Consider the following 60948-nt stretch of genomic DNA (forward strand, 5'->3'; position numbering starts at 1 on the left):
TAAACAGCAACATCTCAATGTCATAAATCCCTTATGATCAATATGTCACACACACAGGATTAAAGCTGACGTCCGTGAATGCGCCACGCGTTCTTCAGCACCTGTGAGACCCCCCTCAGGCCGGCAGATGTTGCTCACATCAGCTGTTTAGTTTGTGTTTAAATGTTTCAGCATTTCCCCGTAATGAGGGGAATTTACTGGCGAGCTAACGCCTCAGCGCCGGCATAAATCAGACGTGGACGTGATGCAGAGCAGAGCGTTGTGACCTTGCCGGGCCGTGGTGAGAGCTACTAGACGCACAGAAAGTGTTTCTGCTAATGCGTTACCCAGCTGCTCCCACCCCCGCGCTCTTATTATGGAGGTCTCGTAGAAGTGGTCCTGGAAGGTTGGCCTTATCAAAATTGCTACTGCGACGTAAGTATCCAAATTCAAGAATAAGTTTACATGTCAGATTATGTGTTTTTGGAATATATTAAAGTTAATATATTATTGAATGAACTAATGTATGAGTTATCTTTACACTTAAAAACACACGTCCCCCCCTCCACCCTTAAAATAACCTCATTTATTTTCATTGAATAAGAGTGCATTCATGTTTCTAGTAAAACAATACACCATCATTGTGATATGTCTTGTACACCTTACAGTGAAGGTGTCAGTAAATAAATATCTAAACATAATAAATAAGGTTTAATGATCTTTAATTACAACAGTTCTGATCGGTCAGGAATAGGCGTGGTCTTGAATATTAATAGCTATTTACAGACTGTATGAGCTAAAACACACAAGAAGCCTGATTCTCCTTTACAATAATTCTCTACATGTTTACAGTCAGGCAGGTAAACTCATTCAAATTTGCAATAATTAAGATCAGTGTACATGATGGAAGAGAGTGTGCAAAACAAACTTTTCTTTGTACTTTATTTTTTTACTTTATACAGATTCACTGAATCAGCAGAACTTCAGTCTGAGTTGAATATTTAAAGCAAATGATGAGAGAAATGAGCAGAAATGAATTCATATTATTTATTTATATTATTATTTATTTAATTTAATTAGATGTTCATTATTATGCACTGATTGTGGGAGAACTGGATCACCCAGATCGAACCCGTGCGTAACACAACAGTAGACAACACTGACTACTGAGGTGGCGCTGAGAGCTCAAGCCCTCGCATTCATTCAGAAGGAAAAAGTCAATTTTTCCTTCAAGATGAATGACACATTGAAGACGTTTTTTATCTATAGGATAAGTCCAATTATTCACTATATGTGGGATAAACCGGAGCTCCCGGAGAAAACCCATAAACCACTTTACCACCTCGTCATGGCGGCGAGCATAGAAGAGAAGCACCTGCATACCATGCAGCACCTCTGTCTCGGTGGTACCATCAGGTGACCTTTGACGGCGGAGGCTATATGCTCTCCAACTGCCGTTTGACCCCCTTTCAAGGACACCAGCAGCCACGTCGCAGTGCCCCACGTCTTAATCAGGTCCCTGTAAATGGCCTTTTCGAGGTTTTCCAATGATTCTGGGCTGGAATCGAAATCGAGACCCTCGACTTCGACCCACGTTTGATCAAAAAGGCGCTGGATGATGTCCTCGACGTTTGAAAGGGTCCAGGTCACTTTTGCCTTCTTGAAGATCCGCGCGACCAGCCTCTCCAAGATCACCTCGACGCAGTTTTTTTTTTGTTCGTTGCGTGCTCGCCGTGCAGAGTCATCACGACTCTTCGTCAAGGATACTGGGGCAGGTGGTGCAGCGATTGCCAAAGGTTTCCTGGCCCTGGGCTTGGTCCCCAGTATGGCGTGTCTCATATTGTCGACGAGGTTGTCGGACTGAAAGATCTGCCACCATCTGGCCAGACACAGGAAACCGAGCACCTTGCGCTGCAAGTCGGCGCGCATGTTGGCACGTATCACCGGCTCGGGGATGATCTCTGGCCCATGTGTGATGTGTGTGAAAAGGAGATCACTTAAGACCTTTGTGAACTCCAAGACTCGACCGGGGGGAATGTTTACGAGTGGAGCGCCGAGTCCCAGAAGATCGCGGTTTTCTGGTTGTTTCATCAGATCGTTAATCTTCTTTGTGAGAGACTTTGCCGACTCCCGACTGGGAACTTTGGAGCCCCGCTGGAATCTTTTCCTCATCTGTGCCACGATGCGATGGATGCACGTTTTGGCAAAGCACTTTGCCAAAAGCTTCTTAATTTTGCTTCTGATGCTTTTCTTGGAGCGTTTGCTCTTCTGCGCCGACGGAGTCTGTCTTACAGCATCTTCGGCGATACTCCGAGCAATTTCTTCCGCGACGTCTTCAATCTCCCGAGAGTTTTGAGACTGCAGCAGCGTGTACTCGGAGTCCGGCACGTCAACCAAGAGAGGTTCGGTGATGTCGTTCAACTGCTTCTTGATGATGATTGTGACATGCGTGATGTCTTTCATCGCAATCACGACGTCCGACGAAGGCGTCGCCGCATGGCGGTCTTCGGCGTCTGAGGGTTCCGGTTCCACATCTGATTCCTCGCAGATGGTCCTCTGCTTGCGCGATCGGGGCGAGAACACCGACTTCATCTTGCCGATGAACGCCTGGCACATTTTGCAGGCGTGCAGAATCATGTTGTTGAGTCTGCTGGGAGGAGTGAGGCGCTGAACTATGCCCTCGGGGCTGGAGAGGGCACTTCGGACGCTCTCCGAAACCTCTTCAGAGATCAATGTCGTCAAGCTTTTGGAGCTCGGACACTGAACCGAGACGTCGACGCCCAGAGCTTCGGCAAAACCCTGAGAGATTGTGTCGCCCAGATTGATTTGGACGTCGTCCTCAGACGCCAGGGTCGTGCTCCCGAGAGATTTCAGGAAAGCTTTTGTCAAGGCCGCTGTCATGTCCAACAGCAACTCTCCCATCATGGTCATAGTGGCGTCGTCGGGGCTGCCGGATTTCAAAAATCCCCACTGATCCGCCGTCATCCCCTTAAAGAAGGAGTTGAGCAGCTTGGAAACAACGCGACGGACGTTGAACTCGGGCATGATGGCTTCTGGCTGGGAAGTTCTTGATGATACCATGATGCTGATTTACGGTCAATTCTTGTCGATGCTTCGTGGTTTTTGGAGAGAAATTCACTGCTTCTCTCAGTAGATAGTCTGATGAGTGAAAATAATCGTTAGTTGCAGCCCCAATTATTATTAACTAACATGTAAGCTGCATTTAAATGTTGAGGCTAATTTTAACTGCTTCATATACTGTTGGGAGGTTTAATCTAAAGCAATGCATTCATCAAATTCATACCTCTTCCTCTTGAGACAACTGCTTCTCTCAGTCGATGTGTTTCGTCTGATCGAGTCTTCAGATTCAACTACAGTTGTGTGATTCTGGGACTCTCTCCTGAATGTCACTCCTTTATGATGTCACCGCTCCTTTAAGATGTCACAACTGATGTCACCACTCCTTTAATTCATCACAGTGTTCCATCTGGTGATGTCACGATGCAGTGATGATGTCACCACTGCTGTGATGTCACCACTGCTGTGATGTCACCCAAACACACAAACACACCCACACACACCTGCACACACACGTGCACACTGCGCACACACACACACACACGCACACACACACACACACACACACACACACACACACACACACACACACACACAGTGTAGATTTCATACCTTTCAATTTCTATCTTTCAGTTTATTCTGAAGGCTTAGGTTTTGTCTGCCGCCGCGTTATTACTCATACTACCACCGAAGGGAGCCAAAGTAAGAAATTTTCAAATCCCACACGTAGTGGTTTTAAGTTGCTCTATATGATATCCAGAGCATTAATATAGCAGCAAACAACTATTTGTTATGTAAAGATATAGAGGAGCAATGTTTACCTGAGCAGAGAATGAAGTCACTCTACCGCTGTGTGTGTTGCAATTAGAGCTTCTCCGTGCTTTATTGACATCGCCGGGCCGGCCGCACATGCCTTTTAGTGCATGTGAGCGTGCTCTGCAGGCTAGCTCACGGCCGCCGCTCTGCGCTGCTCTCATACGGCGGTTACAGCTGATAACGCTGTCCTGACTCGACGACGTCATCGCTGAAGTTTAGCAGCCACCCTCCGGTTGCGCCTCAGATAAACTCTGTTAGCTCTGTCAGCACTTCTTTCACTGTTTGCTGCTAGTACCATTAGCTGCTAGCCGGCTCTCAGCTGTCTCCATGTCGAGAGCCATGTGGAGGCAATACATATGCCCTGAACTGAGCACCTTTAAGCAATTTAAGTGCTTAACTGCTCCAGATAGCATCCTTTTCCTGTTGGGGGTATTCTTTTTCAGCCATGCTGAAACTGTAGCCCCTGACCGAGGCATGCTAACTTTAGCCTCCCATCACCGTTAGCAAGTTTGCCGGCTCAGCAGTCACCATGCTGAGAGCCGTGCGGAGGCAATAGAAATGCTCCAAATCTCACATTTAGAACCTTTAATAACAAATGAGGTAAATTAATATCCACTTGTTATTGTATATTATGAACCCTTTGAATACTCTTTGACATGTTTGTGTGTTTGTATTCAGCGTATTATATTAGTAAAGAGATAAAACACACAAATATGTATGAAAGGTGAAGGTGAAGAAGTCTATTTTGCTCAGTCTGCTCCTCAGTTTGTCTCCAGCCACTTCCTCCCAGCATTGTCATTCTCCCTCCATCCACCAGATGTCTCTCCCATCTGTTCCAGTCACCTGACTCTCACTTCCATCTGCTCACCTGTTTCCACTTCCCCTCATCAGCCCTGCAATATATAACACACCCATTTCCTCTCATTTCCTGCCAGATTGTCAACATTGCTTCTTGCCTTGCTTTCCAGCCACCTGTACCTTAACTCCGGTCTGTACCTCTTACCTGCACCTGTGTTCTCTTCGGACCAGCAACTCATGCCAGTAAGCTTTTGTATTTTCATTTAGTCACTGAACTCTCCCTGTCTGCGTGGACTGTCAGTTCTTGTTGCCTTCTACTCACCTGCTTGACACGTAATGATGAACCCGTGCTATAATCCAGGGCAAGAAACCAAAGTTAGGTGTACAAATAAACATACTAACCCACCAATGGTTGCCGTTGAATCATGAATTAAATTGAGTTATGTCATTAGAGTTATCGGTGGTGGAAAGTAACTAAGTACTTTTACTTAAGTACTGTAATTAAGTACAATTCTGAGGTACTTTACTTGACTATTTCCATTTTATGCTACTTTATACTTCCACTTCACTACATTTCAGAGGGAAATAATGTACTTTTTACTCCACTACATCTATTTGACACATATAGTTACCAGTTACAAAAAAACAAATGTATGATCAGTTTATAAAATATAATTTGTTAAAAATTAAACCACTGACAGCTCTAGTTTGGCCCCCTAATTTTTTTCAGATCATTTCATTTAAATACTTGTTTGAACCTCAAAGAGATAAATTCTCCAACATTTCACAAAAAATCAAAGATTAGAGAAAAGCTCAAAATATTAATAGAAATTTGTTTTTTCTTTTACACCTGATTTATCATCTCACGACCCCTCAGATTTATTTTGTGACCTTGTGGAGTCTGACCCCAGGGTTGGAAACCACTGAACTAAACTACTGATACAATATATAATATAAATATAGTAAATTATAATTTGCAAAACAAGTACTTTTACTTTTGATACTTTAAGTACATTTTGATTATAATACTTCTGTACTTTTACCTAAGTAAGATTTTAAATGAATTACTTTTACTTGTTCTGGAGTACTTGTACATCGTGGTATTGGTACTTTTACTTAAGTAAAAGATCCAAGTAATTCTTCCATACTGAGAGTAGACCTCATACTTAATAAGAGACTTAATAAGACTCAACAGTGACACAATCCCCTTGACCCCAAACACAACTAGAGTTGGTCAGCTAAAGCAGTTAAAAAACTGAGGTTTACTTATGTAACTTATGTAATAACTATTGAGAGAGCTCAGAGGGCTTTATGTTTGACCACCCAAGATTTATTATCTAACCACTGTTCCGGTCATAAGAAAGATTTCCATATTTTAGGTCCAAATTAACACAATTTTCTTCAGCCAGAGCCACTCACTGGCTCTCAAACATCGACTTTACTGCTTGTTAAACTGTTCCATCTCCACTGCCAGCTCAGTATAGGCTACGTTAGCATTAGCCTTTTATAGGCCTATATGTAACGGTGACTGAATCCTCTGATTCTGTATGATTTCTCTCTTATGCAACATGACTGGTTGCATTTATAATGAATCCTACTCAGTTTGCCTCCCACCAGCCAGGTTCCTCTAATGTCACATTTCCATCCAGTGGCCCTGTATTGTCAGAGGGACAGCCTTGACACACCTTGGCCCTTCCTCTCACTGATGTATTTACTCTACATCCTTGACAGAGCAGCCTTACTGTTTGAAGGCTGCCATATTTCTGGCTGTGAGACTCCCTTCATTTGTTGTATCCTTACTGTCCCTACTGTCTGCGCGCTGACTGACTGACTGCGTCTCTTGAGTTCTATTTCTGCCTTGCTGCTATCTATCTATTGTAGGCACTGCATTCATCAAGGTTAGCTCTCTCCAGTCTGTCAGCATCTTCTCCAGCTGTTCCTCTGTATAGTTACCAGGAGCAATGACATGAAGGATTCTAACTTCCTGTTGACCTCTGAGCATGTATGTTTGTTTTCCTTTATTTTCAATGCTCAGGAATGGAAGAGTTTTTTAATTCTGCTGTCACCTAGACTCTTAATTTAGACGTGTAATGTGCCCTCGCCGTAAAGAGCTGTGCAGGGCCAATAGAAATGCTCCCAATCCCGTATTTAGCACCTTTTAAAAGAAAAAAACCTGTTGCAGACGTGAAAAAGTGGTGCAAAGAACTTAGCCTCCTGTCCCCAAGCTCTTCAAATAAAATCTGCCACTAAAACGATTCCCTTCCTTGAACACAACTCAAGTTTTTACAATCTTCCAACTACAAGAACTCATCAGAAACAGACATTTTACTGAGAAACATATCCCTTAAATCATGATAATTAGCAATTAAACATCAGTTTAACTTAAATTAAACATCCGATAAAGCCTTTTCTCTTCAGGAAAACCATTAAACCCACCTGTTTCTATAACTAATGTTGGTGTACCTAAATGCAACACAAGGATCTTTGATTTATGGTTAAATTCTTCACATAAGCTTCTACACTATAGTTAGTTTTATGAGAATATGTTTAGAATTTAAGTTTGTTCCAAAAATCAAAAGTCAATCTTTCCTTATACTATTATTAAAATTTGTTAAGTAATTCTTTTTTTTTAGCACCTGAGGAATTTTATTATCAGATGATTTAATTTAAGGCAAATCATATTTGAATCCATCTGACAGTTGCAGGTAGTTGCTAGTTGTCTTCTTAATTTAAACGAGTCCAAGTGTGAGTAACATTTTACATGCACAAATGATTTTTGAGCCTCTTTGTCATTGAATTAGATAATTACTGTGTCCCTCTGCAGGAAATAGAAAAGGCGGTGACTTCATTGCCAAGATGCATGAGTTTCTGGGAATTCTGTCACCTCATTAGTGATTTTTCATTAAAGGCAGCTAGTTCAGCTGGCTGGTCTCATATGGATTCCTCATCGCTGCAATGGTTTATCTGTGTATATGATATGTTTTGGTTTAAATGGTTTATTATTTTAGTTTATTTGCTGTACTGATTAAGTTTTAAGTGGCAAAATTATGTTTTAATTCCTAAATTTTTTGCAGTAATTGTGTTTGAGGTTAACTTGCCTTTGTTGGATTATTATTGAAATCAGGAATTATGAGGTCTCATCCTTTTGTCAGAAGTTGAACTATGCAATATTATAAGATGGGACTGGAATTCCTGCCTTTGCTCATCTGTCCTAACAGACAAGCCACTGAGTTGGTACTAATCCTGTAACCAGACTATCCTGAGGCAAAATCAGTATTCCTTCAAACTGAATATTCTTCAGGAATCATCAACTTGGTATTTGTTAATTGAATGCATAATACTATATTTAGATTTTTTTTTTTTTTTTTTAAATAATGAATTAAGTGATAAAGATTTTTCCTTTTTTTTTATCTTCTTTGATTTCTTTAAAATACAAGTCACTAATGTCTGATAATCAAACAACCACCAACAGAATGAATTAAATAAAAAGCTAAAAAAGTTCAGCATTTACCAGCATATGAACTAAAACGTCAGCGAGGCGCACATTGTGACCTTTCCTGATTGATGTGTGTATGACGTGTACTTGAGAAATCAAAGCAGCCCTTTGGGGCAACACGCAGAGCTGCAAATGAGGAGCTGTAGCGCGGTGGTCTCTGTTGTCCATGTCATCTGGGACCTGGACAGTCCACTGTAGTCCTTCAAGAGCTCCATCAGTGCCCTGCAGGAGCTTCATCTCTCGCTCCGCTGTTGATCCAGAGACTTCAGTGGTCAGTTACTCACAGATGCAAAGTCTCTTTCATGGAAGGCATCAAACATTCAGCAGCTATCCCCCATATTCCCTTTAATCCATATGAACTATGGACTTTTTTTGACACTTTGTTGTTAGTCCTTAAAAGTAAGTGTCCCCTTTAATAAATGTCTTTACACAATCCCTGTACAGAAATAAAGGTCTTGATGTGCATACTGTCGTTCGTAGCTATACCTAATAAAAGTAATGCACTGTAATTTGTATATATCCCACAAAATCAATTTGTATGTAATCCACATAATCGTGAACAAGGAAGTATAAAGAGTGACGAACGCAGCTTAGGGATAACGTCAGGGTGGATGGATGGGTCAAAACTCCGGACTTTCACCCAGGAGACCAATGTTTGTACCTCGTGTGAAACCAGAAGTCAACATTGATTTATTTGTCCCGTAACGTCAGTTCCAGCATATCCATAGTAATTTTAACCCAAACCACAATCTTTTCCTAAACGTAATCAAGTACTTCTGGTGCCTAAACCTAACCAAGTTGTTTCCTGTGAAGACAGAAGTTTATATTGAAAAGACTGTATACATGTAACAGGCGAAAATTGCCAAGTGTTGCTGGACATTCGTAGGAAAACGCACAAAAAAACGAGGAATCATTTTTCGTAAGATATCATTGGAACCGTTGTATGAGGATACACACGGAGGCTCCCTTTAGCACCTGTAAATGACGAATCGGGCTTTCAACTAACGCCAATGTAAACCCACCCGCGGCATTATCCAATGGTCAGAGCATGTGTTAAGTATTAAGAGCGTGAGGGCGGGCTGGTGGGGTGGTGAATGACTCAACAACCACAAGACTTTCACCCAGGACCATTGAAAGTAACTGGTGACCTATTATGTCACGTAGTCCCGTGAGTCAAATGATCCCTAGTCGTGAGCCATAACCATTTCCTAACCCTGACTAAGAGGTTGTGTTGCCTAAACAGTTAAGTCAACACAATAGTTAATTAATAATAAACAATTTGATAATCACCGTTTTCTATGCAAGTTGTAAGAAATGTAATGTAAACCCACAATTTGCAGTTTACCATGGACATGAAATGTTCAGTGGATTCCCCTGGCAGATATTAACTCTACATTAAAATTAAAGTATGTCTAAGATAAAACCAACACAAAAACACTGGATAAGGATTGGATCCATCATGAAGTAAATTAATATTCTAGACATTTTACATTCATTCCAGCTTAACATATATGTGAAATAAGTCAAAATGATTTGCTTGTATCATTTGTATTCGCAAAATAATATCCTAATTAAATGTGCTGATGTCATATAGCCAGCTTTGTGTGCTGGTGGCATGGCCTTTGTGTGTTGTGAAGCCATTTAGGGAAAAGAAAAACCTTTTAATATGCAGAACTTCCATGTGACATGGGGCTCCTGCTATTATTTGTATTGCTTTATTTCATTGTTCATTGCCATGTGTTGTCCCATTGTCCTATTGAAGGCCCAGGGCCACGGTTTGCCACTGCCTTAACCTAACTTCCTGTGAAAACGGAAGTTTATTTTTGAAAGGACTCTCTGCATGTAACAAGCATATATTGGCACGCTGTCCCTGACGCGTCCAAAAGTAACGCAAGAGGGGTACCCCGTGCTTCGGTCTCCGTTGCCGAGGGGCACTGACCAAACGGCGATATTTGACGAGTTGGGAGTGAGAATGTGTTGATACTGGACATAATTACAATAATCTCTGCAGAAACTGCACGGCCCACCACTACAGTAATAATTCAACCCCAAGGATTTAAAAACAATCTGCTGAGATGAATAAGTCTTGTGTTATTTGCACGGCTGCAGGGTACCGAGCTAAGAAAAGAAACATGATGCTATCTGTGGTGGTCAGATTCTGAAATAAATAGGCTTTGAGTTGACTAATATTTAAGTGGGACTTTGAAACTGATAAGAGTAATTCATGAAGGATTTGGCGTAAAACCTTCACATTATGCCAGTTTAGTCCAGATATGCATCGCACACTGATTACTGTGGTGCCAAGGAAATGTAATGTGTTGTGTAAAAATGCAGACCGCGTGCTTGTGGCGGGCTCAGAGCGGATGGGGACCTTCTTTGCTATAAACTGCGCGGTTAATGACGCCGGCGTAGCTCGTGTGGTATAGCACCAAATCTCCGTTCCCAGGGGTAAAAGTAATCACGTGGGCAATCATTAAAATTCAGGCTCTGTTGTGATCAAAACTGCGGCGTCCACACAAAAAAGCTCCCTCTGCTCTTATAAAGCATATTTGGACCATTAGATAAGCCACAACTGACAATTAGGCCGTTGGTTGGCTCCCCCACACACAGTTTCCTGAGCCTGGTTCACATTTTAAACTCAATCTTTGCACGGCGCGAGCCAGTATCTGCCTTATCAAAGTCATTCAGTTTGTATAGCTGCTAAAAAAGTTGATTCTGCGGAGCTCTAGAGGGAGTTAATCCCGTCACAGTGAGTTGTGCAGTTGTTATTGTGTTTCTTCGTGCGCTGTGATTTGAACGTGCTCGCGTATAGTCCATCTTATCTGAGCCAGATGTTTCCAGGTTGAGGCCATTTTCCTTCATGTGACTTGAAGGGTGTTAAGTTAAGGAAATTACATCAGCTGTCTTCGGTTTCACAGACAGACTACTGTCACATGTACGCTCACATTCAGCACAGTAAACAGGAAATTGCCTAAGAGAATAACAAATCCTTTGAATGAGCTCCACGAGCAGCAGAAAACTAAACACGGGTGTATTATTTTATTATACCGGGAATAAGTTTAGGTTTTTGTAAATGTGGTGTCTGTTGTTGAGCTCTTTAAAACAGTGCGTGCCATTTTCTAAGACTGCCCCTCTTCAGGAAGCTGTGGTCGTATCCTGTACCTGCAGCCACCTGCTCTTCCCCACGGAGCGGCAAAAACATCTGCGACCGGCAGAGACTTGGCTGCCTGGTGTAAGCCCAGTGAGCAGACACCAAATCATAGAGGGCAGAGGGAGGAGGAAATATGTTGAAATAAAGAGGGACTCACAGACGTTGCATTGCAGATTAATGCTAATGACCATAGCGCAAGGACAGGAGGGGAAAAAAAAAGATGCTCAGTGATCCAGATGTGTGGAGGGAGCAACTCCCGGAGGAGTGGTGTCGGGACAGAGAGGAATAATTCATCCTCACAAGAACGCTGCAGAGCTCTGCTCGCATTTTGGGCCAAAAGGTCGCTGTGGATGTCTGGTGATCGGCCTCAGACAAACCTAAGCTCCATCCATCCACCGTCTTATCAAGAGAGATGGGGACACGTTAAAGGAAATCATTTTCCAACTTTTGCCTTTCTAAATCCCAAAGTGTTAGGAATGGATTAAACAGTTACCTGCTCTAATGTTAACTGCAATTGTTAGCATGTCTCTCAAACCAGTTTACTTACAGTAACTAACAAACTTCCATGGTCAAAGAGCACCTCATTAAAGCTGCAGTTGGTAACTTTTATAAAAAATAACTTTTTATCATAATTGCTCAAACTGTCGCTATATCCTAACAGTAGAAAATGAGACATATATTTTATGAAGAAATCATGTTCATCTGCTTCCTCCTAGTGCTCCTAATGACATTTGCACGATTCCACCGCACCAAGGAAAACGACCAATCAGAGCCAAGGAATCTCTTATGCTATGGTCACACTAGGAGCGACAAAAGCAACAAAGCGGCCAAGCGTGACCAAGCTACATTGTTAGCAAGTCTCCGCTGAAGTGTTGCTCAAGCGCTCGTTGATGTAGTCATGTCGTTATATAATCACTGGGAACTTGCTAACTGCATTTTTTTAAAGATGGAACGGAACAGGGTGAAACAAAAACATATGATTGGTTGATGCTTCACCGCGTCATTCGAGCACTTAAAAAAAACTTGAGACCAGCTAAAATTCGATTTATAGGGTGTCAGTTTGTAGCTTCATGTCACCGACTTCTATTGAAAATGACTTATAGCCTGTTAACTGTGTCGCTCGTAGTGTTAACACAGCATAACGCAGCTGACAGTCACTGCTTGCGAAGCTCGTGAACTCCGATCAGACGGTCAAACTAGGCAGCGCTGATCAAATATGAATCAATATTCTGTTACTGTAATGCCTATTTCTCACCTCAAATGTTTTCAGAAAGAGAAAACTCATTTTACAGCTAAACCGTACACTAAAATAATGTTTCTGAAAACATTTGAGGTGATAAATAGGCATTACAGTAACATTACAGTAGTCATGCCTAGTTTGATCGATGATTCAGAGTTCATGAGCTTCGCGAGCAGTGATTGACAGCTGCCGTAGAGACTCCTTGGCTCTGATTGGTTGCTTTGCTTCGGGCATGGTGGAATCTTGTAAATGCCATTAGGACCGTCAGAGGGAAGCAGAGGAACCTGATTATCTTTCTCTCTCTCTTTCTCTTTTATCTGTCTCATGTACTACTGTCAGGATATAGTGACAAATATAAATAAGTTACCGACTGCAGCTTTAACTACTTTAGTTCACAGGTTATGTTAAAAAAAATAATCCTAAAAGCATATCCAGGTTTCTGAAACCACTTTAAGATGTTTACATGCGCAACACATAACTGGGATACTCCAAAAGGCTGATCATAACAAGCGACAGAGGCCAAAAAAAGCCCACATCTACAGTATTTCTCCTGCAGCTTCCTCCAGCTGCTCCCGAAGGCCAGCTGGGAGATGTAGTCCTTCCACCGAGTCCTGGCTCAGAACCAGCACTTCCATCCAGTCAGTTGTGCTTGGTATACCTCCAAAAAGATGTGTGGCATCTTTCAACACCTCAAATGATCCAATAATCCATAATAATACCACAGCCGGTGATCACCCTTCAACAGCACAATGAAAGGTCACGGAGGAGCGTGGCTCGTGTTCCAACACAAACAAATATGCGTGGTGTTTATTGATCATCTAAATCAGGTCATTATGAGGGGGCAGTGAAGCCATCGCTTGTTCTTGCTCGCTCAGAGAAACCACCCCGGGATTACAGATGGCACAGCGTGTAGTTTTTGCTGCTGCCTGAGATGTGTTCATTGGCACCGCAGAGGGCCGTGGCAACACACTGTAGAGGAAGAAAAGGTTTGTGTTGGACGAGAACCAGCAGAGAGGGTTGCGCAACGTCAGGCTGAGCTCACCCTGCGTAATATCTGGGATGGGGAGGGACGTTTGCAGCAGACAAACCATCAGAGTGAAGCTCGGAGAGGGATGGAAGGGGAAAGGGAGCCAAGCTGTCCCAGAAGACGACCAGGTCCAAATCTTCTCCTAATAAAAGGTGATGAGTGGACTGGAGCTCGGACTTTGTCATACAGACTTTCTCAGAATAAGCTGGAACCAGTGCTCCAAGTGTGTATACACATGTCAACACGTACAAGACAAAAAGAGAGATTGTCAGGAGGTGAAGCTGTCATGATGAGATCATTCAGGACAAAGTGTGAGATGAGATAACACACACACAACATCATCTTTCTCTCTGTGCTGAGGTCAGTGAAGTTCCACTATAAAACTTTGTCTTATCACCACAAACTTCAGGTGTGCGCACACACACTGGCACCGACCCAGCTCTTTGTAGTTGCACACACATGCTTGCCAGATGCACAAATGTGTGCTTTATATGTGCATGCATGCATACGTTGAAGCAACAGACATATATGCACTGGTGTGCTCAGAGATTATTCAGAGATGCATAAGTTATTGTATATTATACACAGTCTAGATATAATACATGTTACAAGCATTAGCCTATACATAGTTAATGCAGCATCACTAAAGGCTTCTCGGCTCTATATTGCTCAGCTAACCAGTAAATGGAAGGGTAGCAGAGGGAAGGCACTGGGAGGAATTGGCTCATCTGCAGCACCCTCTAGTGGAAATAAAATGCCATTAGAGTTTACAGCAGGATGATAGAAAATGTTTCAGCTGCCTAATTCTGTGGTAAATCATACACAATATGAGGTAGCATTTGAATTATTAGTGTGATTTACACAATTGTTTCTATCAAAAAAGACAAGAGGACAGTTATCCATATCAACATAACACTGAGGATTACATCCACTGATAACAAAGGAGAGGTAGAAAGTGTTAGAGTGTGTATATATTATAGGGAAAAGAGAGGTCTGTTGGAACAGTTACTATGTCTATGCCATTCACCATGCTCATAGTCAGCCACACCCTCTTCACTTTCAACCTCAAAGTGGAGACCTTCTGACTATTCCTCACAGTTTTGAAATTAACATTTTGGCTCTTTAGTTCTTTTTCAACATATTGTTGGAAAGCTTATTTTCTGGCCTATCAGTTGATACCAGTGTTAAAAAACAGACAAAAACAAGACAAAGGCCACTCAAAAACACTTTATTGACAATTTCTATATCTCGTTTTTTATGAAAATAGAATAATTTTACAAATGTTTCCTTTTTCTCAAAGACATGTGTGAACAAGTGACATTGACACAACAAGGTGTTCAATTTATTTCAATTTAAATTATTATTTTTTTGCCCAGAACAAGGTGTCCCAACTGACCCGGGGAGGCAGAATTTTGGGAAAACGCACTCCTTGTACATTTAACAAAATTGTGCTTTCACGTTTGGGTTGGGCTTTAAAAAAACTTGATAGATTAAGAGATGACGGCTGTATCTGTTCAGGGATCAAAATTATTTCCATTAGTGTTCAAATAGTCTGTGAGCAGATTATTTGGTGTCGATACAAAAGTGTTCCAATGACCCCACTCTCCCCTACATCTATTACATGGATGGTCCAGATAATAATGTTGATAAAAGGGGCACAAGGGAATCATATGTTTATAGTTATAGTGAGTAATAAATTTGTGTTTTAGCAACTTGAAAAATCGTTTATCCAAGGGAAGTGGTGGCCTCATCTCAGATTTCATTGAATCATTACATCATTTCATTGCATTAGGCTTGACATTTTTTCGAGATTAGACTATTGTACTCATTCATCCACCCTGGCTGTTTCTCTTTTACCAGTGTTTCCCAAACTTTTTTTCTGGGGAGCCACTTTTCAAAAATGACAAACGATCATGACCCAATTCACAATAGGCCTTATCTATAAATCGCAAATTAGTAGAGCAAATTTGTGCGTATATGAACATTCCAGACCATTTTTACTGTCATTTCAACATCACGTGTATTATCTTGAATAGGTAAACCAGCCATTTTAAAGATATATATATATGTTTGGTATTGAAAAAATGTAGAAGTACTTTATAAATGAGACCAAATACAGTGGAAAACTCTAGTGATCACGTTTGTTTGGGTCATATTGATTGTAAGCGGATGATTATTCTAAAAAAAATATATATTTTTCTCTATTTCTCTTGCAGATTACCACCTATTTGGCATTTGTATATTTATTTTATGAATATAAAATAATGAAACAAACAGCTTCACTATTTACCAACCTTTATTGACTGTTTCAAACCTTTTTCAAATTACCGTATACTGTACTGTGTATAATTCAAATATCCCATAATACAGTTCAGTACTATATTTAAAATATAATTTACAGTAGTTCAAATTTTAATCAGGCTATAGCCTAAAACAGTATTGTGCTGTTTACAAATACAGTAATGTCAGTAGTAGAAATAGGCTACTAAGCCACAGCTTGAAATTTGTAACAGCCTAAAGTTTATTTTCATGCCTATCATTGCCTAATATGAAAAATAAAATATAATATACTGTATATACATTTTTTCCATATGTGTTGTCATGTATGAAAAGACCTAAAATGAACACTGTAAGCGGACTATTTGATTACTACAAAGCGTATTATTTAAACAGCATTTGTATAGAAATGATTCTGTCCGAAGCTTTTTGATCCATATAAGCTGTTCATCACTGTAACTGTGATCACTTAAAGCGGTTTCCACTGTAAATGCGTTTAGGCAGAGTTCACAGGCTCTCGGTTTTAACTCTCATCAGTAAAACAAACTCTAAATGTACTCTAGCCTTTCATATTAGATTCAATGCTATAAGTAGGCTACAATTATCAGAACAATACGAACATTCAGGCTCCTCATGTGGCACAAAGGTGTGCTGCAGCTATAAATGTTAAAAAACGATGGAAGAAATGTATTTGACCCACCTGGGGGTCGCGACCTAGTCTTTGGGAATGACCATCTTTTACCACAGCTGCTGTATGTATCACAAATTTGGTGAGAAAAAAAACACTACCAGTCAAAATATTTTAGACCTAAAACTTTAAATGAGTGTTTGTATTCTTTGAATTCGTGCACACAGTGTGCTAAAAACATGGTGCAGTGTACTTTAAGATGCACTTGAACCTAATGGAAGCCCTCCAGCTCAGACAGACACTTCAGCAGTAAGAGGGGTGGTGTGTGTAGGAGTGCAGACTGCGACCAACAGCCAAAGTCTGAATTCCACAGCAGCAGTACTAGTACAGTCCCGAGTACTGTAGCACATTTATTACAGCAGCTGGATGTACAGGAAGCTGCTTGGCTCGTCTGCGCGCGCTTTATCATGCCAAAGAATTAGAGAAGAACTGGCCGAGGCCGCTGAGCGAGAAAAAAGTACATCACATGCTGCCACACTCCAAGTGAAACTCCTGCACCACTGCTGTCTGAAAAACAAAAGAATTAATCTTTGATATTGAAATTGACACGGAGCAGCCAGCTGGATGCCAACATATATATATATCCAACTGGGATGAGATTTCACAGATAGAAGATGATGGCTATGAACAACTCGCAACGTGCTGTCACTGCGAGATCAGAGTGCAAAGAGACTGGGTTCACTGTGGATCTAACTTCTCTGGCGGGGGAATCATTAAACCAGTCCCATCACTTGATTTCCCCCTATGGCGGCGTTGCCCTTATACCCAATTGCTTCTCAATTAAATTGAAAGTGTTGCAGCATGCAAGTGCAACAGTAAATAAATCAGCTGCATGAAAGCTCAAAGACTGTCAATCAATTATCCCATTAGTGAGAAACTTTACAGAAAGGGCCCAAACAAGCCTTGTTTTTCTTGTGTAATTACCAACTCAAGCAGATCCAAAGGGGCCACATTTCTCATCGAGTCCAGGATAACAAGGCGGACGGGGGGGGTCCCGCCGTAACCTCACTGTTACCCAAACCAGCATTGTGTGTGCAAAAGCATTAACTTAACAACAGAGCCAGGGGTCATCCACTATTCTCTTTATAGAGCAATCACGGGAGGCAAAAATGGGCTTATTGGAATAATGAGCATACAACATCTGACACACACAAGATTTCTCTGCGCTTTGAAGAGAACAAACACAATCGGTGAAACTTTTAAGCATTCTCTTTATTTCTCTTCCTCAGATATGTTGCGAGGAGAAAACAAATAGCATCGCAGACTCCAAAGCGCTCCTCGTCTCCAGTGTACAAAACTAATCAGCCCGTGTTACTCGCCCAAGGTCTTCCCACTTTTTTTCATATTAGCAGTGTTCAGCCCCCACAGCGAGGCAACATGAAAGAGAAAGCATGAGTGCTCGAAAAGAGGGCTTCGTCTTCGCAATTTGTGTCAATCTCGCTTGCTTTAGCGTGTTTACAGAGAGATCAATTCCCAAACTCCGAGGGCCGACATTGTCAAAAATGAATAATTTAATAATGGTAACCTTAAACTTTCTGTTTTTGCCATAATTGCCTCTGTAATATTCTTCCTGATTTTTTTTTTCTCGCTGCCAAAGAAACATGACTAGAATCAAAGTAGTGCTGCTTGTTTATTTCATAGTGGTGACAAAAAATGAGTTTTTTTTAATGACTTTGACCTTCAGCTGTTAACGGATTTAGAAATGAGGCCTGCGAAGCTTTTGTGTGTGAAGCCCTGATGTCTTCTAATCTATCCTAGCGTCTACACGGTCTGTAAATTACTTCTCTGGCTGATTTTAAGCTTTAAAATGAAAGGGTAACGCCACCTACATTAAAGCAGCATTAGGCAGTTTGGAGCAAATATAATTAAATGTTTTCAGAAACATCTTGTAGTGTACTGTTTAGATGTAAAATTGGAAAGTTTGTGACCCGGCAGCCACATTGAGGTTAATTGAGGAAATACCAAGCACCGCCCACCAGCCGGAGCAAACTTTCTCAGGACTTTCGCCCAGGAGACCGGTGTTTGTGTCGCGTGTGAAACCAGAAGCCGTACTTAAATTACAGCACTTCCGGTGTTATTTAAACCCAAACCGCAATCTTTTCCTAAACCTAACTAAGTAGTTTTGTTGCCGAAGCCTAACCAAGTCGATATTTTCCTAAACCTAATTAGTTTTATTTTGAAAAAACTGGAACGGAAATTGAAACCTGTGTCACGTGTTGCTGGAATCATTTGTAGGAAAACGCACGAAAAATACATTTTTAAAAGTCGTGTTGAGCGTCCTGAAAAAAAAGGAAAATTTGTGTTTATGCACATGAATCAAATAGATTAAATTTTGTGACTATTTCACTAACTGAAGTGAGACTGTGCTGTATACTCAGAACATCCCCCTGGGTGCTCTCAGTGTCTAGAACATCTATAACATCTTTCCCTATTTATTGTCTATGGAGCAGTTCCACAATTTATACCCAATGACATCATAAGTTTGAGTTTTTGGATTTGGGAGAGAGTTGTTCATGTTTACTAATATTTTTTGCACTGTCTTAGACCATAGGAATAACATGTATGAATTTTGAAAATGGGCGTAGTTCCCCTTTAAAACAAAGTGCACACAGATTAGTTTCCCTCGCCCTCTACTTAGCCCTTTAAAACCAGTCTGCTGCAGCAGCCCAGCACCACACCACTCGGTTATCTCCATCCCACAGCTAAGAACTGCTTGAGATCTTGCATAAGCATTAAGGATGTGAGTATCTGCGCTCCACATGCCTCATCAATGAATTATGGCCCACTGCTCTCCAAAAGATACCACTGTGTGAGATCTGCTTAGCTGATGAAAAATTACATCAACATCAAAGAAGTCCTCTTAAAAGAGCAAGTTTAGAAGAATTAATATTTGATAATGCTGAAACCCGGCATAAGCACACAGGCAGGCAATGAGTAATGCCTGGTAATCTCTTAAGAATATTAAAAGCCCTAATATGCCATATTTACTGATATTAAGGATTAAAACAGCATATAATATGCGTTTAAAAAGCGTTTTGCATATCAAAATACAATTTGTGAGCAGTGATTTAAATGGTAGTTAATAAGACTCATTTCAAAAGGCACACTAGGAATGGACACAGCAGGCTTCCCTCTGCCACCTTGTGGTCAATTTATACTACTGCAGGGATGAAGGGGTGTTCAAAACATCTAGTATATTATCATTACATGCTATATACTTGACGTGGTTCATGTTATAGCTGCATTGTTGAATTTATAATGCACTCATGTACTTGTGCAAAGTCCATAGCTATTTTTAAAGATGTAAGTTAAAGGGGGAAGCCACTGATTTTACAAATGATGAGGAGAGTATTACTCCTCATTATAATGTCCTCTGTGGTTCTGGAGGAGCGTTGTCATGTCTAAGAAAAGAACTTTATGATTTCATCATGGTTATTTCAGTTTTGGCTCAGAGATGACAGATCTATAACAGAAGGAAGTTGTTACAAACTGGCAGTGTGGAGTTTGAAGAGCATTTGAGAGACGCATATCAAAAGTCAGGGTATTTAGGCCTTTGCTGCTTTGATTTTGACCATTCTTTTTCCTTAAAATCTGTCTCTTCTGAGACCCCTGACTTAATGGACGTACAATACTGAGCGCAGAACAGGCTGGAGAAGCACTTCAAGACTCAATATCACTTGAATATATATTCTGCTGCATAAAGAATACTTTTACTTTTGATACATTAATTACATTTTGAAAATATTTCTGTACATTTACTAAAGTTTCATTTTTGATACACAATGTCTACTAATAATAGAAGAGTTTTATATTGTGGCAAACCGGTATCACGCCAAAGCATGTAATAGACCCACCTGTACACCAGAGGATAGTGTATCATTGTAAGGATTTGCCTTGTTTAGGCATGAATATTTCACACGTATGAAGGTGCAGTACCAGCAGGGGGCAACAAAGCCATTCAGTTAGGTTTAGGCAATAAAATCACTTAGTTAGGTATTTTAGGTAGTAAAATATGTAGGGAAATAACATAACATCAGTACGGAAAACACGCCACAAAACGTCACTAACTTAACTTACAAAACAAAACATCACACTGTTCTCCTGGCTGAAAGTCCTCTGTTTGTTGGACCCATCCACCTCACCTCCCGTCCACCATGTTTCTACAGCAGCCCAGAACGGACAAACCAAACACTGTTAACTTTTCCTGTTTGGCTCGATTTTAGTCGATAACGTGGATTTTGAACGTAGCCTACCTTTGCAAAGATGCACTATATTTTTCCTCACAGGCCAATCAGAGCAGACTAGGCTTTTTCAGGAGGGGGGTCTTAAAGAGACAGGCACTAAAATACAGCGTTTCAGACAGGTATATTCAAACAGACAGACATTATGAGAAAAATAATAAAAAATAATTAGTTTTTAAACATTACAGCATGTAAACATGTTCTAGTAGAAACACAAAATACAAGTATGAACCTGAAAATGAGCATGATATGTTCCCTTTAAGTAAAGGATCTGAATACTTTTCGCCACCACTGCAACTTATTAAATACATTAAATGATGGATACTCTTTATATGTTCTACAGTACACTAGTTCTTTGCTGCTTGCTTTTCAGTTTTAGAATTAAGATTTCACTGATTAAACTAGGTTCTTTCATCTGCAATAGCTACATCTTGTGTGTAATAGTGCATCACTGAGCATAGCTCCTCTGCTGACTCTCAAGTCTATGACCACAGGTGACTTCATCTTTTAAGTCTCAGATAAATCATGTTTTAACATAAGTATCAGGCCTTTTTCATGGACAGACATTATGACATGTCACGGTCGGGAAAGCACAGGTGTAAATAATGTATTAATACATGTCAATGAATGGAAATGAAAAAAGGTCATCACTGGTGCTCAGCTGATGCAGACATGGGACTCACGTTTGAACTGAAGCATAATTCATTACAGAAGAAAAATGAATTTCAAATAGCAAAGAGTGGTCAGGTGCCGACCTTGAATTGAAACCGAGGTCTGAAACAGCCTTCATTAGTGAGCCATTTCACCTGAGAGAGACGGGCTATGAATAGCTGCATCGGAGTTAGTGAACTCAGTAATCCCTCGTACTGTCTTGTGCCCCGTGATTTAAACTGGTTCTCTGCCTCTCTTTGTTAACTAGCTTCAGTATAATGATGTAGTTTTCTGTGATGTTCCAACACCATGGCTGGAGGCAGGAGTTTAGTCAGCAGCATGCAGGATCAAGAAAAAAAAAAAGTGAGCCACTGAAAATGGAGAAAAATGGCTTGCAGTACCCCAAGGTAGGAAATAAATTGCAGACGATAACTAGTGAAGCGAGGCACAAACAGCATAATAAATTGTTCAAGATTTTTGCTCTCATTTTGCAGAGCAAAATCAAACTTTGGAGTGCACAGTTGGCAGGCCATTAAAAGAATTACTTCATGCTCTGAAAACAGAGGGCTTGTGTCAATCCCTATATCTCGCACAGAAAGACAACGCACTCCTCGGAAATGCTTTGTGTTTGCTACCATCTGGGTGGGTACGATGATAAGCTCAGATCACAGTGAGGCAAGCACAAATACAGTAAGTGACTTGGAAATAGCTTTGAAAGAAACAGATCTCTGTTGAATAAGGAGCTAAACCGAGAGCTAATACGCACTGGCGTGGAGTAGATAAATATTTATGCACAAATATTTATGTCTTACAGTTTCTCAATATATCAATATTAATGATTAATGATCTGCATTCCACACATTTAATAATTTAGTTAAAATAAATAAGTCATATTTTGCCCACTCTATAAATATTCAACAGATTCGGAGGAAATTTGAGTTGTCTGCAGATTATTTCTTGTTGATAATAGCAGCCACTGGAGCAATGTACATTCAAAGATTTGTTAGTTGTTTGCTTTATCCAATCAATATTTCATGTGTATATGAATATGAGAATTACCACTCCAATCAACCACTGCAGATACCACACACAGACTGTGTTTCTCTCGATGCACTGAACAAATGTTATTACACAGTAAAAGTATATCATGGGTTTGGAATATCTGCTTTTATATATAACTCCACTTATTAATTAACGCATTAACGCAACTTGTGATTATTTGCAGCGGGCTCAGTGTTAAAGCTAGTGTGAAGATACTGGCATCATATGAAACTAGAAAACCCAAAGAATCCAGTGGTACTAACAACCTAAATTTTGGCGAGGAAAAACTGGCATGGTCATTTTCGAAGGGGTCCCTTGACCTCTGACCTCAAGATATGTGAATGAAAATGGGTTCTATGGGTACCAACCAGTCTCCCCTTTACAGAAATGCCCCATTTATGATAATCACATGCAGTTTGGGGCAAGTCATAGTCAAGTCAGCACACTGACACACTGACAGCTGTTATTATTTGTCACTGTTTTGTGTTGTTAATTGATTTACAGATGTGCCCACTCCAGTGTTGATAGATATCAGTTTAACCTTGTATCTAAACATGATCCAGACATTTTTGGATGTCTTCTAATAAGATGGCAGGGACAGAAAATTAAACATATTAGTTTAGCTTATGTTCCTGGATAGATTGATGGGAATCAGGTTAAGTTATATTAAAAGAAATGATCATTGAAATAAATAACACCTGTTCTAAAACACATTGATGCTGACATGATATTTTCTCCCCCTTGACTGCATGATGAGGTTTGAAATGGCTGATGGTTTTTCTGTAGAATCATGAAAATAACACTCGGGCAAGAAAAAAACAAACATGCGACAGTATTAATAATGTATCTCTAGCATGCATTCTGCATCATTATCCTACAATTTAAATCAGGATTAAAGCTGGACATTAAATATACAACAGTAGGACATTTTTATCATGCAGTGAAACTTTCATTACAACCGTTTTGAAATTCAGTTCATGATCACACAAGACACATTTAACCCTTTCTGTCCACGTTACACTGTGGATAACACTGTTGTGGTTTGTTGAACCCAGAAGAGAGCAACAGAGCAACTATACATACAGGCCAAGCAGTATAGGGGAGAGTGGGGACAGTTGGGACAGTGCCTTTTAAGCAAGTTAGAAAGCAATTACGTCTATGCCATTCACCATGCTCGTACTCAGCCACACCCTCCTCACTTTCACCCTTAAAGTGGAGACCTTTTGACTATTCCTCACATTTTTTAAATATACAGTGTATAAGTACATTTTTGGCTCTTTTTATATTTGGCTCTTTTGTAACCATACGGTTTTTAGTTATGCGACATACAAAAAAATATTTTTTGGAAAGCTTATTTTCAGTTGATGCTAACATTAGAAGTCTGAATATGTGTTGATAGCTAGCACAGGAGTCCAAAGTGTGTCTGCTCTCCATGAAGCAGCTGGGACAGTATTTTTTATAGTTCCTACCTAAAAATCAACAAAAAACAGACAAACAAAAACAAAGGCTTTTCCTAATTGAATAAGACCCCAATGTGAAGTCACTGAGTAAATGTTTTAATGCAAGTGGCAGCCAGTCAGAATCCCTTATTTGCCAAATTCAATATCTCCGCAATTTATGAAAATATAATAATTTTATAAATGTTTTCTTTTTATCAAAGAAATGTAATTATAAATATAAGGTGTTCAAATTTAGACTGCATTTTTTTCAATTTAATTATATTGTTTTTATCCCAAAATAAGGTGTCCCAACTGACCCGGGGAGGCAGAAATTTTGGGAAATGCACTTCTTGTACATTTAACAAAATTGTGTCTTTCACGTTTGGGTTTGTGCTCTAAAAAAACTTGATAAACTGTTAGCAGACACCTGCATCTGTTCAGGGATCAAATCATTTTCATTACAGTTCAAGCAGTCTGTGAGTAATGGAGGGTTATTTGGTGTTGATACAAAAGTGTCCACACTGACCCCGCTCTCCCCTACTACTTTTGCCTGTTGACAGTAATATGGCTTAATTTAAATAAATAATAAATTGGAATAATATTTTTTTAAATATTGGATTACCCATATGATTATTAGACCCAGTCTGCTTGTCACTGCGCGATAAAAAATAGGCTAAATATTGATTTAAAGGTCCCATATTATAAAAAAGGGAGATTTTCATGTTTTTTTATTATAAAGCAGGCTTAAGTGCTATATAAATACTGTGAAACTATCTAAACACTCAATCCACAGGGAAATACACACATCCCGTATTCAGAAACTCTGCATTTGAAACAAGCTGTCAGGATTTCTGTCCATTTGTGATGTCACTAATATACAATATTTAGACCCTTTACACAGATTTAAACGTAAACATTCTAAATGTGTCCCAGTTTATTCCTGGTTGCAGTGTATGTGAATGACATCAGCTGACAGGAAGTACACATGGACCCAAGCTGCTGCCTAGCAACGCAATTTTGTTGCAATTCCGTCAAAATGCGCTAAAACGGAGCGTTTCAGACAGAGGGTAAACACAGGTATATTCAGACAGACAGTGTGAGGAAAATAAAGTTTTTTTTTAACATTAAAGCATGTAAACATGTTGTAATAGAAACACAAAATACAAGTATGAACCTGAAAATGAGCATAATATGGGACCTTTAATATTAAATAATGTACATGCAGTTCAAGGTCATGCCCCTCATTCATAAACTTAAAAAAAAAAAGTCGTGTTAACACATCCTGTTATCCTCCAATTTCAATTATGGGAACATGTTCCTCTTTATTTTGTATTAAAGTTATTAATGCCAGCTAGTATTAATGTATTGAATGTCGTGGAGGAACTAAAGTGGACATAAAGGACTAGGTGTGTGGTGTATAGTTCTGGTGACGCTCATTCCTCTACCTCCGCCGTGAACATCCTCTCCTCTCCTCCTCTGGACCAGAGTGCAACCTGCGTGAATTTAAAGCAAAATGGCGACAGTCTAACAGAGGAGAAGACGGTGTCAAGTGCAATGACAAACTTGAGGACATGACTCGTCGTCCTGAGGTAGGTGTTGTCTTACAGCCCGCTGTGTCCAGTTTGATGAGCGCAGGGATACACTGTAGCCAGGTGCGGTCATCAGTCTGCGGTGTGTCGCTGTCGTGGAGATAAAACCACCGCAGTGACCGATATATGTCTGGGGAAAGCTGCAGCCGCCTCAACTTCAAATGGTTTGCTTCTTGCTATATAAAGTGTTTCTTCAAGACATTGCTGACATAGTTTGAGTCTCTGTGGCTCAGTCTGTGTGGCAGAGCAGCTAGCTGACTGTCGCATAGCCTGGCAACATATAAAGTCACACAGCTATAGTAGTAGAGGAGGAGGCAGCTCTCTGCTAGCTACACTGTCTCAGTTTAAAGGCTGAAGGACAGCCAGTTTGTGGCAACTCTGAAAAGAGCTGTTTACTTATTTAGATGAGATGAAGTTGGTGGTTACATTGATGTTTTTGTAGGATATACATATGGAGAGCATTTGATGCAGAGCTGCATAGTAAACTTCAGAGTTTGACATCTCTGCCTTAGTGATGGGAATTCCGGCTCTTTTTAGTGAGCCAGATCATTTGGCTCAGCTCACCAAGAAGAGCCGGCTCTTTCGGCTCCCAAACGGCTCTTCGTTTTACCACTTCTGCCTTTTATAATTCAGTCAAATTTATAGCGCTGTTTTGACCTATGATTAGTATGTGTGCACATATATCACTTAAATTATTCAATTTAATTATACTAAACCTTATAATTTCCAGAATACCATCATTATACATGCTGCTTCGTTTCCGACTGTCACTTATCTTGTCTGCTATTTGCGCATCACACTCCTCTCTCTTTCTCTCCTCCTCTCCCTCCTGCTCTGTACCTGTAGACCGTCAGCGCGCCGTGCACCTCTGCCCCTCCCTGCTTAATGGTATGATCCTTGTCTGTCATCACCTGATTGGTCGCACGGACGTCATTAACACAACATTCAGTCACAGTCAATGCATGGAGTGTGCACGTGGCGCAGAGAAGATCGTCCTATCATTCTTCCCTTCACTTACAAGAGCCGGCTCTTAGAACCGGCTCGTTCGTGACGACACATCACTACTCTGCCTCCCCTCTCTGACTCTAAATGGCTCATTAGGAACACACAGTGATTGTGAGAGTGAGGCAATGCTGTGTGTAAATTATACCACCCAAATTGTATAGAATGCCAGTAAAGCAAAGTTGAACTGTAATGAACCTGCTAGTCAAGATGAGATACAGTAGCGCTGCAGGAACAGAATACTAAGTGCAGAGCAAGGACAGCAAAACATGATCATCATCGAAGCACATTTTAAACCTAAGCAAAGCTTGGATTTAAAAAAAACTATATCTAATCTTATGGAAGTTCTTCAATGACAAAACTACTGAGCCAGCATGAAAATAAAAACAAAATACTCACACCATCCAGAAATGTTATATACCGGTGAGTGTTTGTGTATATATAATGTAGAATGATTAGACCTCCTCTCAAGGCTGCTTGGTTGCATTCAAACTGCTCTCCCTTTCTGTTCTTTTGCACCAGTTAAAGCAGCAGTAGGTAGAATCGGAGCAAATATGATTAAAAAAGTTATTTTTATAAAATGGTCACTATATCCTGACAATAGTGCATGAGACGGGTAATCTGAAAAAAAATCAAGTGTCTCTGTGTCCTCCGGTGCTTCTAACGGCGTCTGCAAGATATCACAGACCGGAGGAAAACAACCAATCAGAGCCGAGCTGGAGCGTTGCCTGTCTGTGAGCAGCTGTCAATCACTCCAATCAAATATTAATCAATATTCTGTTACTGTAATGCCTATTCCTTGCCTCAAATGTTCTCAAAATCATCTTGTAGTGTACTGTTTAGATGTAAAATCAGAAAGTTTGTGATCCGGCCGCCATGTTGAGATCAGTCGAGGAAATACCAAGCACCGCCCACCGGCCGGAGCAATCTTTCTCATTTTACAGCTAAACAATACACTACAAGAAAAGAAATTGGCATTACAGTATCAGCATATTGATTCATATTTGATCAGCGCTGCCTAGTTTGACCATTTGATCGGCGATCCTGAGTGATTGACAGCTGCCTCCGTTCAATGAACAGCCAATAGGAACGCTTTCTCTCTGAAATGACCTGTGATTGGCCAAAGTCTCCTGTCACAGGCTAGATGTTTTTAAAGCAGAAGGAGCAGAAGTCTAGTTTTCTCCCAGAACACTTGACAGTCTGCCTACTGACGATTTAATGCAAACAACTTGCTGATAACAGCTCGACTGAGAATATTCGGTGAAAAGACGTAACTCCACCTAACTTCTACCTGACTAATGCTGCGTTCCAGTTAAAGTCAGAGGTGGGTGTATTCCCAGTTGAAATTTCCAACTTCCGACCTCCAAGCGTTCCATGTGCACGACCACACAGACACTATGGCTGACTGTGACAAACTGATGTTTATTTGACAAGAGTACACACAATTGAACTCTTAGCGGTGCAGCCTCCACCTTTTCTTTGGCTTTCCCGAATAATTTTTGTGCAGAGAAGATAACTTTAAGAGATTGTTTACCATAACCAGCTACCTAATAACATGGCAACATACTATATTTCTATATTTACCTTCCCCTATTTAATTTGAGTGTCTGAATTCTGAGTGTGAAATGTATCCACTATATATAGCGCCCTCAAAGATTCCCACACCAGAATAAAAAAAAGTGGTGTCCTTGGGCGGCTGTAGCTCAGTGGGTAGAGCGGGTTGATTTAACCACAAGGTTGTCGGTTCGATCCCCGGCTCCTACAGACTGCATGTTGAAGTGTCCTTGAGCGAGACACTAAACCCCAAGATGCACCCCGGGCGCTTGCAGCAGCCCACTGCTACTAAAAATACTTGGATGGGTTAAATGCAGAGGCCATATATCATGTATGTACTATGACAAATAAAGGTTTCTTCTACTTTCTGCTAACAATCCCACAATGCAATGCGTTGCATTTTATAGATGCTAAAATTTACAGTAGTGCGATACTATACCCGTCAATAATGACGCAAATAACATTGAGTAGCACGTATCCGAAATCTGGACCGAAGTTTACTGCTCACTGTAGAGTAAACTATTGTCTATTATACAGGGAGTAGTGAATGAGTCAACAAGTGAGGGATTTCGGACACAATCTAGGGTTCTAATCAGCCAGAGTAATCCAAACGTCTGTGTCAGTGTGCAGGATTTTTTTCTAATTATTGCAGTCTAACATAACTGAATTTGTAGAGGCCCCAGTTCGTACCTCTCATACATAGCTGCACATAGCTAGTTGCTTGAGCCTGATAAAAGCCAGTGGGAAAATGACATTGTACATGAACAACACTTATTTCTCTGCAGTGGCAGTAAACACAACACATAGGCCCATGGAAAACTATATTCAGAGCTAAATAAGAATTTTAGGGCTGAAAGCTAGGGTAGGTAATGTGCATTAGAAACATTTTCGTTATATTTGTTGAAACGCTACACTGAGCGGTGGTCAGTCATAATCTTAATTGAGACTCTAGCAGTTTGTGTTCTGCTTTACCAGGGGTGGTGACTGTGAATAAACAACCCGATTGCATGGGAAGGCATATAAATAGCATGACATTACAAGGTTGGAAATTAGCACCAGCCAGCAGCCAAATGCTGGTAAAATATGTACGTAAGTGGCTGCTAGATTTGCCCCACCAGCCAAAAAAGACAATGGTAATCTATTGAGTGGCCAATAGATTTTGGAATTCACCAGCCACAGTAGCAGGTGGACAGAAAAGTTAATTTCCAACCCTGATTACAACATGTCATGGGGACACATTTAGCCTTTTTGCATGTCATTTTTACGCCACGTAACAAAACCACGGTAGCGTCCACTCAAGGTTTAGGCAACTTCATGCTTGGGCCTAAAATATGCATGTACAATGCATGTGGACACGGAAATGGAAAACACGTCACAAACGTCACTAAAAACCACGTCACAGACGTCACTATCGTAACTCCCAAAACAAAACACCGGTCTCCTGGTTGAAAGTCCTGTGTTTGTTGGACCGATCCACCTCCCTTCCCGTCTTGTGGTCTTTCTAACTTTTTATTCTACATGTGTGTAGCATATTTACATTGTAGTCAGTACAGACTTCATGGGTTACAAATGACAAGCCAAAAGCAAGAACTGCGTTCTTTAGCCTTTCGCAGTATCATGTCATTCATACGCCTTTTTGTGTGACCGGGCTGGAATAAATATCAGCAGACAAGACCCATTTCATTTAACATGGTGCTCCGTCCATCCATCTACGTCTGCATTTGGTCTATGGTGACCACTCATCAACATCACATCAATAAACTATGAAAAATAAGACAATATGTGCTTTTCGGTGACAACTATCAATCATTAAACAAAAGAACTGACAGCAGAGATAACAAGCATAGTGGTCAAATTAGGACTGTCATGTTTCCACTGCAGACATCATATCTAACCCGTATCCCTGTTGTCAGCTCAGGAATGGAGGTTTGTGAAGCCCAGACCTACATAAGTGAGCCCATCACTCGGTGCAGGTGTCTGAGGACGAGCTTACGTGGCTATAGAAGGAAGTCAGTGGCAGCTTAACAGGCTAGCGTAGGTTTTACTGCATTAGAATACCACTGAGAGTAAAAGAGTCAACTGCCCGACTAAATAAATGAGATGGCTGAGGCATGTTATCCACAAATTGATTATATGTCACTTGACAAGGTCAAATATTTTAAAGTCCCTGAATGCTCAGTATAGCAAACAGTTATGTGTTCTCTGCTGGCCCGGCCGGCTGCTTACACAGCTATAAATGAAGACACCTGGGACTACTTAAATGGGAGTACACTGGCCTGAATTAGCAACCCAGCTGAGGAACAGCTGCAGAGATGAGATATTTTAGTAATCAGGTGGATCTACCAAGAACATTGAGGTCTGCAGAAATATATCAGAGGCGAGGAAATAAGGGCGGCGTGTTTTCACAGAATCACACCGGCTGAATCGCTACTTCAACTCGTTAAATCATCTGCATGGAGTGAATAACCATCACAGCTGTTTCTCTTGCTGTTGAGAACACATTGAGCTGTTCAGTTTTCTGTTTTCGCTGGTGTGATATGAAAATATAAATGCCAGTTCCCATTAGAGCCAAATATCAAATATTATTAAATTGTTAAATTGTCAGAAAATAGCGTAAAATGTCCAAAGTCCAAAAGTCAGTTTGCTATTAAATAAGACAGCAAATCCATACACACTGTATGAGAAGTTGGAACTAGAGACTTTTTGGCATTTATGCTTAAAATATGATGTAACATTATCAAAATAGTTGCAGATTAGTTTTTTTTTAATTGACAAATCATTTCAGCTCTAGTTTCCATATTGTTTAAGGCACTACTTAGGCAAAACATTGGGGCTTACTTGTCATTTAGACTAACAAATGATACTGCTGTAGCATACAGTACTGTGGCAACATGACTAGGGCTGCTGTATCCAATGATTATTTTCATTATTGATTAGTCTGTTGATTATGCTTCATTAGTGAAAAATTAGGCCACGGTGACATCTTCAAATTATTTGTTTTGTCTGACCAACAGTCCAAATTAAAAGACATTTAATAAGCAATTATATAAATCCTCACATTTGAGAAGCTGAAACCAGCAAATTGTTTTGACATCTGTGTTTAATAAAGGATTAACTGATTATCACAGTTGTTGTTGGTTAACCCTGATGTTTTGTTTGGGGTCCTGGAGATACTGGGTCATATTTAACAACTCAAAAAAATATACCTTTCACCTTAATACTTAATGATGCTTCCCAATTTTATAAGAATTGCTCATAAATATAATTTTGAATGGATGACATGTTTCAGATGTCCCCTACAGAAAATTATGTATTACTTCTGTGTGCGGTCTCAGCTGACCTCAGCTGTAAGTCCTGGTTAAATCAGGGGGGGCCTCCGGTTCTGAAAAGTGAAGCCAATGTTAAAGTGCCTTAAACTTGCATTCTTTCTAACAGCCATCAGGGGGCGACTCCTCTGGTTGCAAAAAGAAGTCTGATTGTATAGAAGTCTATGAGAAAGCTACCCTACTTCTCACTTGATTTATTACCTCAGTAAACATTGTAAACATGAGTTTATGGTCTCAATCGCTAGTTTCAAGTCTTCTTCAATACAGCGTGATGTTCATTTAGTAAATTATGGTCCCATTTAGAGTCAAATAGACCATAAAGCAGGGTATGCTTTAGGGCGTGGTTACCTTGTGATTGACAGGTCGCTACCACGGTTTTGTCCGGTCTGGGAGTTGTCCATGTTTTTGTTGTAGAACTTTAACCCTTTCACAGTGTGTTTTCAGTTCATGAAAGTTAATTGTAACATTTTGGTCACCTATAAATGTCTTATTTAGCATTCGGTTGTACTTAGCTCAACCCTCTCGTGTCACTTCCTGTTGCAAAACAACAATATGGCGCCGGCCAAAAACCAAGATGGAGACGGGCAAAATTACAAACTTGAGGCTTCAAAGCAGCAGTCCACAAACCAATGGGTGACGTCATGGTGACTACGTCCACTTCTTATATACAGTCTATGATATTAACCCAAACTGTTATCTTTTCCTGAAAGTAACCAAGTAGTTTTGTTTGAATTCACAGCATTAATCACGTGTTGAAGTCTATCAGACTACCCTGCACGTTGAAAAGTGATGCCAACGGTCCTGACCAAGTGTCCGTATGTGACGAGTTGGGAGTGAGAAGGTGTTGATACAGCAGTGGGGTCTGTGGGACCCCAAACCATTACGAAGTAAAGCCAATGTAAAAAAAAAAAGACACAAAGGGTAATTTCCTGTCAATCGATGAATCATTTCAGCACTAATCTGACGCTGCTAAAATCACATTTCCTCGTGTCCTTGTGTGGATGTATTTTTTAAGAAATAATGTCCTCAGCTTTCAGTTTTGGATCCCAAAACAGAATCTGAATTTAGAGGGACAGTTTCCCTGAGGCATGGCGTGTCAGATGTCATCAGGAAATCTAACTGCAACCTGAAATGTTTTTTTTAAAGAAAGTCACAGTGATCTGCGTCATGAGCAGCTTTTTAAACAAAGTTAAAGAGCAGTTTCTCTCTGTTCCAGGTGTGTTTTCTAAGAGCCATGTGGTGGAGTCAGTGCTTCAACACAGACTGGTAAGTACACATTAACACATTGGTTCTTTTTTCAAATTGTATTTGAAAAATTATGCATGATACACTTTCTTAAACTTGACAAACACAGGTGGTATTAGTAGAATATTGTCTCTTATTAGAAGTGCTATTATCAGCTCATGATTCAGACAAGAATCAGGTGACCTGCTGTGAAGCGACACACGTTTATAACTTGTTTCAAATAGCCACTGAACTGAAGCGAAAGTATTTGAGCGGGTAAAGCTGAGGAAATGAGTGTTGATTGCATTTTAATCGAAAAGCAAGAGAATGTGTGTTGTCTAATGTTCTTCTTAGTATTATCATCATTATAATCGCAATGGCAGAGCGTAAACCTAAAATGTGACCGTCTCTGAAGAGGTGTCATCATTCAGAGGCACAGTTGTTCGTCTCCTTACCAGCTTAACACCTGAAACTGTAGCTCAGACGTGTGAAATGCTCTGAAACTATAGCTGGGTGTGATTACCAGTCAAATTAAATCTGAGATGTCAGTTACATGTGTCAGTGCTTCCACTCCTACACTTGGCAGGTTGTAGGGAGTGACAAGCCGGCTGTTGATTATTCTCCAGCGTGAAACAAAATCACTGACACACTAGTGTTTACAATACTCCAGTCTTTGTTTAATTATCTTAAAATGTAAGCCACTATTGTGAGTTTCTGTGGTGAAATTGTCACCGAGTTGAAAGTGTACCATCATGAGTTTGAATCATTAAATCAGTGGTTTGTGTTTTGAGCAGAGGTCTTATGAGGTAACGCACGTTTTTATATACATACATAATTCTGCAAAACACCTACTGAAAGGTTATTCGGCAGACATTCAAAATGTACCTTAAAGGGAGATTTATCAAGTATTTAATACTCGTATCAACATGGAAGAGGGCAAATATGCCTGCTTTATGCAAACGTGTGTATATATGTATTATTGGAAATCAATTAACAACACAAAACAATGACAAATATTGTCCAGAAACCCTCACAGGTACTGCATTTAGCATAAAAAATATGCTCATTCATAACATGGCAAACTGCAGCCCAACAGGCAACAACAGCTATCAGTGTGTCAGTGTGTTGACTTGACTATGACTTGCCTCAAAACTGCATGTGATTATCAGAAAGTGGGCATGTCTGTAAAGGGGAGACTCGTGGGTACCCATAGAACCCATTTTCATTCACATATCTTGAGGTCAGAGGTCAAGGGACCCCTTTGAAAATGGCAATGCCAGTTTTCCTTGCCAAAATTTAGGTCGTCTGGCTTCCTTAGGTTTTTTAGTTTCATATGATGCCAGTATCTTCACTATAGCTTTAAAACTGAGCCCGCTGCAACCTAAAAATCGCAAGTTGCATTAATGCGTTAAAGAAATTAATGGCGTTAAAACGAATTTGCGTTAACTCAGCTTTATTATCGCGTTAACTTTGACAGCCCTACAGAGAATGAATCATTAATCGTTTGATTCATTTTCAAACAAAGAATGTAAACAAATATTTCCTAGTTCCAGCTTCTCAATTGTGAAGATTTGCTGCATTTCTTTGTCTCATGTAAACTGAGTATCTTTGGGTTTTAGACTGTTGGTTGGACAAAACAAACAATTAGAAGATGTCACTTTGTTCTCTAGGCTATTGTGATGGACATTCATACTATTTTTTTGCAATATATTATCATACAACGGTTCATATTATAGTGTATGAAAAGTTTTTCCTCATTTTTCGTGCGTTTTCCTACGAATGTCCGGCAACACGTGAAGCAATTGTCAATTTTTGCTCTTTTCAACATAAACATCCGTCTCCACAGGAAACTACTTGGTTGGGTTAAGGCAACAAAACTACTTAGTTAGGTTTAGGAAAAGATCGTGGTTTGGGTTAAAATTACTAGGGAAGTTACATAACTTAATTACGGAACTTACGTGACAATTAAACACTGGTCTCCTGGGCGAAAGTTCTGTGTTTTTTGGACTCCCCCATCCAACCTGACCTCCTCCCTACGCGGCGTTTGTCGCTCTTTATACTTCCTGGTTCACGATTACGTGGATTAAATTGATTTCATGAGATATATATGAATTATAGTGTATTACTTTTCGTAGGTAAAGCTACGAACGATGTATGAGAACAGCAACAGTTTTGTGACCCCAACCAAAACAAAATAATTGTCAGATTAATTCATGATGAAAATAACCAGTAATTGCAGCCATTCTGCTTTCAGCTTCTGTGCAGTATAATCGCAATACAATTCGAACCTCTTTATCCAGTTTTTAGCTGTTTTCATATTTTTCGAGCTACAAAGACAATAAAATTCAAACAAACCAAATACATCAAGTACCATGCATATAGTATAAAATGTCTGGCATGCAGTTTAAGAGAGTATAGAATGGCATTCATACCCTTAATGCATTAACAAGGCCATTATAGGACTCCAGCTCTTTATGCATTTGGAGCCTTATATTATTTGCTCCATGTCATAAAGTCATGCATTTTGAATGGTGCATGAGGGAAGATCAAATTTCAAGCACCTAATTATAATACACTTCGTTGTGGCCACTAGTAGGAATTTAATTTCAAACCTCATACTGAAATTTCAGCTCATATTTGTTTGTCTTCTTACATTCCACTTCATATTAGTGAACATTCACTGCTGCAGTAGCAACAGCATGGAGTTATGAGGAAGCTTTTTTCGCTTCCTTAATTTGTGACGGCAGCTCTTTGTGAGAGGGATTTGCAGAAACATATTTTGGATGAATTTCAAGGGATCGGGGGTTCATTCTCTGGTTCTGATTCTCTGATTATATTAAAAAAACAAAAAACTTCAAGCAAACAGCCTTTGAAGACAGTTTATGTCATGACAACATCCAAACTTGGATTTCTAATTCTTTTTAGTTTCTCGTTTTGGATATTTTTCCTGTTCGCAAACATGAATTTACATGTAAATTGAGTAGCTTTTAAAGAGCCACAGGGAGGGACTTCTTCTTGGAGAGGAATTTGTTTTAAAGAAGAGACAGATTGCAGCTACTTAAGTCTAAGGGGCCGGCAGGTGAGATTGCTTTTGGTCCATCGAAGGCTGAATGAAGTCACGAGCTGCAGATGTCCACAATCCAGCCTGCTGCTCAGCCTCGGCAGATGTGTTCCACTCAGGTTATGGACCGTTTCCTCCACTAAGGGGCAGAATATGATCACTGATGCGCTCAGCCCTGGCTAAAAGGGACGGATGCATTGAAAAGCAACATCAGTTAACGTGCACTGTGTAATCACATTAAATTGAATAGATGGTAATAAAAGGACAGATGGATAGACAAAAATAATATTTAAAAACTTTTATATACAGGGTTGTCATTATATGAAACCTGAAAATAAATCAATAAAAAGAAAAAAAAAATCCGTCATAATTACATGCAGTCGTGACTAAAGAATATACTGATGTATAATAATAATAATAATAATAATAATAATGATTATGTCGCAGCATAAATAAATTAACTGAACTAATAATGACATCTAGATTACCAGGCTATACCTAAAAATACTATATACTGTTTTTGGTCTATTTTAGGTCTGATCCAGATGCGCCCATGTCAGATCAGTATTTATCCCTCAGAACATTTCACAAGTCCAAACAACCCCTATCTCCGAGGGTTCGGATTAGCGAGCTTCTATTGTGCATGAGCCGCGAGGCAGCTAACCCTTTCTGTGATACCTATCTGAGGTTGAGCTCAGCACTTTCCTCATTAATTTCCCACTTATTCTCAGAGTTGGATGTGATATTTTAGAGATTTGAGCACGCGGGGCACAGGTTAGGGCGCAATTATGCTGACGGAGGGCTTTTACAGCTATGCTCAATGAAATGTGGAGTATAGGATTAGACATGTAGAAAGTTATATAGTGATTAACCTTCATTTGAGTCCCCTCGGTGATCTCTAGAAGACAAATCCTCCCGCTGTCAGGTATATTTCTCCACCTTGATAAATGACCTTCAAAATGATAGATCGAGGCATTCCTTCTTCTTCTTCGTATGCTTTTGAAGCATTTGTTTGCCCTTTCAGGTAGTTCAAATGCTTCCTTAAACTACATACCACTTCGATTTCTATCAACTGTACGGCCGTATCGATTCAGAGGTAACTTAAAGGTCCCCTGTGTAGTTTTTGATCACTAGCGGCGGTGTGGAGCACGGCACAACTCCACCTTTAAGGTGGTACGTTGTATTACCTTTTTCAAAGGAACAGCCACTTAACATGACTAAAGTAAAGTTATCATAGTAGGTGATGGGAAACTTGTTTTCCACACAAGTCATGCAGTTTATCCTGCGCCAATTTTTTTTATTTATGTATGTATACAAGTTTCCATGGCTGTAGGTGCCATCTGTTGGTGATATTAGGTACTGTAGAGGATTTGGTGTATGGTATATATTACAGCAATGTTTTAACAAATGTAATGACTGAACTACGGCAAAAAGAGAAATAAGGATATGTTCTATATTTACAGATATTTCTGTGGGATTCCGTTTATCAGTTTGTAGTTTAAGGGGAAAATCTACCTCCAGAAATCTAATTTATTATTCGCTTCCATTGCTTTGGGAATGTTTGGGCTGCAACTAATGATCATTTTCATCGTCAATTAATCGATTAGTTGTTTGGCCTATAAAATGTCAGAAAATGGAGAAAAATGTCAATCAGTGTTTCCCAAAGCCCAAGATGACGTCCTCAAATGTCTCACAACTCAAAGGTATTCAGTTTAATGTCACGGAGGAGTAAAGAAAACAGAAAATATTCACGTTTTAATAAGTTGGAATCAGAGAATTTTCACTTTTTCTTCCTTAAAAAATGACTCAAACCGATTTATCTGTTATCAAAATAGCTGGCGATTAATCTGTTGGTTGACAGCTAATTGATTAATCGTTGCAGCTCTAGTGAATGTAGTTGTGGCTTGATATATATTCGGTCAGAAGTATGTTTGGATACAAGGAGTATGTTTTGGCACTGCAAAACAAACAAGTCATTTTTTTTATTAATAACTAATAAAAAAATCACTTTTTTTCAAACAAGTAAAAATCTGCCAGTTTCATTAATAATCTAGAATTACATGTCAGTAATTTCAAACAAGACACAATATTATAATACTAATAATAATAATAATAAAAACGATTTTGATTTTTTTTTAAAGTTCTTGAAACCACCTTGTTTTTTCTGTATGGGAATAATGTTTCCCCTATTAACTGGAAAATACCTCTTTTTGGGACTGGGGATTTTCACTGTGTGTTTGAACATGTTGGTGTGTGGGTTAGTTTTATTTGTTCAGGTTTTTGTTGTGGTGTCAGCAGCTGCAATTGAATACTGTCTTCATTTTCAGGGAACTATAAGCTTTCTTTTCTCACAAGAAAAACCCTGTTAAACGGCAAATGTTATAGAAAAAATAATGAAATCTCAAAATGTCACAGTTGTTAAACTCCATTTAATCAATTAAATGTGCTGATGCCATCATTTTCTAACATTACCATGGTTTAAATTTATATTATTTCATGTCACGACATCAGTTAATCCTTTTTCCTCAAATGCAGCATGATGGATGAAGCTACTTCTATCTGTTTTTTTTCGTGCTTCGACGCCGCAGACAGCGTGGCTTTTCACAACAATGGCGCTTCCCTTCCCTCGCCCCTCCGAGAAAGGACATTTTTGAGCCCCTTTGATTTGGCCCGATTTGTTTTGATGTGAGGAGTGAGTGGTTTTTAAAATCTCCTTAACTCCCCAGGCCGGGGCCCAGCCTCCCACAGGGCTAATGACCGTAGCCCGGCCCGTGTTGAATAATACAGACGCTTGGCAAGGTGGAAGTGGGGAGGAGGGCACGGGGTTAGACGCGGGCCCTCCTTCTACAGTACACCTCCATTGATAAGATTGTATTAATTGGTATGAATAGAGTGGGGTTTTCTCCCTCTCCTTGTATACATTTACCATTATACTCATTAGCTTCCCGTTGCCTCCCAGCGAGTTCCTCCTTCACATCCCCCGGGGTCTCCTGGGAGGCAATTTGCATCTCTCCATGGTGTCCCTCTGGGGTTATTGAGGAAATATTAGCCCCTTTTCTTCTGTGGCCGACCCTTTGATTTATTTGGAGCTGGGGCTGATAGAGTGGCACTCACATGTTAATGACTGGCGCTGATACAGGCCCCCGGTGCAAGACGACTCATTGATCCGGGTTGAAAAGGTACAATTGACAAGCAGCACTGAATAATCGTCTTACATGTGTGTGTGTGTGTATGTGTGTGTGGACCTTGGAAATGACAAGGGAATCCCACTGCTGTCAAGGCTACCGCGCTCAAGCTGTCCACTTTCCCTGATAGAGTTAGATAAATAGGGCTTTTGTTGGCCTCTGAAATTCCTCGTGACTTTTTGACAGCCGCAGTTTTGGCATTTTCTCTCTCTCTCTCTCTCTGAGGCTTCTTCTTTCTTCTATTCATGTCATCTCGTTGACCCCATGTGATCACACCGGTGCTTATTTTAGCCTCATCTAAACCCAATCAGAGGCTGCGAATGACACTTGATCCAGTTACTGTTCAGAGTTGTGCTCGTCCCGGGCTAATAATAGAATTCAAGGTGACGACTGAGGGCTCACTTTGGTTGCCATTAGTGCTCCCTGCGTCCCCTCCCACCCCCAACACCCCTCCTCTACTCCTGCCGTGGTGCACTCATATTATGTTTTAAAGAAAGATAATGAGAGATTTCATCCTAATACCTGCGATACTTGACATGCCTCCGAATTCAAGCTCACTGATGTCTGCTCAGCACTGTGGAGCCCGTCCTCAATTTGGAGAGCAGTTTGACACCGACTCCCTTTCATCTGAGTGGTCACATGTCGACAGCAAAGCGGCAAAGTTTGATATAAATATATTTCATTTCTCCCCCCCCAATCTCAACTGAAGAGGGAAGCCTAATCATAGCAACAACTTCTGCCTTGCTCAGTATTTGTATACTCTCAGTTATATGGTAATAATAACATTTAATAAAAGTCAACATCCTAACTGCCGCTAAACAAAAATACCCACCGCTGCATCTCCTCTGCATACTTATAACAGATTAGAGGTTATGTATATCAATTGCGCGGCTCATGCATATTGTTATGAAGGGGGGGAAACGCAAGAAATGGAAATGTGCCATTTCAACGAGCCGGCACAGCTTGCCAAAAGTGGGCGAAAGTGGGTAGCGCTTGTGGTGATGGTCGGGTTTGTTTTCCTCTCGGTGTTGGGAGACGAGAAGTCATGTATCTAAACAGAGCAGATATGATGTTTATGAGAGCCATCTGCTTGGCAGCCCTCCTGTGCCCGCTGCCCTCCTCAACGTGAGAGCAGCCTCATTAAAACGGTCACATGCCTGAGAAATTTCTAGCCGCTGTTTTTTTTTTTCTTCTTCTTCTTCTTCTTCTTCTTCTTCTTCCCCCCTTTTTTAAAAGGAGTAGAGTTTAAAACTAACAAAGCCTTGGGAAATCCCCATCAGACATCCCTCCCTTAATCCATTTAATTTTGAAAGGTATTGTTTAAAGCTTTAAAGTTTATATCGTTTAATCCCCCTCCAACACTACGGGCAGCAAATGAGGCCGTGTCAGCAGCTTGAACAGATATAATCTACTCCACACAACAGAAAATCCTCCTTCAAGACAAGGTTGCATGGGTTTCCTGTGAACTCGCTGTTTGATGTTTCTACCTGCTATTGAACATGACTTCTGTCTTAACCCAACTGTCACTCGCTCCCTGTCCCCTTTTATCACTCCGAATGTTCTCGCTTCACCTTTTTTCATCAGTAAATCTACCATCACAGCCGTTTCACTCAGTCCCCTTTTTATAGGAGAGGGGGGAAAAGGAGAAGTTTGTTGTGGGCAGGTTCGGGAGATTTTTTTTTTTGCTCGTGTTGAACCTCGGACAAAGGATGGGATTGTTTTTTTGGTTTTCTCGCCTCGTCCTGTCTCCATATGTTTTGTTTTTTTGTTTTAGTGTCCATTGTGGTCTATGTTATGTATGTGCATATACCTTCCACAGATAACATTTTATTAGTTAAAGTAATATAGTTCCACCTTTTGGAAAACACGCTATGAAGCTACAGCCAGCAGCTGGTTAGCTTATCTTAGCAAAGCACAAACACTGGAAACAGGGAAACAGCAGCCTGGCTCTGTCAATAGGTGAAAAATACCAGCCCTGTCTCCTACAAAATGATGTTTCTATACAACTAAACTACATTCTCAATCACGTTTGGAGGGAAACATATTTTGTCGCTGAATTCGTTTGTCTTTGACGTGTCACAAATACGTTTGTAATGATAGTCCGTGGGAGGCCGCAGCAAGTGACGTGGTACAACAAGCGCGACGCACAGAGCAGGCGGCGTAGTATATTGAGCGACCGTTAATGAAAGTTACGTTGTATAATAAGAAGTAACAAGCGAGAAAGTCCACTACGTGCAGGTGGGAGGAGTGCCTAAATCTAATAAAGTAGTTTTGTTGCAGTTTTGTTTCAATGTCGTAGTCATTTTAAGCCAAACCATGACCTTTTTTACTAAAGTGGATTTGTTACCAAAACGTTAACCATGTGTTTAAAACTGCGACCGTAATTTGGGAAAAAATAAGTTTCCCTCCAAATGTAATTGAGAATGCAGTTTAGTTGTATGGGGACATAATTTTGAGACAGGGTTGCAAAATATTACCTACCACTACTTGTCAATTACATTTTGTTAAAGGTATATTATGCAGGATTTTTCTAAAAAAAAAAACTATGTACAGACTCAACATTACAAAAGTAATCCCTCTCAATCATCACTTATGACCCACTAGAAGTGTGTTGTGGTGTCTGTATCTGCAGACGCATGCTCATCAAAGAGGAAGCTACGAAAATGGCGGACCCAGCGCCGAAAGAACGCAAATATAGCGAGGTGAAACACAAAGCGGACAAAGCTCATTCCAAAACTAGAGTGAATCTGGGGTTGGCTTTCACTTTCCGTATGTGATGCAGCCGGTGGAAGGAGGGGCCAAGTTTGAATGTTGCTTTTACAAACAGAAAGCAACAATTCCTGAATTATGCCTATATCATTGTTTTGTATACATTAAACAAACAATATACGGTATGCCGTATTAGGGAATGGAGCTGTAGAGCTGCTGACGGGTGGATTTTGTTACCTTTAGACAGACCATAGCTCTTTTCCCCTGCTTTCAGTCATTTTAAGCCACTGTAAGATAGCTGGCTGCTGGCTGTAGCTTCATATAAGTTAGGGATGTACAGGCCTAGCCCCTGTTCCACCTCCAGAACTCAATGTAATCTCTCATTCAGCATTTCTTTCATCAGTCTTTGTGAAAAACTGAAACATGTTCACAAGACGGAACATCCACTACAACTTACTTTTAAAAATGAAAACCTTCAAGACTTTCACAAAGTTAAACAACATTTAGTGTGGTTATTTTCCAAGGCTGGATTTTTAGTTAATAGTGAAGTCGCAAATGTCAGTGGGGTTTTGAATAGAGCTGTGACGATTAATTTTTGATAATTGATTTAATCGGTTTGAGTAATTTTCTAAGAAAAAATGAAAATTCTCTGATTCCAATTTCTTAAATGTGAATATTTTTTGGTTTCTTTGCTCCTCTATGACAGTAAACTGAATATTTTTGAATTGTGGACAAAACAGGACATTTGAGGACATCATCTTGGGCTTTGGGAAACACTAATCGACATTTTTCCAAATTTTTATAGGCCAAACAAGTATCGAGAATATAATTAATACAGGTAATGGACATAAAAATAATCGTTAGTTGCAGCCCTAGTTTTAAGTGAGATTTTTCTTACAAAATGTGGAGGTTCCTGTTTGACTTCAGCTCTCTATTATGTACGTGAGTATACCCTTCACATTATTATCAAAGTTCTAGTTTCCATTATTTATGCTAAGCTAGGCGTTTCATATTTTGGCAAAAAAGCAAATAACAGTGTTTCCCAAAAATGTGGAACTATTCCTTTAAATTGACCACTTCCAATAATAATTTTTTTGTGGATCTTTTCTTAAATTACTTGAATGCACCCTCAATATTCTTGTTTTTAAAACATGCATTAGCATCTAATTTTCGTACTATAAAGAACACTATTTTCTATGCAACACACCACCGATGGTCCTCATACATTTTCCTTTAGTGTATAATTTGAGTCGTATAACGCGGTATATATTTTCACTCAAGCAGTAAATTACATTGTTTAGTTATCAAAGGCTTTGTGTAATTACATTTGTGCAATTCAGGATGACAGGGCTGATAGTGTCTGCACAAGACGCTGGCATACATAATCACAGCCAAAATCCCATTAGGGAGAATGGAGACCATTATTATGGAAATGACCTTTGGGTGACAAGAATTCAGTGGGATAAAAGAGTGCGTAATCCAGACAAAGACATCGTGTGAAGCCCCTCTCTTCATTTTCTCCTGTGCAAATTTAAGAAATTTAGGGTGTTTCATGAATCTGTTTTTTATGTGTTTTTTTTAGTTTCACGTTCTTCTGTGAAACAAGTTAGACACATTGAGGAAAGTGTGGTTGGTTTGTGGCATATTGCTAATTTCTTCCTGCTTCTCTGCTGTTTGTGGGTAGAGCTGCACGGCTAAAATAGTAGAAGAAGAACTTGTGTGTTTTTTTTTTTTCTTCGCTGTGGCACCTTCTCCGAGAGAACACACTCACCTTGGGATTACCGGAATGTCAAGCTGAATCTCCGTCTGTTTGTTTTGAGCCACGCTTTGATACTCTCACACTTAAGAGGCAGCTTCATAAATTCACATTGTGTCAAATAAATCAATAGATCCCATTAGCTGAGGAAGTTGTGTAGTGCGGTACTTGAGGGACCGTGGCTCCCCTTGTTTAGACATTTCTCCAGCAAAGGCGATGGCAGAGGAATACAAGGTTGGCTGTTGATCCATCCAGACAGCTCAAGCAGTTGAAATGGTTTGGCTGACTGGTCCCAGTTGGTTTTTAACGCCGTCTCCACTGTGCTGCCAGCCCGGGTCTTCAGTTGAACGGGAAGAAGGAATTTGCTTAGACATTCGCAGCCTTACAAGCCTACAGCGCCAAACTCTTCCTCCTCAATCTGTGTGCGTTGTCCTCAAATGACTTAAAGTTTGGCTATGGCAGTTGTTTGCATTAAATAATTGTCTACGATGGAAAGAAACGTCACAATTAATATATCTTTATGTTTTTATGTTTGTACTATAGCGGACAGCGGGACTTTGTCTTGGGTTGCAACTGACTGATTTTTTTCAGTATCGAATAATACACACAGATCATTTTCTAATCGTTTTGTATATAAAATGTCGCGATTTTTTTAGTGCTCAAGGTGATTTCATCTCAACCAACAGTCCAATACCCTCAACAATTCCATTTACAGTCATATGAAACAGAAAAAAGCAACAAATACTCACATTTAAGAAGCTGATACCAGCAACATTTGGGCATTATTTCCTGATGACTGACTCAAACTATTCATTTTCTGTCAATTGACTAATCATTTACAGGACTTATTGTATCAGCTCTTGACTACTATTACAATAAACATACTCTGCTGTATTACATCCCCAAAGAACACAAGAATATCAAAAAATCCACAAAATGTATATTTAAATTACAAGTAAATTCTATATACTTAAAGCCTTTCTATTCAGTCAAATTACAAAAGAAGAAAAAAAAACCTGGAGCTCTAGCACATCTATGTAGAGTCATATTAAGTTATCTGGGAAGTAGGTAGAGATGTATACCTTAAAATATACCTAGTCCTGCAGGTGCAAAAGATGCACTACTATATAGTGTACCTTTTCATCATAGCAGCATCAATTGGTTGGCTAAAACATCCAACTATAAAGCAAGGATTCTCTGTCTGTCTGTGGGTATGTCCTTCGCATATCTCGAGAACTATTCATCCGATCCAATTAAAATTTGAAGTTTACCTCCACTTATTAAATCCTCTACTTTATACCTCTACTTTTAACCGGGGTGGTTAAAAGTTTGTTGGTCGGTTATGCCCATTTGAGAATGAATACATCGCAAAGTGTATTTCACCAGTGTTTCTGACTGCGAGTTGCCAGAACTGGGTGGGTTTTTTCTCGTGAACCAGAGTGTATTTCACCGGTGTTTCTGCCCGCAAGTAGCCACACTTTGGTGTGTTTTTTTCCCCGAACCAGAGTGTATTTCACCCGTGTTTCTGAGTAGCTGCGACTTGTGCATTGCTCGGGAGCTAAGGAAGCGCAGTGTTGAATGTGAAGTTGTTTTTTATCAGCGGTTCTCGAGAAAGCTGTAAGCAGCAACACCACAGGCCAAGCGTTCGGCCCATTCTGAACGGGTATGTTTTGAACAGGAACTGCACTAGTTGAAAGCAGTAATTGGCCATATCAGTTTTTTGCCTTTTTTAGTTGTAAGTCTTGATGTTTCATTTATTCATTTACATTTTTGACACGAGTGATTTCTGTAGGATACATGTTATTTGTGACACCAAGTTGACCACAGAAGGTGTCATCATCTTTCTTCTACTCATCCTCAACTGATGCCTCTTCTTTCTCTGAAGTCTCAGCTTCTTCTTCGACTGCATCCTGTTTGTCATCGTCTTTCTGTCTCTTGTCGCAAGTTATTATTATTATCTCAAACTATTTTTATTTCCCTCTATCTTGACATGTCATGCATGCATTTCGTTACATTACATTTATGTAGCAGTTGCATTTTTTTTGGTCTTGCTCAAAGGCCACTTCGACATGTGGGCAGTAGGATCCAGGGATTCAACCGACTATGTGCTCCCATGCCCCATTTTATGTAAAGTCCCACGATAGTAGTGACTAACTTTTGTTCTTAGAGGGTTATATTTACTGTACTGTATGTCTGAACAATTGTAAAAATGTTGTACACATATTGATTTGCTTTATAGAACCGGCGTAAAATGACTACTTACAAAGTTAGCGATAGCGAGTTTAATGAAACACTTAATTCAGGTGAGAATTTTTTACAGGCGAAGTGTATGGCATTTTCATGAAATGAGATTGTGCACAGTAGAGAATGAGTGGAAGATGAAAGAGAATAGGGCTCGACACGCACTGAGGTTGTGAGCCAGACTCAAAGCCACACTGATGTGAGTACATGGCACGATTCCCAGCCCACCAACTAGCAGAGCATGCTGCACACGATCATTTTCAACTCCGCGACTTGAAGTGATTTCATTTCTACTGTTGGTACAAATTAAAGCTTTTATTGTTATGAACCTGCAGTTTATCATGTACACCTGTACAATCCAATGCAATCCAATACAGCAGTCTAACAATAAATCCTGTCTAAACTAAACATTATAAGCTACATAAATGTAGAGCTGAGCTGGTGGAAGATGTCACACCTGTTCTTTTGGATCGCATCACATTGTACCATTAAATCTAATAATGGCCACTGAGTGTATATCAACTGTTTGTCAATCAGGACAGATTAGAACAGTGTTTCCCAAACTTCTTTTCTGGGGACCCACTTTTTTAAAAATGACTAACCACCGTGACCCAATTCACAATAGGCCTTATCTATAAATCGTGAAAAGAGCAAATTTGTGCCTAAATGAACGTTCTTGACCATATTCACTGCCATTTCCACATCAACTTATATTATCTTGAATAGGTAAACCAGCTATATTGAAGAGATATACGTTTGATAAATCACAACTTTGTTTTATGCATGTGTTATTAAAAACATATACATGTGTACATATGCTAAAAAAGACCTAATAAATGCATGTAGGCAGAGTTAACATGCACTTGTTTTTTTCCTCTCAAAGGTAAAACAAACAGAATGTACGCTCAAATTCAATATTATTAGTAGGCTACAATTAACAGAACAATACGATTATTCAGGCTCCCTCATGTGGCATAAAAGTGTACTGCAGCTAGAAATCTGAAATAAAAGACACTGGAAGAAATTCTGTAAATTTATTTGGCAACCCTAATAAAATCTACTGCAACACACCTGGGGGTCACGACCCAGTCTTTAGGAATGACTGGAGTAGAAGAAACACCTGACTATAACCCTATAAGCTCCACAAAGATATAGTTATTTTTGTATTGGATTTAGGGCTGTCAAAGTTAACACGATAATAACGAGTTAACGCAAATCATTTTAACGCCACTAATTGCTTTAACGCATTAACGCTATCAATCTTTCAGAGACAGTAGTGGGCTCAGTTTTAAACCGAGAGTGAAGATACTGGCATCAACCCATGGAATCCATTGGTACCAACCATGTCATACCAGCTTGTTGCGAAGGAGCTTAAATAACGCTCCAAACTTGCACTAAATTTTGCTGAGGAAAAACTGGCATGGCCATTTTCAAAGGGATCCCTTGACCTCTGACCTCAAGATATGTGAATATAAATTGGTTATATGGGTACCCACGAGTCTCCCCTTTACAGACATGCCCACTTTATGATAATCACATGCAGTTTGGGGCAAGTCATAGTCAAGTCAGCACACTGACACACTGACAGCTGTTGTTGCCTGTTGGGCTGCAGTTTACCATGTTATGATTTGAGCATATTATTTATGCTAAATGCAGTACCTGTGAGGGTTTCTGGACAATATTTGGCATTGTTTTGTGTTGTTAATTGATTTCCAATAATACATATATACATATATTTGCATAAAGCAAGCATATTTGCCCACTCCCATGTTGATAAGAGTATTAAATACTCGACAAATCTCCCTTTAAGGTAAATTTTGAACAGATAACAGATGGTGATTAATTTGCGATTAATCGTGATTAAATATTTTAATCAATTGACAGCCCTGATTGGATTACATCAGATTGCAAAGATGTACCTAACAAGATGTATTGTACCACTAGTTTACAGTATCTTCAGAAATACAAGTTGCAAAAAGTCAAAAGACTGCTCAATACATAACTGTGAGGTGTTCTCGTTAGTTTTCTGTTGTCTAACAGACCACAATGATGATGACGCTCCTCCTAAATCTCATTTACCAAACTGAAAAACGAGGCGAGCGTCTTGGGGGAAAATAGCAGACAGGGTTAGTAGAAGCTCATAGCAGATTGATCTGTGCATACAGCTTAACTGTATTAAAGCTCATAATCCCTGTAAATATCTCCAGGCAAGGCAAAGTCAGCCTTTTAACATTGACTAAATGAAGTAAATAGAAGTAAATAAATTCATAAAAAATTACATTTCTGTTGAACCCCTGTTCGTTATAAATATATATATATATATATAGACGCGAGTTGTGTGAGTTGGCTGCTAATGAGGCTTGCACACGTTTTGAACCGAGATATTTTGATGGTTTCGCCACCCCGCCGTTTGGGGGTAACAGTGAAGTTCGCTGTAAATGGAGAGCGTCTGTTCCCCCTTGGAACCTTTTACACCACAACAGATGGGGAGAATATGGAGCTCGGAAGGTTTTACCTCTGAGGTGGTAACAGTGAAGCCACTCATTAACACTGAATTTACCACTTCGTTAGCAACGCAGCTTCCTGTAGAGAGCGACCAGCCCTGGATGTCAAACCCACTGAGCGTACGTTTTAAACTAAATCAGCTCTGGACAGCATAATCTGTTACAAGATGTAGCACACAAGTGCTTAATTGTAGCCTAACTAATAACTAGGTTTGTCCAAATAAATATGAAATAAAAATGTGTTGTGTATGTTTTCTTTGTGCGGGGCCTGTGTTTGTGTTTTAGACAGATTGTGTGCCTGCCAATTTGTCAGGATTCAAGTAACAACAGTCTCATGCTGGGATCTGTGTTGGCACCATCACAGAGTGATAAGACGCAATATGATCTCATTGGAGGTGTACTTTGTTCCCATGGAAATTGGTCAATTTTAGCAGACGACTGAGAACTTTAGGTGGAGAGGCAGGAAGGTTGTGTCCCAGAGGTACGCTCACATAATTAAGCATCCTCGCCAGGGTATTCAGGGCTAACAGCAGGGTTTGTTGTGAATAGAGGTGGCGAAAGAGGGTGTTGGAAAAATCATAATGCGGCGCGGAATAATACCGCTCTCATCTTATGAGAGAAAAAGACTATTATTTTTTTTTTAACAGCACCACATTATCAGCGTGAAAAAAATGAACTAGACTTTATTATACGTTACATCTCTTTCTGCAAATAGTCTTTGGATGGTTGAATGCTGCACTGGAATAAAGGAAATATTAGGCTTCTATAAGACATTGCTTGCTTTACTTGGCTTGCTTGAAATTGTTATAAATATATAAGGGCTGTCAATTGATTAACATATTTAATCGCAAATTTTAATCTGTTCATAATGTACCTTAAAGGGAGATTTGTCAAGTATTTAATACTCTTATCAACATGGGAGTGGGCAAATATGCTTGCTTTATGCAAATGTATGTATATATTTAATATTGGAAATCAATTACCAACACAAAACAATGACAGATATTGTCCAGAAACCCTCACAGGTACTGCATTTAGCATAAAAAATATGCTCAAATCATAACATGGCAAACTGCAGCCCAACAGGCAACAACAGCTGTCAGTGTGTCAGTGTGCTGACTTGACTATGACTTGCCCAACACAGCATGTGATTATCATAAAGGGAGCATGTCTGTAAAGGGGAGACTCGTGGGTACCCATAGAACTCATTTTCATTCAATTATCTTGAGCTTAGAGGTCAAGGGACCCCTTTGAAAATGGCCAAGCCAGGTTTTCCTCGCCAACATTTAGTGTAAGTTTGGAGCATTATTTAACCTCCTTCGTGATAAGCTAGTATGACATGGTTGGTACCAATGGATTTCTTAGATATTTTAGTTTCATACGATGCCAGTATCTTCACTTTAAAATTTCTACAACCTAAAAGTTGCGTTAATGCATAAAAAAAAATTGTGGTGTTAACGCGTTAACTTTGACAGCCCTAAAATATATAGCACACTTCATAATTTTGTGATGTTCTTTAATATTTCAGAAAGTACTGCTACTATGTCTGATGTGAAGCCAAATGCACAAGAGGACAAAGACGTGGAGCCAGTGTCTGACAGCCCGGGTCGTACTCAGGAGCCATTACAGAGTCACACATTCTCCCTGAAGAACAATGCTGCAGGTCTGTCCTCAGATGAACACGAAAACCCTTTAAATGGAACCCAGCCGAATCCATTTGTATACAGCAGTGTCCCCGCTGTTCCCCATGCAGGCAATTCATTGCCTTCAGGAGCACTTGTTAATGGACCTGGTTCACACCCCACCTCAGAGGTACACTGTGTCCTGAACAAAGGCACTGTTTTATCCAACAATGTCCTGGACGCCGCGCGGCAAGCGGGGAAGGACACGAGCCCCGAGGTGTTGCCACCACCTAGTGAGCTTCAATCAGACGCTTGGAAGAACACAGCGGGGCCCGCCGTAAAAACACTGGCCACACAGCCAGGTGTCAACACGCCGCTGTCTCACTCGGAGGAGAATGAGTCCAAACCGGCCTGCTCCGCGCTGTCAGGTGCAGACAGCGCGGAGCAAATGCACATTAGCCAACCTTTGACAAAACAGACAATGAAAACAAGATCTCGACGGGACGTAGAATGGTCCGAAAGCTCCTCGGATGATTATGACGACGCCGAAGCAATCAGATGGGATTTGGCAAGAGAGCGCTCTTTGCACAATGACAGAAGGCTGGAGACCGAAGTGATGCACCAAAGGGACAGGAAGCACAACACACACGCAAAAAGCATGTCAGGCTCTCTGGAAAAGGTTAACAACAGCTTAAATCACACATGCAGACGTTACTGTTTCTGCAGTGGCAATGATGTCGGAAATGTTGACAAAGATGATTCTTTGGGTACCCAATCTGATATTAAATATTCTGCGGTGCCACTCAAAGATCTTTCCAGGAGCACAGCTTCAGACTCGGAGCGCCGTATTTATAGCGCGGCAGCGCAGGAAGGCTGTAATGAGGAAAATGACCCTGAAGATGAAGACAATTTGAGTTCAAAAGTGGAACCGTCGAAGATAGAACAAGATCCACTTTTCTTTTCATGCACAATATGCAATGTTAATTTCAAGGAGAAAAGACATTTCCATAGACATATGATGTATCATTTAGGCAAGCATAATCAGGTGAACAGTGAGGATGTCTCTCAGCCCTTTATATGCAGGGAGTGTGGGCGTTTGTTCTGTGATAGCAACTCCCTCATGAGGCACATCATTATTCACCAAGACAGGCTGGAAAAACTTATGGAGGAAATCAAAGGTCTCAAAAACACTGAGTTGGAAGACGGGGGCACCACAGCGCAGTGCCCTCGGTGTGCGTTTGGTTGTAACTGCCCTAAAATCTCCGTCCAGCACGCCAAAACAGACGACAATCTGAAGCACTACTACTTCTGCGAGGAGTGTAACTACATTACACTGACGCAGCAGGCGCTTGAAGCACACCTACATGTCGCGCACCTCGACACACACCAGCCTCAATGCAGGAAAATGACTCGTAATAATGATGCAGAGGAAGCGGGCCGTGTTCAGTTTCAGCGTAAAATGTTTTTTTTCAAAGACAAAGTAGCATTGGAAAGATATTCTGAGCTGGAGCGATCACACTATGGTAATTATAAAAAGGTTGCCGACCAGCCCAAAATTGCCGGGTTTAAAACAAATCCGCTTAAGTCGACTCGTGGAGAAAAGAGTAAAAGAGGGGACATTTACATTCAAAAGTCCAATGACCAAACTGTAAATTCTCCTCAGTTAAAGTGCCGTGTCGGCTGCACCAAAAACATGCTGTCACCGTCCTTGTGGAGGGTCGACAGGCATGGAAAATTACTCCCACAACCAGTGGAAAAATTAGACGTGGCAACTGATCTCACCTGCGTGGAGGAAGATGCTGAAAACAATAACTATAAGGCTTTTGGCAGCTCAAAGCAGGCAAACTGTCCTGCGGGCGCTGATTTTTTACTATCAGCCAGAAATCTTAAATTAGACCAGATGTTCTGTCAGGTTAGCAAGAACGAGCCGGCAAGCGGGAGTTTACAAGCGCGAGCGCACCAAAATTCTCTGACAATGAGAAAAATGTCAACGCCCTTGCGTAACACCATTGACAATATGAATGGTAATATATCGGCAAGGCTTTGCCAGAGGCTCAAGAAACAGTCTGCAGATAAGGAGTCAGAGAAAGGCTGTGAGGGCGGCAATAACTCCGGTGATGACACCAGTGAAGCTGCAGGCAGCTTCTTGGAAAGCGAGAACGTCAGGAACCCGTATGCTCGGAGGTATTTCACAAAGAGGCAGAGGTTTTCAGCCAAAGACCAAAGCCAAAGCCCCCATGTACTCATAGATGAAGATGATGGAGATGAAGACTGTAGTGATATAGAGCAACTCGTAATCAAGGAGGAGTATATTGAAACTACAGTGTGCGGTGATTCCCCAGAGTCGCCTCATATGTCTGCAAGTGACCGCTTTGATGTTTTCCCCACACCGGGGGTAGAACACAAGCCCTGTCCGTACTGCCCCGCCATGTTTGAGTCCGGAGTGGGTCTGTCCAATCATGTGCGAGGGCACCTTCATCGAGTTGGCTTGAGCTACAGCGCTCGGCACATGGTCTCGCCAGAGCAAGTGGCGTTGCGGGACCATCAGCCACGAATCCGCAGGAGGATCCCCTGTGGCACAAGGAAAATGAGAAAAGGTACGAGTATTAGTGTTTGATTGATTGGCAAATGTTAGCATGCTAACACCCTAAACTTAGATGGTGAGCATGGTAAACATTAGGCCAACCTCTTTATCAATGAGTTAGTATTGTCATTGTGTTAGCATGCTGACATTAGCATTTAGCTCAAAGCACAGCTGTGCCAAACTTCAGCCTCACAGAGCTGCTAGCATGGCTGTAGACTATTAGTCTTGTTATTAAAGGTACAGTGTGTAGGATTTAGAGACATCTAGTGGTGTGGTTTTGCAACCAATTGAGTATCCCTCCGCTCACTCCTCCCTTTCTAAGACTGTGGTAACGTGTGCCACCGAGTACAAAACCGTGGTAACGCCTTTCGCCTCGCTCAGAGGCCATCCAACCATTAATAACACTACTTTAGGAGCAACAGAAGTCAGACGGCGGCTGGCGGTACCATGGTTTTGCACTCTGCGGCTCACGTTACCACAGTTTCACAAGCGTGTCAGAGAACTACGGTGGCCTTCAGGTAATGTATAAACACAAAAGTCTCTCTCCAGAGCCAGTGTTTGGTTTGTCCATTCTGGGCTACTGTAGAAATACGGCGGAGCCACATGGTGGACTCCGTGAAGAGGACCCGCTCCCTATGTAGATATGAAGGACTCATTCTAATCTAACGAAAACACAACGATTCTTAGTTTCAGGTGATTATACACTAATGAAAACATAGTTATGAATATTATATTTCATTTCTGCTAATAGATCCCCCAAAATGCTACACAATCTTCCCTAACCTTAACCATACTGCTATTGCCCTGTACATATATTATAAAAGGTGAAAATTTAAAAAATGTTGGCATTGGATTATGTCATTGAACATAATCCTGAGTTTTGCAGAATCCTTCATATTGATGTTCATGTCTGGCGATAGGGTTGAATGTTGCAGTGATGTAATTTTTGCATGGCTTCTGATACTTAAACCTGCAATTTCTTGGCAACACTGACATCTACATTTGATATACTGAACTTTTTACACATCCAGCAGTTACTCTTTTAGCTCCGTTTTTGGTCTCCACCAACACCTTATGGAAATATCTGGCTCTTTATTGCTTAATGCTCCACTGTGTTCACTAGCTAGTCTCTAACTGTGTCTGCTGTTTGCTGTTTTTCTGACAAATTTGATCTGATATTACAGCTGTGAAGCCAGAAACCAAAGGAGAGCACACGTGTCCCCTGTGCTGGGGTTGGTTTGATACGAAGACTGGCCTCTCCAACCATGTGAGGGGACACCTGAAACGAATTGGTAAAAGTGTTACCAGCACCAGTAAGTCCCCGCTGTGCATCCTGAATGAACTGCTACAGGACAAAAAGGAACACCAGAACATCCTCCAGGTCCTCAACAAGAGCCAATTCCCTTCACGATCCTTTGTCTCTCAGAAGTTAATCAGCGGCAATGGCCTGGTCCTGATGCGCATGGGGGTCCCAGTGAAAATCCAGTATGAGATGAGGAGTCCACGTCCCATATTGGACAGCTTTGTACCAAAACAGGAGGCAGAGGCCTTCTCGGAAAGGAAGGAGCCTCAGGTAGAAGCACAAAGAGGCACTAAGGCCTCCTCAAGCACTTTAGTTGAACTGCTCAAGATGAGACAAGAAGGTATGGAGCTCACAGCGAGAACCAACCAGGAGGCCTATGCAACCAGGAAGCTTTGTGATTTGACCAAAGATTACATGGAGGAGACACAGATGGCCAGTTTGGAACCACACTGGGCTCATGGTATGCAGTCTCATGCACTAGGCTTGATAGCAATTTCATGTTTGAACAGTTTCTTAAAGGTAACTTTGGAATTTTTCAACCTGGACCATATTTTCCCATGTTTTTGTGTCGACTAACTCGAATTGTTCCAGTATTGAGGGAGAGCGCCAGTAGTGGGGCAGCTGCTCACGGGCTGCAATATGGTGCTATTGGGGCAAGCTGGAACTGTCATTTACGTCCCCTAAAAGTGCTTGTTTTTGCCATGACAGCCTCTGATTGTTATTATAAGTGTCTGACAACATTATGGAAAGAGTCTCGCTCAAGGAGAAGACTTGTTCTGAAATCTGGCGAGGTGACGTGTTGCCGGAAGACAACGGTGGAATACATCCATGTTGGAAATGCGAGTGCCAGCTGGGCAGAGCGTAGCTTAGTGTTATCTATTCAGATCATGGCTGAATATTTAGATGATTTCCACAATGTGGATGAGGTCTTTGAATTCGATGGCCACCCGCATTTATTTGAACCAGAGTATACGGCTATTCAGATTTCAAGAGACTTCTCTTTGAGCGGGACTTGGACACAATAACCAACAGACAGGATCAAGTGAATGGTAAGAAACACGTTTTCTTTCTCTGTAGGCTCCTTTCCATAATGTTGTCAGACACTTATAATAACAATCTGAGTCCGTCAGTGGCAAAAACGAGCACTTTTAGTGACTTGGAGGAGTTTATTGCCTTCACAGCTTGTTTTGCAGCTGCCGGTTGCAGCATTATCCCTTAATATTAGACCAATTTCAAAAATTGTTGTCCTTATTAATCACTTAGACACAAAACATGGAAAAATAGGTCCAGGGTGAAAAATACCCTTTAAATATGGGTGGTTGCATGTTTTAACCCAGTAATAGTACTGTATTTCTAAAGCAGCTTAGGTAAGTTTCAAGTTGCAATTAGATTTTGACAGGATGAGGTAGTTCAGCAGCAAATGAATCATAAAAATGTGGAAAATAGACAGCATTTATGTAAAGTATACCTGGTTTGGCTATATTTGGCAAAACCACTCATAAGTTATTAGAGGCATTTTCAAGACATGCCCCACACCCTTTATCTTGGAAGTAAATTACTGCTCAATTATTCTTATACAAATTGAAAATTGTTATCTTTGTTCGATTGCAGGGAAGTCCACCATTAGTCACGTTTCCATCTATATTTTATTACATTTGTTCAGTGTCTCTTTACAGATACCCATACCCTGCTAGTGGAGGCCAGTTAAACAATAGTTCACAATCATTTGATTTGTGGAAACAAATACGCACAATAGACTGAATGTCGCCAAAGTGCTTTTGAAGTTCATATTAAAAAATCATGAGATCCTCTTGATGTTTAGTTGGAAGCCCGTCATCCGTGTTTCCACAATTTTGTTTAATGTCTGTCCAAATCAAACTTTCAGTCAGGTGCTGAGAAAGATGAGATAAAAGGTAACAATTTCAAATCAAATTGCTCTTTGTTGAGTTCTATTTTAAACCGAATTGTATGGTGATTGCCATTATTATGGTGTTACAGTGATAACTGTACTGTATTCCCAAAGATGGCTTTCTCTGTGCGTCCAGTCCTGAAAACTGATTTAGATTATAATTTGTAGTATACCATTACGGTGTTAAAGAGGACCTATTATGCTTTTGTGCTTTTTCCCTTTCCTTTAGTGTATTATCTAGTTCTTTTGTGGATGAAAAAGGTCTGCAAAGTTACAAAAATCCACGCAAAAGGGAGTTACTCCCAGAAACACTGCTCCTGAACTGCCTGAAACACCTTGCTTGAAGTCCTGCCTTTTCTTCCATAACGTGGTGATGTCACCAAGTAAGACATTTGCATAATACTTGCCTATAGCGGCTAGTTTGGCACGCCCTCAAACAAAGACAGTTAGAGCGGAGCTGGAGCGGAGTCCGAAGCGTTTGGTTCAGTTGACCAACCACAACAGTACTAGGCCAGCTGACCAATCAGAGCAGGCTGGGCTTTTTGAGAGAGAGGGCAGTAGCTCAAACAGAGCGTTTCAGACAGAGGGGGGAAAGAGGTGCTGCAGCACAGCCGGTGTGAGAAAAAGAAAGCGTTTTTTGAACATTAAAGCATGTAAACATGTTCTAGTAGAAACCCTAAAATCATGTATGCACCTGAAAATAAGCATTATAGGTTCCCTTTAAAGATGATGCATTATCATCATTGTACAGTAGTTGACATTGTATCATCATTTCAAGTTCAACACTACTCACAAATTAGATGAACAATAATTTTTGATCAAAGACATTTTTGTATTGGAGAGACAAGCTTTTCTTTAAACTAAAATAACTTTTAACAAGTACAATATTCTGGTTAACAGGCGATGGTGCACAGCACTGTTATTGCCAGTTTGCTGTCATAGGACTAACACATCTGTGATTTTTTTGTGTAGTTTACGAATCCTCTGTGACTCTCGTGAGGTGGTGTATGTGAAAATAGCCCCCCTGAAGACACAAGATTGTGTTAAACTTTACCAGTAACACTTTCCAAACAGGCGAGTGCAAATCAGATGCACAGAATGAAACCAGGTGGAGGAAGACTTTAAAGCACACTGGGAGTCACAGTTTTGCTCGCTAATAAAATTACTGCACGCTACTGCTTTTCTCCTTGACATTATCGAACTTCTGATGATCCTAAATCTTGATGTGACATAAGTATCAGCTAAACTGTATAATAAGTACATCATCCAATCAATTTTTCCAAAGCTTAGAGATTATAGAAAATATAATCATATAATTTCAACCTAAATATGTTGATCCATTTGCCTTTTTCTCCTTGAGGGTAATTTTGTTATTCAATGTTCTATCTTTCAGGGGAATGTGACTCAAATACGATTTGTATTCAGTGTAACGGCACCTTCCCTGGGCTTCCTGGTCATCTTCGAGCCTTTGCACACAGGAAGAGGATTGCCATTTTTGAAGGTAAGTTTCTGACGATATGCAAAATGTCGACATATGTGTTTCCTGTGCCATGCAATCATTAAAATAGTGGTTTAAGCACAGGAATCAGGGGGCTCAATCTGTGGAACCAAATTAAGTGAATATTTGTGATGAATGCTGCATGTGTATTCATTAGATGAAAGACATACGTCTTATGATGGATGTTGACTAGAATAGTAAATATCAATATTGAATAATAGTTTGGCTTCGGGTTTATTTATGTATGCCTCTTGTCAGTGATAACTTAATACATTCCCCCAGATAAAGCAGCGCAATGTTTTGTCTTTTTAGGCTATGATTATAAACAGAAGAAGCCAAGGCCTGGGCTAAAGAAGAAGACTTTACCCTCCTTGAATGCTGAGATATACACGCTCACCTGCAGGTATATCGAATTGAAGGTTACATATGTAACAATAGTTCTCTCAGTGGAGAGTGAAGTGAGAGCGCTCTCTACCCGGTTACATATTTCATATGTAGGCCCTAAATGAAAATCAAAGCTCTGACCTCTGTCATTCCCTATGTGGGACCACCCAAGAAATCTTTAAGAACAGCTACCGCAGGGCATCTCCGAGCACTCGCTCTCCAAAAAGAAAGTGCTTGCAACCCATTTACAATTGGCAGAACTGTTTAAATGTGGATGGGACATATTAAGTGGTAGCAGAACACTGTGACCCAATGCCCAGTATGCTGCCATGCCTTGGGTGGATTAATAGACTGTATCTAAGAAGTGGACGTAGTCACCGTGACATCACCCATTGGTTTGTGGACTGTCGTTTTGCAGCCTTAAGTTTGGCATTTTGACAAATCTTGGTTTTTGGCCGTCGCCATCTTGTTTTTTGGAACCAGAAGTGACACGAGAGGGTGGTATTACCATACTTGTCTCACTTTAGTCACAGCAACTACTGTCGGTTCGCTTGAAGGAACTGTGGTTGCCAAACCGCTCATCACTTGTTGACTCCAGTGAAGTAAAGAAAAGATCGCACAGCATCCAACAGCAAATGTGCAGACGACATGCTTGACTCAGTCCGCCGTTTGCTTTTTTATTCAAATTGTATTGATATCGAACATGTGTCCAAATTGAACCAAATTCAACACGGCACTTCCTTGGGTCCCCAGGAATACACCAGCCAAGGGTGGAGTAGATCGGATGGGCGGTTCTGGAGATATGCGAAGGACACACAGACAGATATTCCTTGCATTATAGTTAGATGAGGCAGCCATACCAGTGGTGTATGAACCCCTTGTCAGACACCCCAAGACTAGCCAACTCTTCAAAAGAGAACCTATACTCTACAATTCGCTCCTTTACTTATAAATCGCAAAGGTGGTCCCCTCCCGCAAACATACAACCCCCCCCAAATCCATGTACATATGGAATATGGAACTGGATGATGAACATTTTTTTATTACAATCAGTAAAATAAAAAACACCTTACATTTCACACTGGAAGAAGATGGTTGTGCATTAACTCTAGAAACAGTGACTGGCTTCTCCTCTCCTATTTCTGCAGATTCTGTGACCTGGTCTTCCAGGGCCCCCTGTCTATCCAGGAGGATTGGATCAAGCATTTACAGAGGCACCTTCTGCACACCAGCGTGCCCCACTCAGGGACCGGGATGGTAGAGGTTTTGGGTCTTCATCACAAAATACAAATAAGTATGTCTCATGAGAACCCAGATCTTGAGTAGAGTTTTACCCGTCGAGAACTTCCAGTTGCCTGAATTTGCACATTGTTTATATGTATAAACCGCACATTGTTTTAGACTAGTCCTGCAAATATATAATAGTTAATCCTGACAATTTAATAGTATATATTAATAATACTCTATATATTAGCAAAAGCTTTGTATAGAATAGTTTAATGCTATGCTTTGCTAATAGAGCATATAGGATTTATCTTTATTGACTGCTGTGTACATTAGACACAACAGTGGCGGTATGAAGCTGGTCTGGCAGTGCAGAACTGCCATTGTTAGAAAAAACATTGTTCTCCTATTGTCATGATAAAGAAAAGTGCCTTGTTATAAAGCATTTTGTTATAATGACAAAACGTTTTCATTATAAAATGAAAAGAAAAATATCCAAATATCTCCATTTCTTGTAACTTTTCATGTCATTAACAGAACCTTTCTCATTATAAAAAAAAACATTTCTCTTTTGAAACTTTTTGTCACAACAAGAAAAGTTAAAAGGAGCATTGCCACTCTTATATTGGCAAAATACGGGAGCCTGAGCATTTCAATTAAGTTCATGTCTCACTTTCTTTGCGAGACAACATAAAATAAGAACGTGTGCCCTTGTTGTTAAGCAGTGTACACAGGGCTGTCATTAGTTTGTGGATGCTTTGTAGGATTTCACCTCTCTGTGCCTATATCAGAGAGAGCATCTCTCTTAATCAAAGTGACATGCATTATGTTGGGACAGCTTGTTCTGTCATTGTTCTTCTGCTTAACCTTCAACCATCAGTGTAACTCCTGAAATCTGGCTCTCATTATAGCCTCGGTAACAACATCTTTTTATAATGAGAAAAACTCTCTAGTTAAAACAAGAAAACTTTCCAGTTATAACAACATATTGTTAGAATATTTTTTCTCATTGTGGCAGCTCTGTATTTCCAAAGACTTGGACTCAGAATGGGTCGCTTTTTCTCGCGTGAGTATGAATGTGTTAGTGACGCATCATGCTGAAATTTCATTCTAAACATTGTAAAGACCGCTGGCTCTGAACATTTGCATGGGTCGTTTCTAGAAGGTAACCCACAAGTTGCGAAACTCTCACGAGATGGTTAAGGTTAGGCATTGACCTTGAATGGTTAAGGTTAGGCATTGACCTTAAATGGTTGAGGTTAGGCATTGGCCTTGAATTATTAAGGTTAGGCATTGACCTTGAAGGGTTAAGGTTAGGAATCAACCTTGAATGGTTAAGTTTAGGCATTGACCTTGAATTGTTAAGGTTAGGCATTGGCCTTGAATGGCTGAGGTTAGGCATTGACCTTGAATGGTTGAGGTTACGCATTTACCTTGAATTGTTGAACTTAGGCATTGACCTCGAATGAATGAGGTTGTGGTTTTGCACGTTTTCCCAACTTGGAGGTTACCTTCTAGACTCAACCATTTGCATATTCATAACCTGCTCTCCAAACGTATCTCAGTTCGTAAGCTTGCTACTTGTTTTGCAGCTGGCAGAGACAGTTCCATACTTTTCAGATAGGAAAACGGTCTATGCAAGATGCATATCATTTTTTAAGTGATGGTTGAATCGATTTTTTTCATTGGAAGATGTGGTTGAGTCAATGCCAAAAGGTTAAACTCACACTTAACAATTTTGATAATCATTTTTGTTTAATGTTCAGTATTAGAAAGAAAAACATTAATATATACTGTAGCGTCTATATTGAATGAATGTATATATTGCTTTCAGTATGGCTGTCCCATGATAGTTTTTCACATTGTATTAAAAGCCAACAACTATAATGCAAGAAAAGTTTAATATTCAGCTTTAAAGACCAAATGTAATTTTATGTATTTATCTGTATTTTTTTCTTGAAATATTCAACTTTTTAAAATGGTAAACATGTAGCGCTCCCTAAAATTAAATTACGAAACATTTCTATAAAATTATCCTTACTTCCTTACTCAGGCTTGATAGTTTTTAGACTTAGTATTGCTCAGATTCTAAAGCAACTTTTTGTAGATAAATGTTTGTATAGAAATCAGTGACATTAATAGCAAACTTGCATGATACCAAAGTGTCACTGAATTTAAATAAATTAAGTGAATTATTCTTAATCAGCCACGTAGACTAAAGCATTTATTAGCGATGCCATGTTAAGTTATATTAACAATGGGATGTAGATATTGTAAAATAGTGTGTAGCACTTTCATAAAGAGGATATACAGTACAGTATCGAGGGTTGCATCTGACTATAGTTGGTAAT

At 40.2% G+C, this 60948-nt stretch overlaps 2 protein-coding genes across 5 annotated transcripts; one reads left to right on the forward strand and one right to left on the reverse strand.

Annotated features, from left to right (window-relative positions):
• Nucleotides 1-1012: 1012 nt before the first annotated feature.
• On the reverse strand, nt 1013-3435 carry LOC141768311 (uncharacterized). Its single transcript, XM_074636486.1, has 2 exons — nt 3284-3435; nt 1013-3138 (listed from the first exon to the last, which is right to left on the reverse strand). Exon 2 carries the CDS (start codon nt 3058-3060, stop codon nt 1315-1317), a length of 1746 nt encoding a protein of 581 aa, XP_074492587.1. The 5' UTR covers nt 3061-3138; nt 3284-3435; the 3' UTR covers nt 1013-1314.
• A 173-nt stretch (nt 3436-3608) lies between these two features.
• znf644b (zinc finger protein 644b) lies at nt 3609-59526 on the forward strand. Of its 4 annotated transcripts, XM_074636484.1 has the most exons (8): nt 3609-3759; nt 4809-4914; nt 32610-32659; nt 49602-52292; nt 53464-54042; nt 56885-56992; nt 57302-57392; nt 58522-59526. In XM_074636484.1, exons 4-8 carry the CDS (start codon nt 49616-49618, stop codon nt 58697-58699), a joined length of 3633 nt encoding a protein of 1210 aa, XP_074492585.1. In that variant the 5' UTR covers nt 3609-3759; nt 4809-4914; nt 32610-32659; nt 49602-49615; the 3' UTR covers nt 58700-59526. The 4 variants fall into 4 exon arrangements, with proteins under 4 accessions (XP_074492585.1, XP_074492584.1, XP_074492586.1 ...); XM_074636483.1 differs by lacking the exon at nt 3609-3759 and having other exon boundaries at nt 3766-4914; XM_074636482.1 differs by lacking the exons at nt 3609-3759; nt 4809-4914 and adding an exon at nt 25218-25517.
• The last annotated feature ends 1422 nt before the right edge of the window (nt 59527-60948 follow it).

This window comes from Sebastes fasciatus, chromosome 5 (assembly GCF_043250625.1).
Source record: "Sebastes fasciatus isolate fSebFas1 chromosome 5, fSebFas1.pri, whole genome shotgun sequence".
Classification (NCBI taxonomy): domain Eukaryota; kingdom Metazoa; phylum Chordata; class Actinopteri; order Perciformes; family Sebastidae; genus Sebastes; species Sebastes fasciatus.

Excerpts from the sequence above, each read along its gene's own strand:
- LOC141768311 (XM_074636486.1), bottom strand. The coding sequence starts at position 3,060 with ATGGTATCATCAAGAACTTCCCAGCCAGAAGCCATCATGCCCGAGTTC.
- znf644b (XM_074636484.1), top strand. The coding sequence starts at position 49,616 with ATGTCTGATGTGAAGCCAAATGCACAAGAGGACAAAGACGTGGAGCCA. Across the intron at positions 54,043-56,884 it reads GGAACCACACTGGGCTCATG|GGGAATGTGACTCAAATACG; the intron begins GTATGCAGTCTC and ends TCTATCTTTCAG. Across the intron at positions 57,393-58,521 it reads ATATACACGCTCACCTGCAG|ATTCTGTGACCTGGTCTTCC; the intron begins GTATATCGAATT and ends CTATTTCTGCAG.